Consider the following 71,036-nt stretch of genomic DNA (forward strand, 5'->3'; position numbering starts at 1 on the left):
GACACAGACATAGAGAGAGGATAGATGCTTATTTATTTTGTACACACCCTTTGAAAATGTGTGATAATGTGACAATACTGAACACTACGGTAAAAAGGTCACTGTGAGAGTAGCAGTATGCCTATTTATTTGAAGCAATTATTAGTCCTTTGAAAAAAGATTTACTAAAGATGACGTGGTCATGGTCGGGGGCGGTTCTTTAACTTTTCGGGAAATGAGAGTGAAAACAAAACCAAAGACCTGCAACTTCACAGATGAGACGTGCGCATAGTCATTTTCTAGCTGAAGTTGGGACATATATTAATCGGCATAAAAACACATATAAAATGGAATCTGGTGCCTATGGGGCCTCGCTGGCCGGAGGTGCCTTCGACTTTATGAGCTTTATTAAACAACCTCAAACCATAGTCCGCATCTTGAGCTGGGTGAGTGATTTACTCTAGGTTGACAGCCAGCTAATCGTGTTATCTTGGGAAACTTTTGAAGTAGCTAACGTTAGCTAGCTAGCAACCATAGCTAGCTGTCTGTTTAACTACAGTACACATCACAGTTGTATTGTCTTTTTATGGAAAAGCTTTGCTCATCGAGGCAAGAAGACAACATGCAAGAGTTATTGACCTGTTTTCTAGTTTGTGATGTTGTTGCAGTTGTGGAAAAGTTGCGAATGACACTTGGCTAATGCTAGGAAACAGGCTATCCAGCTGTGTCATAGGAGGGAACTTTTCCTCGTGACCAGTTTAGCTGTGTCAACCAAAACCAAAGCGTTTTGCCACCTGTTGATGATGATAGTTTTGAGCTACAGATGTTAGTAGCTTGCTGCTGTAACTTTAGCTCGCTGGCATGACGTGGAAGAGGTTTGTTTAGCTACTATCTGATCAACTGTCAGTATGACAGATCCACCACACCACGGTCATCCCATCAACTTCCGTACCCCTGTAAAAAGATAGCTGTGATGACAATTTGTTTGCATGCAACTATCTATTATTATAAGATAGACTATGTTTAGTTTGATGGGGAAAAACATGTTGTTCATTGATGTTGCATTACACTTCAACGTCAAGAAGAAATGGATATTGGATGCACTGAGCTAGCTAACCAAAAGCTGAAGCCCTTATAGAAAAGTCCCATTGGATTCCAATCGGAAATCATCATGGGATACAGGTCATGGGACCCCAGTTTGGTTGTTTTCACTGAAAAACCCAATGGGGTAACCGCAGAGCAAGCTCAACGCAACTCGCAGCTGCTCAGTTCACTTGCCCTGAGCAACCCCAAAAAAAGAAAATCAGGTATTTTTCGTCTCTCTGTGTAAAGCAGCCGATCAAGTAAAACAGTGCTCCTCTGTATGTGTAGCCTATCTGATGCTGTCTGGTCAAAAGGAGCATGACATTGTTGCCGCCAGTAGCATTGAATGCAAGGGAAGCCAGGAAGCATTTGGCTTCCCTTGATAAAAATAAAATAGCCAATCAGCGTTGAGCTAAACTGAGTGAGCTCAACTGTGAATGGGCCTGGCACACCAACAAAATAGTCAAGGGAAGACAGTTTGGATTTGGCTTCACACTAATCACAAGCCAAAAGTCATTTACTGAAAAAACTTGAATTGTTGCATCTTGTTGTGTCGTTGTCCTCTGGTAATAATCCCTTTCCTAAATTATCCATGGATAGAAATAGGAATTTGATTCTCCATACTGGCTAATGACTATTATGGCAGTTCTGATCTAACCATACATTCATTCATTGTCCCCCTGGCCTGAGAGGATGGAAGTTAAATACAGTTGAAGTCAGAAGTTTACATACACCTTAGCCAAATACATTTAAACTCAGTTTTTCACAATTCCTGACGTTTAATCCTAGTAAAAATTCTGTTTTAGGTCAGTTAGGATCACCACTTTATTTTAAGAATGTGAAATGTAAGAATAATAGTTGAGAGAACAATTTATTTCAGCTTTTATTTCTTTCATCGCATTCCCAGTCGGTCAGAAGTTTACATACACTCAATTAGTATTTGGTAGCATTGCCTTTAAATTGTTTAACTTGGGTCAAATGTTTCAGGTAGCCTTCCACAATAAGTTGGGTGAGTTTTGGCTCATTCCTCCTGACAGAGCTGGTGTAACTGAGTCAGGTTTGTAGGCCTCCTTACTCGCACACACTTTTTCAGTTCTGCCCACAAATTTTCTATAGGATTGAGGTCAGGGCTTTGTGATGGCCACTCCAATACCTTGACTTTGTTGCCCTTAAACCATTTTGCCACAACTTTGGAAGTATGCTTGGGGTCATAGTCCATTTGGAAGACCCATTTGCGACCAGCTTTAACTTCCTGACTGATGTCTTAAGATGTTGCTTCAATATATCCACATCATTTTCCTGCCTCATGATGCCATCTATTTTGAAGTGCACCAGTCCCTCCTGCAGCAAAGCACCCCCACAACATGATGCTGCCACCCCCGTGCTTCACGGTTGGGATGGTGATCTTCGGCTTGCAAGCCTCCCCCTTTTTCCTCCAAACGTAACGATGGTCATTATGGCCAAACAGTTCAATTTTGGTTTCATCAGACCAGAGGATATTTTTAAAAAAAAAGTTTGATCTTTGTCCCCATGTGCAGTTGCAAACCGTAATCTGGCTTTTTTATGGTGATTTTGGAGCAGTGGCTTCTTCCTTGCTTAGCGGCCTTTCAGGTTATGACGATATAGGACTCGTTTTACTGTGGATATAGATACTTTTGTACCTGTTTCCTCCAGCATCATCACAAGGTCCTTTGCTGTTGTTCTGGGATTGATTTGCACTTTTCGCACCAAAGTACGTTCATCTCTAGGAGACAGAACGCGTCTCCTTCCTGAGCAGTATGACGGCTGCGTGGTCCCATGGTGTTTATACTTGCGTACTATTGTTTGTACCGATGAACGTGGTACCTTCAGGCGTTTGGAAATTGCTCCCAAAGATGAACCAGGCTTGTGGAGGTCTACAATTATTTTCTGAGGTCTTGGCTGATTTCTTTTGATTTCCCCATGATGTCAAGCAAAGAGGTACACCTCCAATTGACTCAAATGATGTCAATTAGCCTATCGGAAGCTTCTAAAGCCATGACCTCATTTTCTGGAATTTTCCAAGCTGTTTAAAGGCACAGTCAACTTACTGTATGTAAACTTCTGACCCACTGGAATTGTGATACATTGAAATAATCTGTCTGTCAACAATTGTTGTAAAAATTACTTGTGTTATGCACAAAGTAGATGTCCTAACCGACTTGCCAAAACTATAGTTGGTTAACAAGAAATTTGTGGAGTGGTTGAAAAATGAGTTTTAATGAATCCAACCTAAGTGTATGTAAACCTCCGACTTCAACTGTATGTAGCTAGATGTAGTAGGCTAATGTTAACTAGATAGCTCATCGTTGCCCATGAAAGGAAGTTAGGCTAGCGAGCAAGCATTTTAGCCAGGTAGCCTAGGACAGCAAAAACTAAAAGTGTGTACTGTATGACAGAGTCATGAAAGAGAGGAGGATGGCATTGACGTTTCTGGGTGAGTCAATATGTATTGTTTTTTTTATTTTTTACTTGCGCGCATGCACACAAATCAGTACCATAGACAGCCATATTGTATTTAGCTTAATTGGACAACTGTTTTTGATATCTTAGTTGTCATTGTATTAGACTAAGCATAGGTGATTTGATGATGTTGAAATGGTGCTGGAATAGTGGAGGCAGCTCCTGTTTTCTTTGAGACTTGCGGTAACTCCATGGTTCTAAATCAATAGTTGTTTACAAGGCCGAAAATGCTGGAAACATTAACTTGCTTGACCATGCTGTAGTAGTTCATGGAACAGTTTGTGATCTTCACTGGAAAGATGTTGCTCTCCAATTTTGTGATGGAACAAAGGTGTGGTTGAATTTATTCCGCCACTGTGTCTTCTTATTGTCTCGGCCATATGCCTTGCTACCGTGATATATCAGGTTATAGAGCAAACAACGCAATTATGTAATATGGTTGTGTGTCCTGGCTTGGCTTCCTCAGTGATTTTACCCACTCACCAGTACAGCTGTCCAAAGGGTTCCAATGGGAATTCCAATAGAATGCACATTTTGTGGTTGATAGAGTAGCGGGTGGGTGTGGGCTGTCCACATCCACTACAGGTCGGCTTCATAAGGCTGTCCACATCCACTACAGGTCGGCTTCATAAGGCTGTCCACATCCACTACAGGTCGGCTTCATAAGGCTGTCCACATCCACTACAGGTCGGCTTCATAAGGCTGTCCACGTCCACTACAGGTCGGCTTCATAAGGCTGTCCACGTCCACTACAGGTCGGCTTCATAAGGCTGTCCACATCTACTACAGGTCAACCCCTGAGCCAGAGCCCCAGATATCAGTCACATACTGTACTGTACCACTCTTGTGACCATGTCATAAAATCATACCACACACACACACACACAAGGGCTTGAAAGTTAAGCATTTCACTGTACTTGTTCATGTGACAACTTGAACACCCTCCCCTTGAAGTTATCCTCTACCGTTACGCATCCCTCCAGACATATTACCTTTCATGTTTTTTTCCCCAGGACATACTGTATGTCCTCATGTGATTGGTTACAGGTTGTCTAACACTGTGCTACACCTGTCTTATATGATAACAGGCCTATGTGATAATATGATAACAGTCTTATATGATAACAGGCCTATGTGACGGACCCCAAGGTGTTCTAACCGACATGTTGTTGTCTCTTCAGATCTTTTCCATAGTGGTGTTTGCCACCATCACTGGAGAAGGCTATGTCAACCCTTCACACCTGCCTGACACCAAATGCATGTTCAACGGGAATGACAGCGCATGCGGCTTCGGAGTGGGTATCGGAATTTTGGCCTTTCTCGCCTGCGTCGTCTTCATCATACTGGACGCCTACTTCCCTCAGATCAGCAACGCCAAAGAGAGGAAGAACATTGTCACTGGCGACTTGGTCTTCTCTGGTTAGGGGATTTTTGTTTTGTTTGTTGAGTGATACTCCAATGCTAAATCTGTAAGGCTGTAGTTTGGCACCCAGAACTGAGACTTATGGTCAGATTTTTCCACGATAATCTTGGCAACACTTCCTATGAATAGCTTCCTTACAATGCATTACAAGCAGGTTTATAATGCCTTATGTCATGCACAATTCACTATACTTAACAAGTTAGGTACTAAAGGTGCACTGCTTATAAACATCTATAACTACACTCATAGTGTAGTTGCTCATATGGCGTTATGAATGCACTTATAATGCATTAGGAAGAAGGAATTAGTAGGAAATGTTACCATAAACTTTACTTTCCCTCCTCTGTCTGTCAGGAGTGTGGACGTTGTTCTGGTTCATCTGCTTCTGTGTCCTGGCCAATCAGTGGTCTCACACCACCGAAGTAGCAGGCATCCCTGTTGACGCCGCACGAGCCGTAGTGGCCTTCTCCTTCTTCTCCATTGTCACTTGGGTGAGTCAGTCTTTTCTGTCTGTTTTTTTTGTCTCTGTCTCTTTCTTTCTCTCAACTGGCATGTTACTATTTGAAACTGCTAGCTGCAGCTGGTCTGAGCGGTCGACAGTGAATGCTCTCACCCGCTAGTAATTCATGCTGATTGTTAGCGTTCTGACTTGCTACAGGCTGTCAGGCAAGAACAAGGCAGATGTATCCTTTTCCAGAGATGTATTATCTCTTGGTCACCACCACACAGCTACACACACACACACATAGAAGTTATCTTTGTGGTTCTATAAGGAAAGGAGAATACATGTACATATTAACAGTGATAATGCAGCAATATAATTTGAAATGTATATAGATTAAATACTGTAGCATAGCATTTCAGACCCATATTCACATATAACTACAGATGGGGAGAGGCTAATCACTGATGAGGCTGCCAGTCAGGATTCATGGCTCAGTCTCTTGTCCAGCTAGAGGTTTTCTAAATCAAGTGTGCAAGCGCCAGCGCACCAGGCATTCTAGAATCTTCTACTTATCTTACACACAACACTCTCTGGCAGTAATTGTAACATGCACATAATGCTCTACATCTGCTTGCTGTTTGGGGTTTTAGGCTGGGTTTCTGTATAAGCACTTTGTGACACGTTATGGGATTTTTTAAAAAGTATTTACCAATATTTCCTCTCACAGGCTCTATTGACTACATTTGCTTATACAAGATACCGCCAAGGAGTGAATGACATTGACCAGGGCTACACAGACCCAGCCAATGACTACAGCACCCCTTACCCATCCACCTCCGCCTATCCCCCATACCCCACCAGTGGGCCAGAGGGCTACCAGCAGTCCCCTTTCACCCCCCAAAACCAAGAGCATCCAGCACCATACCAGCCCCCGTCTTACTGAGGGACTGAACCATTGACCAGATTTGGGGGGGAGGATGTTTTTTAGTTTTTAAGTTGCCATTGGTGCCTGTAGCCTGGTCCCAGATCTGTTTGTGCTGTCTTGCCAACTTCTATGGCCATTGTCATGCCAAACACAAAAAGATCTGGGACCAGGCTATGGTGCCTCAGCTATGTGGACTGATCTCAGCACTCCACTGGTCCTCTCCTTTACCTAACTGTTTAAGTCATAGCTGGTGTTGCGCTTACATAATGAAGGGTGTGTTGACATGATTTAAGTTGGTATTCATATTGTAGTTTAGATTGTGAATGGATATTTTGCTGCATTTTTATACATACAACTAGAGGGCCTGAGCTGAGCTTCAGGTAGAATCTAAGGAAAACTGTTACTAGGGTAAAACCTAGAATGCCATGGAAAAATATGAGATTCAGAGTGCCATCACCACTTGAGGTAACTGCCATATGTTATTTCTGTTGTTCTCTGTACTGTTTGTCTTGTAACATATGTAATGCAGTCATGTGGACACTGAAGTTCAGATCAAACCACTAAAACATATGTCGCTGGGAACATTGGTTTGTATTGCAAATAATGAGGCTATGCTATGCTATGGACACAAACTGTATTTTTCTATGCTGCCTAATCCAGTTATATGGCATAGTGCATATACAAATACCTTTTGATAATTTCAATGTATTTCAATGTTATAGCCAGCCCAGGATATCAGAACTTATTGCCATATATCTAGAAATCAAATGTATTGCTAAATTATTGACAAACGAAGACTGTTTTTGTTTTTCTCTGCAAACCCATACTTTTATTTGTCCCAATAATGGGTGCACTGTCTGAAAAATGCTACCCTTGACGACTACTGTATATCAGTGCTTTTAAAACCCACCGCTGAACTCACTAAGAGCCTATTTCCCGTGCCCAGTTTAAACCTACTCCTGGACTGAAACTCACGCTTTTAATGGAAAATCTCCATTGCAAATAGATTTTCATCCAGGAATAGGTTTATTAATCTTGGTCTGGGAACGTTATCTTTTTGTCATGTGAATGTCATTTCTAGAACATGCTCCCAGGTCATGTTAACCCTTTCATTAGAATTTTTTTTATTGTAGTTTCAAACAAGTCTGTAATTTATTTGGTAAACGAGGGTGTGTGTTGTTTAGTATCAGGAAGGCCCTCTCCTCACCTTGTTTGTCTCCTACCGTCATCTATTCCGAACGTGTCTTGGAGAGGTTTTATTCAGTTCTGGAGTGTTCTTGTCCCCGACACACACCTCTTCAGACAAACTCATTCAGAATTCTCATAGATGAGTTTAACAAAATACCATCTAGTAGGTAATATATTGAATTTAATGGTATTCCATTGAAAGAAAACGAGTAGGCGGCCAGTACATTGCAATAACCTTTAGTGAACTATTAACAGAATATATTTACAAAATAATACATATGGGAGAAGTCAGCATACTACATTAGGACACACAACTGCAACGTGTTTTGACTACTAGTCTTCCTCAGGCAGCATTGTGATGATATTCGATTGAAAATTGTTTTGTAAATGACCTATGCCTTTTAATCCTCCTGGACATGACAATGACTTCCATACCAGACTAAGAACCTTCATCAAAAAACGGCATATTGTGCAGCCATAACCTGCCATTGTTCTTGGTATATCTTTGGTACAAGCTAATTTATTTACTTCCTCTCTGATGAAGTGATATCACCACTTATGCTCTCAGTCTTAGGTTTGAAGATTACACTGAGAGGCTTTGCAGTCGGTTGCACATAGTGCCTTATAAAAGCCTACCACATTACAACCGAACCTTTGCCAAATAAAGACTTTTCCTGTTTGGAGACTGTCCATTTTTTTTAAGAAGGGTGTATTCCAAAGGCAAATATTTGAGCAGCCGCTAAGGAGGGAGAGTAAAGGAGCTGGTTAAAAGTAGATAAGGTTTACAACTAGAACTAGTAAGACTACTTGTGCTCTCTCTCTGGGTGGGCCCTGTGTCACCTCTAGTTATGTTTCACATTGGAAGCGGAGCTTACTGAAAACACAGACATTGTGCAACATAAACAACCCAAGACTCTTGTCAAATATTTCAATGTATGCCAATGCCAGGAACCTTTCACTACTAACATAGTGTGAGTGGAATTTGAAGTCTAGCACCGTCACTGCTATTATGGAAGGACATGAGCTTGTTCGACATTGCAGGCGACTACCGACTGACTGATCTACAAAGAAACCTTGTATCATAAATAACTACTGCTCAGTCAGTCACAATTTACCCTGATACATACGGCCAATGATTTTAGATGTTCTGTTGCACCTGCATTGCAATGAGTTCTGGAGTGTCGCAATGACGCATATTAGATACGTTTTAACGTTGCTAACAACTGATACGCTTTCATCCACAGTTTACGCAAGCAGCGCATAGTAATCCAGAATACGTTTCAATTCGTAGGCTAGGTAGATTTCGTTGACTGGGCGGGACTTATTTTAAACTGTCACTGAACGAGGAAGTAGCCCATGGTTTCCCTGATGATGCAAATGATGGAGACTAAACACTGTAGCCTAGATTTAAACGAAGCTGTGTTGTCGCCAATCAAACCAATATCGGACTGTTATTTGGCGGCATATCACTTGTAGTGAGTATCGTTCTAACATTATTTATAACCGCTGCACATCCATGAAGCTTCGTGTCGCCTTTATTTAATATTATCCGACAATTCTAGAGCATATCCTAGTTAAACGGGAGCATTCATATGTTGTCACATGTACTTCCCCTTTTCATGTTCGAATTAGGCCTACTCACTAATCTGTCAGTGTGATAATCAGGGCTCGAGTTGGCATGTGTTTTAAAATACACTATATATATACATAAAAGTATGTGGACACCTTCAAATTAGTGGATTCTGCTATTTCAGCCACACCCGTTGCTGACAGGTGTATAACATTGGCAGTTAATTTGCTTTACTGAAGAGCTCAGTGACTTTCAACGTGCACCGTCATAGGATGCCACCTTTCCAGCAAGTCAGTTGTCAAATTTCTGACCTGTTAGAGCTGCCCCTGTCAACTGTAAGTGCTGTTACTGTGAAGTGGAAACACCTAGGAGCATGGCTCAGCCACAAAGTGGTGTTTTTAAGCACATAGCGTGTAAAAATAGTCTGTCCTGGTTGCAACGCTCCACACCAAGTTTCAAACTGCCTCTGGAAGCAATGTCAACACAATAACTGTTAGTCGGGAGCTTCATGGAATGGGAGTCCATGGCTGAGCAGCCGCACACAAGCCTAAGATCACCATGTGCAATGCCAAGTGTCTGCTGGAGTGGTGTAAAGATCACCGCCATTGGACGCTTCACCATCTGGCAGTCCGAAGGACAAGTCTGGGTCAGGAGAACACAACCTCAACCCCATTGAAGAACTTTTGGATGAATTGGAACTCTGACTGCAAGCCAGGCCTAATTGCCCGACCTCACTAATGCTCTTGTGGGTGAATGGAAGTAAGTCCCTGCAGCAATGTTCCAACATCTAGTGGAAAGCCTTCCCAGAAGAGTGGACGATGTTATAGCAGCAAAGGGGTGACATACAGGCGCAATGTCAGTGGAAGTCTGCCAGTCTAACAATGTTGTAAAACCCATTATAAACCAACCACAAGATCACACAGCACTGTAGGTAGAACCAGTATCTAGTCTTGTCATTTATAACTGCAGGAATGTAAAAGACAAGGTGATGCATCAGTAGGAAGATAGCCTACTTTGAATAGTGAATGCTTGTATGTGAATATTGTCATTCAACATATTCAAAACAATGTAAATGCATAAACTATGGCAATCCAAAAAGAACTTGAAACAACTAGGCCTAGAGACCTATTGCAGTGACCTTAACCTGTCACCTAGTAGTCTCTAGACAGACAGGATGCCTCCCACGATGTTGCTACCCGAGGTTAATCACCTAGCAACATTGTCACGAGGTTCGGATCTCCTGGCCTAACAGCTAAATTATTGAGTAGCTGGGCCCGAGTTCGAGTCCCGGTCAGGGTTACCCCTGAATTTTCTACCATCAGGTACCATCACATGGTATGCTCAGTTGAAAGGCAGAAAACAGTTAGTCTATGCTCATTCTGCAACCCCTGCCCAACAGCAGTCACAGTGAACCATTTATTGTCTTGATACACCTGTGTCCTTTAATGACATATAACCTTTGTAACGCCGAAGTCCATTATATAGCTGTTGAAGACCGTTTCTGCAGATGTTGCCCTTCTTTGAAAAGTTGCTAAGAGACAGTGGTTTATAATTAGAACCAATATCTGCGTGTAACTAACTTCTTTGCTTTATCCTGACATGGGTGAAATTCTCAAATTCATATTTATTTAAAGTAAATGTCCACTGAAAATCACTTTTGAAAGTTCATATTCTGTTACCTCATACCCAAATGTTGTTGACTCATCCTATACTCATACTTGTGGCCAAAGCATAAATTGGAGAAGGAGAAAAATATATATATATATATATATATATATATATATATATATATATATATATACACACACCCCCACCTCAAACAGATTTTTTCAGATATGCTGGCTATATCCTCATAGAGGATAATGTAGCTGGCCAATCAGCAGTCTAGTCGTGTGAATATTTTTAATGACCAGCATACGCCCACACCATTCTGTTGTTGAGGTACGCCCACACCATTCAAAAACAGAAAATATGCTTTTTAACGTACTTATTTTTTAAAAAAAATGTATTTTTTGTCATATTGTAATTAATTATAGGTCAAATTTAATAGACATTTAGACAAAATGGGCGATTACTTTAAAGTGCATTGTAGTGCAGGGAAACATATCAAAGTCTTTAAAATGACACAAAGACCATTCAAATGGATGATCAGAGTGGGTGGATAATAAAGTAGACTTATTATAATGATGAAAACAAAACATGTTATAGTCCATGCATTTCAGACTTCCACCGTGGTTTTACCAGTCAACACTCTGCAGGTAACCTATTTGAATAATATAGCCTGCTCCCAGGTCTGTTTTTACTGTCTTGCTAACTGCTATTGTCATTGTCTTGGTAGCACGAACAGATCTAGGGCCAGGCGACTTTGAAGACACCACCATCATGACATTGCATCGCAGACACACCTTGGTGTGTTCTCGGGTCTAAAGTTGTCATAGTGATAAGAGATTGTCTTTTTGGTAACGGCTGATACTAGATCAGTGAATTTTGAACCTTGACCTTTGTGCATGTGTGCACTGCAAGCATAGGTAAAGTCAACAGATTGTGCCTCTAGTCTGGGCTCGTCCCATACTGTTTGTTCTGTAGCCTGTAGTGTGGCCTCGTTCCATACTGTATGTTCTATAGCCAACTCTTTAGCCTATCATTCGTTGTCATGTTGAAAAGTTGAACGATATAAACTTTTTCAGCAGAACGTACAGTATGGAACGAGGCCAGGCTACAGAACATACAATATGGCACAAGGCCAGGCTACAGAACATACAGTATGGAACAAGGCCAGGCTACAGAACATACAGTATGGAACGAGGCCAGACTACATGCCACAGAACATACAGTATGGAACGAGGCCAGACTACATGCCACAGAACATACAGTATGGAACGAGGCCAGGCTAGAGATCATACGGTATGGAACGAGGCCAGACTAGTGGAACAATATGTTGACTTTACCTAGACTTGCAGTCCACACATGCACAAAGGTCAAGCAAGACAAGAGTGGTGAAGAGTAGTTGTGTCAATTACCTTGCTAGGTTTTCCCCTTTGGACTTGCGGTGGTTAATCAATACTAATCCCCCAAGTCTAGTTAAAGTTCACCACCATTGTTGCTACCCTTAGTCACGGTTGCACAGCCAATCCCTTTCAGCTGATAACTAAGGAGTTCACTGCTCAGCATTCAATTAACTCTAGGGCAACAGAAGAGTGTAGCTGGTCAATTGGTGCGGTTGTGGAATTGAGATGACAGTCAGCCAGCGTTCGGGAAGGAGGAGGAGAAAGGGTAACTCCATACTACCAGAGCTCTTGTTTGTTTCAGTGACAGCAGATCCTGCATGGACTCCGTGATTTGAGGAGTTTTTTGTGAGGTACTATATGGAGAAGAGGTAACTTGGTCCCAGATCAGTTTGTCCGTGCTTGCCTATACCTCACCTACTCATATGTATGGCATGACAATGACCAACGAAGTTTGCTATAGAGCCCAAACAGATCTGGGACCTGGCTAGAGGAGAGACATGTTGGAGATATGTACTATAGTGTGTGATGTCTGTAGTTGGGATTCCATCCATCACAGATACTTTACCCTGTAATTGATGCCGTGTGTTTGAGGACCTACATGCTCACACCTCAGGCACTTCTTAGTGCGGGTACACAAACAACAATCTGTTTTCTGGTGATTTAGTTTCAACCAGCTGCTGTGTGTGTGCCTGTGTGTTAGACTAGCATGCCAGAGAGGGAAGTCTGCCACAGAGCAGAGAGTCTCAGGGTGTCATAATGGACTTCTGTTTGGCTGGGGGCCCTGGCCACAGTCCTGGTATAAAAGAGCCTTTGAGCATAAGTGGAGCTGCTGCTGCTGGCTTTAGAGACATTATACCCTGGTCACAGGATGTGTTGCTCCTGGAACCGACTCAAAGCGAGGTCACAAAGATATTGTTGAGGGTGTACATGTTGGTGTATTTCTGAGAGTGCGTTTCAAAAGGATGCTTCATTCGATTTCTATACTGCCTTTCACCCTGATTCACATTTGAGATTTTTTTCAGCTAACATTTAGGCTACGCCACGCCCACATGCATTTGTTTCTTCTCCGCAATGAATCTGGATCTGAGTACCTCCATGACGATTTCTAGAATGGAAAAACATTCTAACAGTTATGATTGGTCCCAGAAACCAATGAGTCGAGCCAGAGTCGAATACTTGAAAATTCGTCATTGGTTTTGCTACTCTGATTGGTTAGAGATGATCCAATCACTGATTACTATGTTTTGTACAATACCCATCATTTTGACGTCACCACAAATGACTTCAACGATGGGAGTCTCAGACTGAAGTATGTATCAAACATCATCAGCCAACATTTAGGCTACATTGAGTGTAGAATAAATTTTTTCAGATGTATGGAGACCGATACTATCAAAAAAGGCCACCAGTAATGCTGTGGCAGTCAGTTTCTTATTTAGATGTACCAAAACGTAGGCAGGATTGCATTGCCTTATTCTGTCGCCTGTTGGCTATCTCTCTCATGAGTGATGTTGATCGAGTATCTGGCAAGCAGAACACATGAGATTTGCTACTGAGATTAGGTCCCTCTGGGATAATAAATCCAAATAAAATGTTATTGGTCACATACACGTGTTTAGCAGATATTATTGCAGGTGTAGCGAAATGCTTGTGTTAATAAAGACTACTCTACCTGTTCTCCACTTGTTAGCTTAGCCAAATCCTAAAAGTAGGCTAGTTTTTGAACACCATCTGACTGAGAGTTTTGAGTGACAAGGTTGCAGGGTTGGTTTCCGGGTGCCTACTTGCTATCTTTCCTGCTTTACCTGTTCGACACGAAATATTGTCCCATTTTATGTCACTGAATGGGCCACTCCCAGGATCCACGTCGACACACTGCCTGCACACCTGTAGCTCCCACTTCTTCCTCCTTCACAGCAGAACTGAGCTGTGGGATGCTCATTGTTTGTACATAGACATTCTCTTCCGGATCTGCAAGCTAGTGTTATTTCAGTGGTCTGCTATATGGACAGAGGTGACCCTTAAAGAAGAACGTCCTTGTGAGCAAAGATTATATAATTATTTTCAGTTTTTTACAGGCAAGCTGGATCTGAATGAAGCTGGTGTGTATTGTATAATGTTGTCTGGTGTGAAATCTCACACATTATTTCTTTTTTATGAATGTTTATGTACTGATTTGGTGTTTCACTGATGGCATTGATATAAGTCTCTTGTGAAAGACTTAACACATGTAAAATCAAAACACCTAATCCATGTGACATCTTCAAGGAGTTATTCAGCGGTTGTGGGGTTGTTATTGTGCCGTCAGATTCTAAAGCTGCTACATGTCACTCAAAATTGCACTGAGATAAGCATGATGATTGAGTCTGAAGACTTGTGAAATATTCTGCAACACTGATTGTCTATAGGATCTAGGCCTAAGTAATAACTACAATACATGGTGATCTACTGGTGTGAGTGAGTGTGTTGTGTGAGAAGGAGGCGAGGAGAGGAATCAAGGAAATACAATTGAGATTCTACCTGTGTACTGTAGCTGAGGAGGGCAGCCTCTCCCTCAGAAATCAGACCTGTGACCCTTCCATTCTCCTCTCCCTAACCTTTCAGGTCCCTCCCCCATGCCTGTTTCTCCAGGCTACACCCAACTGGAGCAGAATGATCCGTCTATGAACCCTCTGCGCATCTCAGTCGGAGGACTTCCCATGTTGGCCTCCATGACCAACACCCCAGACCCCCGATTCCGCCTCAATTTGAGGGCCATCGTAGCCCTGACCCTGGCCATTGCCCTGGTCCTCCTCTACATGCACCTGAACCCGGGCTCCCACTCCGAGGCCCCCAGCTCCCGTAACTGGAAATCTGGCCACACGGGGATGGAGGTGGCCGACCGCTACAATGACACTTACCCGCTCAGCACTCCCGAGCGGACGCCGCAGGGCACGCGCTACCGCATCGGGGTCATCGCCGACCTGGACACGGACTCGCGCAGTGACAAGAAGCTGACGTGGTTCAGCTACATGCGCCGGGGCCACCTGCTGGTGTCGGAGAGTGGCACCAAGGTGGCCGTGGAATGGGACGCGGAGAGGGTCCTGCTGGAGAGCCACCTGGCGGAGAAGGGCCGGGGCATGGAGCTGTCAGAGCTGGTGGTGTTCAACGGGAAGCTGTACAGCGTGGACGACCGAACGGGCGTGGTCTACCACATCGACGGCAGCAAGGCTGTGCCCTGGGTCATCCTGCCTGATGGGGACGGCTCCGTCTCCAAAGGTCAGTGAGGCAGATGAGGCAAATTCAAGTGCAGAATCGACCCCCAACCCATTCTTCCTAGGCACTCCTGTAGATCTGAAAGGATTCAATAGGTATAAATTATATGGTAATTGCTTAATCTTGCCTTCTGATAGGGTAGATTGAATTTTCACTATGTTGCTTACACCTATTTAATCTTCTCAGATCTCTATAAGTGAATATGGAGTAGGGGTTAGGGGTCGATTTGGGATTGTGTGAGTGTCTCACTGTGTAGACCAGGCAGGCAGATTTGGAACTTAATCTGTTTATTTACTCTAAGGGGTCTGTTGAAGAACCTTATCTGGGGTAGACCACAACCATGGCAATGGAATTTGTTGGATCTCATTCTCATTTGTAAACACTTGAGTGTACAAAACATTAAGAACACCTTCCAAATATTAAATCGCACCCTCTTTTACCCTCAGAACAGCCTTAATTCATCGGGGCATAGACTCTACAAGTTGTCGAAAGCGTTCCACAGGGATGCTGGCCCATGTTGACTCCAATGCTTCCCACAGTTGTGTCAAGTTGGCTGGATGTCCTTTGGGTGGTGGACCATTCTTGATACAAACTGGAAACTGTTGAGCATGAAAAACCCAGCAGCGTTGCAGTTCTTGACACAAACCTGTGGCAACTACTACCATACCCTGTTCAAAGGCACTAAACTATTTTGTTTTGCCCATTCACCCCCTGAATGGCACACATACACAATCCATGTCTCAAGGCTTAAAAAACATTCTTTAACCTGTCTCCTCCTGTTCAGATTTAACAAGTGACATCAATAAGAGATCATAGACTGACCAGGTAAATCCAGGTGAAAGCTATCTCATGGAACAAGCAGGTGTTCCTAATGTTTTGTTCACTCAGTGTATGTATCCTTTATAAGCCAAGTGAGAGAGTATATTTCTCTTAAATACTTTTTTACTCTTTAGTGCATTCAAAAGGTCTGTACACTAGTTCAGTGAATCATAAAATCTTGATGTGTGTCCCAATGACCCTCTGTCAGGGTTCAAGGCTGAGTGGCTAGCGGTGAAGGATGAGCACTTGTACGTGGGTGGCCTGGGGAAAGAGTGGACAACCACCACGGGGGAGGTGGTCAACAACAACCCTGAGTGGGTTAAGGTGGTGGGCCATCGGGGGGACGTGCAGCACCAGAACTGGGTCCCCAAGTACAACCTCCTGAGGTCCGCAGCTGAGATCGAACCTCCAGGTGAGAGCTGCAGGGTTGCAAATGCTAACGCTAACTGCAAAGGCTATGCTGACTGTGTTAACACTGGCTGTATATGCTAGGCTATCTATGCAAACTATTAGCATTCTTTATGATATTCAGATTCTCATGATATTCTCTCCCCAGGTTACCTGATCCACGAGTCGGCCGCGTGGAGCGACAGCCTGCAGCGCTGGTTCTTCCTCCCACGCCGCGCTAGCAAAGAGCGTTACGATGAGACGGCCGACGAGCGCCGCGCTGCCAACCTCGTCCTCAGCTGCTCCCCGGACTTCAAGGACGTCACCGTGAACCGGGTGGGTCCGCATAACCCCACGCACGGCTTCTCCTCCTTCAAGTTTGTCCCCGACACGGACGATCAGATCATCGTGGCTCTCAAGTCGGAGGAGGACGCTGGGAAAATCGCCTCGTACATAATGGCATTCACACTGGACGGCCAGATCCTGTTACCTGAAACCAAGATAGGAGACGTGAAGTATGAGGGTCTGGAGTTCATTTAGGAAAACAAGGAAGAGACTGAGCCGATGCCTTTTGAGGACATATATATATATATATAGTAGCTATGTGGAACATAGTTGTTAACTTTTGAGTGCATGGAATGTCAACTTGCTGCTTGTTAATTGACTGTGAAGACGACACGCAGCCCAATCACGGATCAGAAGCCATTTTGGTGTGACCTGAGGTTGAGCAGGGACGTGTTCATTAGCCATAAAACGGACTGAAACTGGGGGGGCTACCTGTCATTTTTTTGTTTTATGTTGCTAAACATTTAAAATAATAATTTTGTTGCATGCCCTAATAAACTCAACTCAAGGTTTCAGGGCAGAGACATTCTAACTGCTCAGTAAATGGGAGCCGAGAGTTGCCTAGGCTACCTGAACAAAGTTCTCTAGTTGATGATGTCCTCTTGATGGCCATCCTCTACCTACGCCAACGGCTGTCTTCTAAAGTAATGTAGACTTTGTAAGAATGAATGTACAAATAATCAATTAATCTTAAACTGTGATTTAATCTCATAAAATGCAGATAATAATGCAGAAATAATGGATTTCTAGATTTCTCCCCCCCCCCACCCAATGTATAACACAGTTTCGTCTTACTTTTTACTACATGAAATCATATACTTCAGGACACTATACCCTACGGCAGGGATCATCAACCAGTTTCAGCAGTGGGATGATTTTGTTCTTGAGTGGATAGTCGGCGGGCCGGAACATAATTACAAATCATTTCTAGACTAGAAATTGACCACAAGAAGCCCGAAGAGATATATTTGACTAAAACATAATCATTTCAAACCTTGCTTACATTTGTATATGATCACGTGTCTCTCTGTTATGCGTGGGAATACTTTGGAACAGATTTCCAAAATTAAAATCACTTGGAGCTGATTTTCTGGTGTTTTTAGTCTTTTATGTCCAACAATGAAAATGCAAAAAATAAAAACCTGCCCTACATGACTCCATTGACCTTTATGAAAATATGTTTTTTAAAGGAATATAGAACAAAATCAGAATCTCACAACTTTTAGGTTTTTGTTGTACTGGTGCTTGTTGAGTAAAATCGATCTTGATACACCATGAGTCTTTTATTGGGTGGGGTTGGGAATTATACAAAATCAAGAGACATTAACCTCAAAGAAGATGACTATTTGTCTGCATTACGTAACTATCACATCAACTTTTAGGTTGGGTACTATGAATATACCTTGATATTGATTAGCACGTGTGTGTTATTGACTATCATGTCATATGGATGTGCGCTTACCAAAGCATTTGTCATTTGTTCAATGCTGTTAATTCTGAATATTGATTGAACATAATACAAATGTATTAAAATCATTTTACATTTTGGTTAGGATTTAAGGTTAGCCATTGTTTTTTCTTGTCAAAGGTTGATGAGATTAGGCTTGAGCTAATCCTTGATCTCTCTTTGTTCAGTCAGTCTAATCTATTGGGGATCAAACTAAAACAACAACAAGCTGCCCAACCAGCCCCCTGTGATGTCACACTACATTTAGAGAATCCAGTTGCAGACGAGCAGTTTTGATTACATTAGAAAATACTTTCACCCCTGTGGCTATAGCCTAGTTAAAGGTTCAATAAAAATAAAATCTATATAAGCAGTGTCATTTTACAAGGCTTTTAAAAGAACCACGACGCGCGCAGCAAGACACCAAGAGGTAAGATATTCAACAATCTGAATGTCAAATGTCTCTGAAAATACGAGATTAACTTTTGTCCTTAGTGCTGAATATAATATGTTTGCTTTTATATTGGATTATATTGAATATACTTGATTGTTGTACACAAATTTACTTTAGGTACAGAAAATGGATTTCGTTCAAAATCAACAAAATGTGCTATGGTTTCTTATCAATGCAATGTCTGAAGTGGGAAAAGCATGTTCGCTTGATACAGTGATCCAGCATGGTCATTTTTGTGTAGAATATTACTTTATTAGAATAAAACTAATGTAGTTGTAATTCATTTAAGTTCCCTGTAGCTTGGTTTGTACTGTCTAGTCAACTCTTGTGGTCATTGTCATGCCACATGCCATGGCCATACATCACAAACAGATCTGGGACCAGGATAAGTTCAGTTGGCCAACGACACAATGAAATCTGATATTTCCCTTTCTCTATTCATCACACTTAAGTAATGTTAATTTGTGAATTACATTGTTAGAAGGACAATGGCATGATTTATATTTTTGGAGTAGATTTTCCTATGATCAGGCATCAGCCAATCGTGGTGTACTCCTCAAGTTCCACTCCAGCCCCAGACTATGTCAAGTCATTCACAACACCAAACCACAATAGTGGGATTTACCAGACCAAGGAAACCAACCCCATCAGTTGGTCAGCAAGAGTCTTTAAGAACCAACGAGAATGTTCCAGGTGTATTTCCTTCCCCGCTGCCAGTCTCTCTCCAAAGCAGCCTCAGCCAAAACCAGACCAACAGTGTTCGCTTCAGCAACCAACTGCTCCTAACATGCGAGGGCAGGTATGTCTTTCACGTCCAGGACTTCAAGAACGACATGGCCCAGATCCCTACTAACAGCAGTCTGGCCCTGTCCTACCCCTGTCCTGAAGGCCAGTATGTATTTCGCTTCGTGGTGAGACCAGAATACATCTGATACCACTGCCTGGCACAGATGCAACAATTCTCCTAACACACATCCACAAATCTAATAATTATGTCCCTGTTGCCAATCAGTTTTTAATAAGAGTTTGGAATGACACTACTGTAGTTTTAGAAATACAATATTTGATTGATTTGGTTACATATGCTGAAAGCATATCCAAATGTATCACTGTTCTTAGATTAAAATTATGCAAAAAACTATATTAACATAAAATGTATGCATGCACTTGAATAAAAGGCGTTTGAACATACAGGGATGAGGATTATGTTTTTCCATGTTGATTATTCCTCCACTAGATGGGGTCCTTTCTTCAATCATATTCAGTTGTAAATACTCCTTATGGAAGCTGAGTTCCTCTCTGACCAAACTCCTCTCTGACCCTATATGAGACCTTCCGTTTCTAGAAGAACATAATTAGCACAGTACTGGATGCCTGGATACTCTAAAGGATTAGAACAATACAATTACTGGAACAGACATTCACATTTAAGTCAACGACCCATAAAGGGTGGCCCGGCGGCCATATTAAGTGTACCAGTCAAATTTCCGTGGTGTAAGGGGCTTTATCCATTCTAGTAATTATATTTCTATTATTGTAACCTTGTCCACTCCAGCAGCTGTGATCAGTCCAGACCGACTGTGAACACTGCAGGTCGAACAGACATCTGTCAACATGACGTCAGCCATAGATGCTGTTCAGTGCTCCAGCAGGGTTGGTTAGCTCAGCATCACAGAGCAACTCTGATGTATTTTTAACTGTCGTGGGAACAAAGTTCAATAGTATATCTGTTTATTACAGAACCAATGAATAAGGGTGGAGGCTTGACCACTTGACAGCATTGGCATTATGTGTGGTCTGTGGCGAGAGCGAGACAGTAGCTCTTCTGTAACAATGTTTTTATAATGGGGAATTTGTTTTTGTTTTTATAGACATTCGTAAAAACACTTTTGGCTCTTTGCATACTTGGTAGTCATGAGGTCAAAAACGGACTCAAGAGAGAGTGTGTGCATGTAAACAACTGTCATGACGTTGGCCTGTGGGTAAGGTTTATGACCCCCCCCCATAAATACCTTTCTCCCTTCCCCTCTCTCTCTGACCCTACTGAAGGACTTGAATAGCCTGTGTTAAATATAGAGAGTCTGGGAACATCAAACAAATGGGGAAAAGGAACCATCTTTTGATAATAAAACCAGTTGGAAATATGCTTGATGACGTAATGAGTATGTATGTCAGTTCATTGTTATCTGAGACATTATGATTGATGACAGGACGACATAAACTGTACCTGAGAAAGTATACACCCTCTAGTTATCAGAGTCACATGGAATTGTTATGCAATTGAAATGTTTGATATTGAAATTGTTTGTTAGGAGATTAAATGTAATTTTAGCTTCCAAATGAGAGAATTGGGTTTTCATAAGGAAAGTGCCCTGCCGATCAGTGGCCAACCCTGTGAAGAGACATGGGGTTATAAACGATGAAACACCTCCTTCCCTCCTCTCCACTATATAAGTCTTTGACGAAAAGACATTCACGTGTTCCAGTACGGGAGGACTGCAGCCTCTACGTCAGAAGGACACACATGTTAACTAGACACATATCAAGGACAGAACTAAGCCAACCTCGGCGTGAGCTATGGTATGAACTGGTATGAACTTTGAGCTTATTCACTACAGAAGTGATACTTCCTAGCCGTTGAGTTAGCCGCTGCTAACGTGGGCTAGGAAAGGACGGACGACGGATCCAGTCTAACAACCAGACGAAGTTACCACCATTGACATTCTTAAGAGTTTACAGGAAGATCTGTTGGCCAACCCGGCCAGCATCTACGACCAATCTACCGAAGCGCAGCTCAGAGTAAATATTTATTGCATTTTCCTTTTCCAAATGGGCGGTAATTTAGAATGCATAAGATAATGTATTTACGATAGCATAGCTGCTGTTTCTTTGTTCCTAAATCTTCCCGCTCTTTCATTCAAGCCCAACCCCCCTTTCCTTTGTGTAACCAGCCATGATACAGGCTCCGTTCACCAGGACGTTTTCTGTATGACATCATTGTATTCTGTGTATTTGTAATTCTGTGTGATTAGTTAGGTATTTAGTAAATAAATAATTAAACCCAATTTTGTATTGCTGATTCAACTTGTTAGCCAGGGTTCGTGAAGATAACCAAGAATTTACAACTTTCATGATGAGACTGAAAATAAGATAAGGGTTAATATTGACTGCTATCGATGTAAAATATTACTAAGTATTTTAAGAGTTTATTCGGAAGATAACAGCTCTATAAACGTTCTTCTGTGGTGCCCCGACTTTCTAGTTAATTACATTTACATGATTAGCTTAATCAGGTAATATTAATTACAGAGAAATAATTTTATAAGTTAGCATGTCATATCACTTAATCCGGCATAGCCAAAGACACGACACAACTATCTTCACATTTTCAGGTAAGAGACCATATTCTTAGGGCAACCAAAAAATACTGCTGACCTGGCCAAAGTGAAAGTGCTTTTCAGACTTTAAATCATCTCTAAGTAGGGTATGACATAGTGATTGATCAGCATTTTTGCCACAGGTGATTTTTTTAAAACTTAAAACAACAAAACGGTAAGGATTTCCAGTAGGCGTAGCCTAAAACGGATCTTCTGGTTCATCCCTATTGGGGCTCCCGAGTGGCGCAGCGGTCTAAGGCACTGCATCTCAGTGCTAGAGGTGTCACTACAGACCCTGGCTTGATTCCAGGCTGTATCACAACCGGCCGTGATTGGGAGTTCCATAGGGCAGCACACAATTGGCCCAGCGTCGTTAGGGTTAGGCCGTCATTGTAAATAAGAATTTGTCTTAACTGACTTGCCTAGTTAAATAAAGGTTAAATAAAAATAAAAAAAATTTAAAAAGTTGAGCCTGGTCTGTGGTTGTCGCAATAGGCAGGGGATAAAAAAAAAAAAGAAAACAAACCAAAATGCTAAGAATTCCAGTAGGGGTGCTGCAAAAAATGTAGGTTTTTTAACCTGCTACACTGGAAGCGCAACTTTTAGTCAGGGCGAGCATAGCTGAGCCACTTTATCCTATTGCTCTGGCCGAGATACACTAAATAGGGGTAACTTGCCTAGCCATGCTAGCTTCGCCCTTATGTGGGTGCTACCAAGCATGCTAAGTAGTGATACGTATCAGCAGCCTTTGTCAGCCAATCCAGTAAGGGTTAGAAGCTCTGGTGAGCTTCGATTGGTTACTCGCGTGTCACATAACTGAATACTTGCATAAAGTTCAGCTGTGCCCAACTTTAGCCCAGCTATGTTCAGCTCCCGCAGCCCCATGCTTGCATTGCCCAATGGTCACCTCGCGGCTCTAGCCTTTTGGGGGCCCCAAGCGAGATTTGGTTGAGGGCCCCCCATCTCGCAGCAAAACAATTTAGTGACCCCCCTCTTGACGGTGGAGAGAAACATTTTACTTTTAAAGTATTTTTTTGCAGTTCTACACGTTTTGTCATGAGAAAACTTTGTAATTATATTACAAATGTAATTGCAATTCTACACATTTTGCCATGGGGCAGAGTTTCTTTTGCAGTTTTACAGCACATTTTCCGCAATTCTACCCACTTTGCTATTGTGTAGAGATCATTTTTGTTGCACTTCTAAAGCTACACATGTGCCCATTACTTATACCATGCTAATGATATCTGAGTGAGAATGACAAACAAAATCAATGCACACACACAAATGCTTATTTTTCTATCCTCGTGGGGACCTAAAATGTATTTCAATTAAAAATCAAATTTTCCCTAACCCTAACCCTTACTCTAAACCGAATCCTTACACCTAACCCTAAACCTAACTCTGATTCCAACCCCAAAGGTGCTATCTACAACCTAAATAGGAGAACCCTTTGAAGAACCCTTTTTGCTTCCAGGTAGAACACTTTTGGGTTCATACATGGAACCCAAAAGGGTTATACCTGAAACCAAAAAGGGTTCTGCTATGGGGACAGCCGAAGTCTAACTCCTAAGCTTAAAATAGCCTTTGTCTGGGAAATGTCCCCACAGGGAGAATTTTACTTTTTTAACTATCTTTGTAGGGACTTTGGGGGATTTCAGGTCCCTACGAGGATTAGAAGAACAATCCCCCCCCCCCCACACACACACACACACACACACACACACACACACACACACACACACACACACACACACACACACACAGGAAAGGGACTGATTAAGGGTACGAGTAACTTTCATTACATTACATCATACTATACTGGAAGATAGTTGTCTTGTCAGATAATTATCTCCTACATAGACACATTTCAGTCTGAGAATAGCTGACTCTAATGACAGTAATAGCACTATTTAGAGAAAAGGAGAAGCAGAGAGGCCTGTTAGAGAGGCCTGGAACCTGATGTGGGTTGAGAGTCAGGAAGTGAAGAAAACGGCCTTCATACACCTATTTCCCTGACTACAGTCACATGTTCAGAAATTCCATTAGCAGTCAACACTCAGGGGGAGAAGTATGTCAAATTCAGTCCCTTAAAGGCCCAGTGCAGTCAAAACGTAATATTCCCTTGGTTTTATATTTCCACACTATGAGGTTGGAATAATATTTAAAATTGTGAAAATTATGATAATGCCCTTTTAGTGTAATAGCTATTTAAAAAGGCTGCCTGAAATGTCAGTCTGTTTTGGTGGGTTGGCGTTTTGGCCTGCCTGGTCACCAGGCAGTAAATTAGTTAATAGAACAATAAGAAATAGAGTTCCAAACATCTCTGCCTATAACACCTAGTTTTCAGTTTTTCCCTCACAACTCAGACTACTCCCAGACAGTCCTTGCAAATTCAAGCAAGAATTTTGCTTGAGAAATTGCTCTTTGCTAAGAAGCTATTTGTGTCTTTTTGACCATTTTAATTGAAAACCATTACAGTAAAAACATGATTTTTGCTTGATCCAGCAATGCGATGCGGAGGCTCCGTATGGAGGGTGTGGCGCAATTGCGGAGCCTCCGGAGGCTTGCAGAGGCCAAATCAAGCTCCGTACGGTAATGCCATGAGCCTCCCAAATTGTGTAACAATGCAGAGGGCTCTGCATAGCTGCACATTGACATTATTGTTTGACAGTAGGTGGGGGCGGTACGTCCAGTATAAACATAAACTCAGGTCCTTGAAAACTTCCTTCACAACAGCTCTGCTCCGTGTAGCAAGAAGTATGAATGCCCTGACTTCTGTGGAGGCTGCATCGCTGTAAATGCTGTGTGGCCACTTCAGACACCAGATTTGTACTTACTTGTTACCCAGAAAGGATTTGATATTAAGATAAAACAGCTGCAATGAACCTTTAAGCATAATAAACACTGAACAAACAGTCTCTATCTTGGTTTACATCATATCGCTCAACATTAGTGGACAGTCACCATGTGGATCTCTGTGTGTCTGATCAGCTCTTTCCTTCATATCACTGCAGGTGAGTCCTACAATATCCTAACATGTAGACTATGTAATATTTATAGCAAAGAAAACCTCCTACCTACCCTGCATAAGTAAAAGTGTCAGATAAATGTATTCAAACAACATCTGACGTGTTGAGAAACAGAAAGTTATCAGAATATCTTGCAGATTAAAAATACATACTGTCTGCTTCAGTAAACAGGAAACACAGAAAATGTTGCTGGTTGATTTTTTTTTCCAATACAGATTTAAATGGGTTTCTTGGTTGTATGGTTTAATAACAATGTTTTATAGCATCGATTTTAAACAAATAAAATGTTGATGAAATCTCAGACCTGTCGATGTTCCAAAGTCAACATAAGTGGATTGCTGTTTAAAGTACGAGCAAAATGTAAAATGACGCAAAGTAATCTGTTTATAGTTACTATCCATACAGATGTCATATTTGATGTGTATTGTTAATGGAGCTCTGTAATCCTGTTATGACATTAAAAACATTCTGCCGTATGTTGCTTTGTGTTTCAACAGGCTGCACTCTGTCAGTCACTAACTATGATGAGATCACTGTCTATTCAGGCCAGTCTGTTCTCCTGACCTGTTCATGTAAGGAACCCCAGGCTAAACCTCCCAGCGTCACATGGACTAAACTCAATCAGCAGCATGAGATATTAACCAAGCCCTCACAGGATTCTCTCTACAGAGGCAGAGTGGAGATGTTTAATAACACCTCTCCTGGGAACCTCTCTGTCCGCCTCTCACACGTCACTGAGGACGATGTTGGGTGGTACAGGTGCCAAATCAGTCATGAATACAGAGACATCAAACTCACTGTTAAAGGTAAGAGACGCTGCTAATATCAGGCTTACATCACTCTGTATAGAAAGTAAAACAGGAAACACACTTAAATAAAACAATCTATACACAATGAATGATATGGCCCATGTTAAAATATATCAGCCATTTCAAATGATTAGGTTTAAGACAGGTAGCAGTAGTATTGTTTGTAATGTTTGTTGTAATTGTTTGTTAAGTGTTTATGGTAGTAGTTGTAGAGATCTATGATTTTCTGTAATCAGAAAAAGAAGTATCCAATAACACATTGCTTTGTGTTTCAACAGGCTGCACTCTGTCAGACCCTCCATCAAGGGTGGTCAATGGATCCCCAGGCCAGTCTGTTCTCCTGCCCTGCTCCTGTAGTAAAACCCAGGCTAAACCTCCCAGCTTCACATGGACTAAACTCAGGGATCACCAGACACCTGAGATAATACTAACCCAGAGTGATCTCTACAAAGGCAGAGTGAATATGTTTAATAACACCGCTCCAGGGAACCTCTCTCTCCGCCTCTCACACGTCACTGAGGACGATCAGGGGTGGTACAGGTGCCAAATCAGTCGTGAAAAATACAGAGACATCAAACTCACTGTTAAAGGTAAGAGATGCAGCTAATATCAAGCTTACATCGCTGTATATATAGAAAGTAAAACAGGAAACTTAAAATGCAAAATGGATACAAAATGAATGATATGGTTAGGTGTGTATGGTAGTAGTTGTAGAGATCTACCATTTTCTGTAACTACAAAAATAAGTATCCAATAACGCTCTCGTTGGCTGGCCATCGCTTCATACTCGTCGCCAAACGCACTGGCTCCAGGTCACCTACAAGTCTCTGCTAGGTAAAGCCCCGCCTTATCTCAGCTCACTGGTCACCATAGCAGCACCCACCCGTAGGTATATCTCACTGGTCACCCAGGCTAAACCTCCCACCTGAGATAATATCAACCCAGAGTGATCTCTACAGAGGCAGAGTGGAGATATTTAATAACACCTCTCCTGGGAACCTCTCTATCCTCCTCTCACACGTCACTGAGGACGATCAGGGGTGGTACTGGTGTGGAATCAGTGAGACTCAAGTGACAGACATCAAAATTGATATTCAAAGTAAGACAGACAATTCTGATTAATCACTTCAATCTTTTTGAACACCATTATTGATATTATCTACTCACTTTTGGAAATCATCTGTAGATATTGTAACAACATACTGTAGATATTGTAAAAGCATACTGTAAATATTGTAAAAGCATACTGTAAATATTGTAACAGCATACTGTAGATATTGTAACAACATACTGTAGATATTGTAACAACATACTGTAGATATTGTAACAGCATACTGTAAATATTGTAACAGCATACTGTAGATATTGTAACAGCATACTGTAGATATTGTATACAACATACTGTAGATATTGTAACAGCATACTGTAAATATTGTAACAGCATACTGTAGATATTGTAACAGCATACTGTAAATATTGTATACAACATACTGTAGATATTGTAACAGCATACTGTAAATATTGTATACAACATACTGTAGATATTGTAACAACATACTGTAGATATTGTAATAGCATACTGTAGATATTGTAACAACATACTGTAGATATTGTAACAACATACTGTAAATATTGTAACAGCATACTGTAGATATTGTAACAACATACTGTAAATATTGTAACAGCATACTGTAGATATTGTAAAATACTGTAAATATTGTAACAGCATACTGTAGATATTGTAACAACATACTGTAGATATTGTAACAACATACTGTAAATATTGTAACAGCATACTGTAGATATTGTAACAACATACTGTAAATATTGTAACAACATACTGTAAATATTGTAACAACATACTGTAGATATTGTAACAACATACTGTAAATATTGTAACAGCATACTGTAGATATTGTAACAACATACTGTAGATATTGTAACAACATACTGTAGATATTGTAACAACATACTGTAAAACGAGGGCCCTTCCAGGCCAACAGCACTGCAGTACGTAGATTACCTGACCTGACAGACTGAGTTGAGTGAAATTGATAACACATTTCACCAACTGTTCTACTCATTAGACTTAGGTACATAATATAGCTTTGTAATGTGCCTTTGCTCTGGCTAATGTTCCTCTTGTCTGTTAGGGAAATACCAACCCCTCACAACCACTACCACCAAACGCACACCATTAACTCAACCAAATGGACTAGACAGCACAACATTCCTAATACCAACAACGTCACCTAAAGGTCAGTGAATGTTTGTTATGAAATTGTTCTCCATAAAAATAATATTAAAATGAAATCATTTAAATGTATATTTCTGTTTATATAACCCATATTCCCATCAAAGGGCCAGTACATTTACAGAACTTTGAACAAAAATCAGTAGTCAAGCTGACCCCATAATCTCTTGTATTGGACTGTACTGGAAGAGTTCTCTTTTGCACACAGCCAAGCTACAGTGGGCTCCAAAATTACTGGCACCCCTGACTGGCAATGCACAAACTATGCTTAAACAAATATAAACAATATAATTATAGAGATAAAATCAAAATACCAACATGTGAGAAATATTGTACTTTATTAATGTTTCAAAGGAACCAACCAAAATAATTTCTTGATTTAATTAAAAATCAATGTCCTCCAAATCAACGTTTCACAATTAATGGCACCCTTAAAGATTATCGTAAATAACATCTACCAAAATTAAACCACAAATTAAATTCCACACATTTAAGTTTATCTAAGTCTTAAGGAACTATATTGAGCCATTACATCACTTCCTGTTTCACTAGGGTATAAAAATTAGGTAACACACATGCAATATCCCGCTGTCATCCAACACCATGAAGAAAACAAAAGAACTGGCAGTTCAAAAGGGACAGATGGTCGTAGACCTTCATAAATCTGGTAATGGCTACAAGAAGATCCACAAACGATTGAATATACCACTGCACTGTCAGGGCAATTATTAAAACATTCAGAAGATATGGAACAGTTGAAAACCTCACGGATAGAGGGCATTTTACCCCCCAGGATAGAGAGGAGGATGGTGAGAGAAGCAACAAAATCCCCAAGAATCACTGTGAAAGAATTGCAGGCCTTGGTGGCGTCTTGGGGTCACCAGGTTTAAAAAAGCACCATCAGACGCCACCTCCACAACCACAGGCTCTTTGGAAGGGTTTCCAGAAGAAAGCCCTTTCTGACCCCAAGACACAGACGCAAGCGCTTGGAGTTTACCAAACGTCATTTAAATTATGACCGAAAGAAGAAGCTCTGGTCAGATGAGACCAAAATGTAACGTTTTGGTCAGATACAGCATCGGCATGTTTTACATCGAAACATAGATGCATACAAGGAGAGGAACCTCATACCCACTGTGAAATATGGAGGGGGGTCAGTGATGTTTTGGGGCTGACTTAATTCCAGAGATCCAGGGGCACTGGTTAAGAATGATGGCATAATGAATCCCACCAAGTATCAGGCAATTTTTGCTGACAATCTGGTTGCCTCTGTCAAAAGGCTGGGACTTGGCCGTAGGTGGACTTTCCAACAAGACAATGACCCAAAACATACCTCAAGATCCACACAGAAATGGTTCTGTGACAACAAAATCAATGTTCTGCCATAGCCATCTCAGTCGCCGGATCTCAGTCCAATCGAAAACCTGTGGGCTGAGTGGAAGAGGGCAGTTGATAAGCGCAAACCCAAGAATGTGAAGGATCTTGAAAGGATTTGCATAGAGGAATGGTCCAAAATCCCTCCAAATGTGTTCCTTAACCTTGTCAAACATCACAGGAAAACACCATGCTTTTATCCTTGCCGGAGGTGGTTACACTAAGTACTGAATGAGGAGTGCCAATAATTATGAAACCTTGATTTTGGTAAAATGTATTTTGTATTAAATAATTGTATAATGTTGGTTGGTTCCATTGAAACATTAATAAAGTACAGTATTTCTCACATGTTGGTATTTTGAGTTTATCTCTATAATTATATTGTTTATATTTTTTTTAAGTATTGTTTGTGCATTGCTAGTCAGGGGTGCCAGTAATTTTGGAGCCCACTGTATCTGTTACACTCTAGATTGACAGAACACTGTCATGTCCTTTAGGGTCAGACACAGTGGGGACTTCAGGAGAAGATCCATCTGCTTCCCCTCAACAAAACAATACAATCCAATACATCTTACTGGCTGTTCTACCAGTCATACTGATCATCGCTGGAGTGGCTTTGTACAAATACAAGAGAAACAAAGGTACAGTATGTATTCCATAATTGCAACCACTCAGAAAAGCAATGACTTCAGTGGAATGTGGAAATTATTTGTATTGTGTATTAAACTCTGTTTTTAATCCCCAGGAAAGAAAAACACGGGGGAGAAAAGTAGTGGGAGCAAAACAGAAAGAGAGAAAAAGGTAAATAAATTATTTAGAAGCTCTATCACATTGAGAGTGATGGGAAAGGAAGATAGATAGAACAATCAATCAATCAATCAAATGTATTTATAAAGCCCTTCTTACATCAGCTGATATCACAAAGTGCTGTACAGAAACGCAGCCTAAAAACACAAACAGCAAGCAATGCAGGTGTAGATGCATGGTGGCTAGGAAAAACTCCCTAGAAAGGCCAGAACCTAGGAAGAAACCTAGAGAGGAACCAGGCTATGAGGGGTGGCCAGTCCTCTTAAGGCTGTGCCGGGTGGAGATTATAACAGAAAATGGTCAAGATGTTCAGATGCTCATAGATGACCAGCAGGGTCAACTAATAATACTCACAGTGGTTGTTGAGGGTGCAACAGGTCAGCACCTCAGGAGTAAATGTCAATTGGCTTTTCATAGCCGATCATTCAGAGTATCTCTACCGCTCCTGCTGTCTCTAGAGAGTTGAAAACAGCAGGTCTGGGACAGGTAGCAATATTTAAATTCACACAGGACACTGGATAAGACAGGAGAAATACTCCAGATATACCAGACTGACCCAGGCCCCTGACACATAAACTACTGCAGCATAAATACTGGAGGCTGAGACAGGAGAGGTCGGGAGACACTGTGGCCCAATCCGACGATACCCCCAGACAGGGCCAAACAGGCAGGATATAACCACACCCAATTTGCCAAAGCACAGCCCCCACACCACTAGAGGGATATCTTCAACCACCAACTTACCATCCTGAGACAAGGCAGAGTATAGCCCACAAAGATCTCCGCCACGACACAACCCTAAGGGCGGGCACCAACCCAGACAGGAAGATCACGTCAGTGGCTCAACCCACTCAAGTGACGCACCCCTCCTAGGGACGGCATGGAAGAGCACCAGTAAGCCATTGACTCAGCCCCTGTAATAGGGTTAGAGGCAGAGAATCCCAGTGGAGAGAGGGGAAACGGTCAGGCAGAGACAGCAAGGGCGGTTCGTTGCTCCAGTGCCTTTCCGTTCACCTTCACACTCCTGGGCCAGACTACACTCAGTCATAGGACCTACTGAAGAGATGAGTCTTCAGCAAAGACTTAAAGGTTGAGACCGAGTCTGCGTCTCTCACATGGGTAGGCAGACCATTCCATAAAAATGGAGCTCTATAGGAGAAAGCCCTGCCTCCAGCTGTTTGCTTAGAAATTATAGGGACAGTAAGGAGGCATGCGTCTTGTGACCGAAAAGTACATGTAGGTATGTACGGCAGGACCAAATCGGAAAGATAGGTAGGAGCAAGCCCATGTAATGCTTTGTAGGTTAGCAGTAAAACCTTGAAATCAGCCCTTGCCTTAACAGGAAGCCAGTGTAGAGAGGCTAGCACTGGAGTAATATGATCACATTTTTGGGTTCTAGTCAAGATTCTAGCAGCCGTGTTTAACACTAACTGAAGTTTATTTAGTGCTTTATCCGGGTAGCCGGAAAGTAGAGCATTGCAGTAGTCTAACCTAGAAGTAACAAAAGCATAGATTCATTTTTTCTGCATCAAGCTTCTGATTTTTGCAATGTTACGTAGATGGAAAAAAGCTGTCCTTGAAACAGTCTTGATATATTTGTCAAAAGAGAGATCAGGGTCCAGAGTAACGCCGAGGTCCTTCACAGTTTTATTTGAGACGACTGTACAACCATCAAGATTAATTGTCAGATTCAACAGAAGATCTCTTTGTTTCTTGGGACCTAGAACAAGCGTCTCTGTTTTGTCCAAGTTTAAAAGTAGAACATTTGCAGCCATCCACTTCCTTATGTCTGAAACACAGGCTTCCAGGGAGGGCAATTTTTGGGCTTCACCATGTTTCATCGAAATGTACAGCTGTGTGTCATCCGCATAGCAGTGAAATTTAACATTATGTTTCCGAATGACATCACCAAGAGGTAAAATATATAGTGAAAACAATAGTGGTCTTAAAACGGAACCTTGAGGAACACCGAAATTTACAGTTGATTTGTCAGAAGACAAACCATCCACAGAGACAAACTAATATCTTTCCGACAGATAAGATCTAAACCAGGCCAGAACTTGTCCGTGTAGACCAATTTGGGTTTCCAATCCCTCCAAAAGAATGTGGTGATCGATGGTGTCAAAAGCAACACTAAGGTCTAGGAGCACAAGGACAGATGCAGAGCCTCGGTCTGACGCCATTAAAAGGTAATTTACCATCTTCACAAGTGCAGTCTCAGTGCTATGCTGGGGTCTAAAACCAGACTGAAGCGTTTCGTATACATTGTTTGTCTTCAGGAAGGCAGTGAGTTGCTGCGTAACAGCTTTTTCAAAATATTTTGAGAGGAATAGGAGATTCGATACAGGCCGATAGTTTTTTATATTTTCTGTGTCAAGGTTTGGCTTTTTCAAGAGAGGCTTTATTACGCCACTTTTCACATCCCACTTATCATTGTGGTATTATACGGTTAATGGGACAAGGTTACTGTAGGTGTGTCTTATTTTCTGTCTCCTAGGATGAGTCCTCTGCAATGTGTTCCACGATTGCAGACAGAAACACTGGTTTAGGCAACAAGACAACAATACCTCTCAGTGCACCAGTAAGAGACAGTGTGTTTGTGTGTGTCTTAAAGACTGTTACTGGATCAAGTCATGTCAAATTCACTGGACAAATTAGGGTCTCAAGAAAGATAACGTCTCGATCATTGTGCTATTTCTGTGCTGTGGATGTCGCTGTTTTGTCTCAAACAGGAGGCTGCTGAGAGGAAGACGGCTCATAACAACGGCTTGAATGGAGAGAATGGAATGGCACCAAACACATAGAAAACGGGTTCAATACCATTCCATTGATTCCAATCCAGCCATTACTATGATCCCATCCTCTCCACTCCAATTAAGGTGCCACCAGCCACCTGTGGTGTCTCATTGCATCTCTCCTCTCTAGGATGATCCCTCTGTAATGTATGATACGGTTCAAGAACATTATCTACAGTGACATTATCTACAGTGTAAATGAGTGTGAATCTGTGCATCCCTATAGATGTCAGCAGCAGTGCCTGTGTCTCTTACTGTCCCTCTCTACAGGAGGATCCCTCAGTGACATACTCCACCATCGTCCACATGAAAGGAAAAAGGAACGCAGTAGTGAGTCTGGAGAGAGGTGGAGAAACAGAGTACGCCACTATCAAGACAGGCACATTCTCCTAGAGCCACTGTACAATAGGCCTACAGCCATCTCACAGCCTTTTCCTGCAGAGAGATCTCATATTGGGCCCAGTATCAAGAGGTTTGATCTGGCACACATGACGATAAATATATTTCACTCTCTACTAAGACATGTTGAGTGGTTATCACAGGAAATCAGATGTTAACCTACAACCAAAATAATAAAGTCCCAGAGATGATTGGTGAAGCAATAAGATACCATTTTGTTTTTGTGTAGCTGAGGCAATCAAAGCAACTTATATGGCTTAAAGTTCAGCCAGTTCTCTTTTTATATCGTTGTTGTGCATTTATTTTTAAATCTGTAAACTTTTTGAAATAGAGACGGATGATTTCATATGTTTGAGAAAATGGAAAATGTGGTTTGATGTGTCAAAGCAAAAAAATAAAAGATTTCACAATCAGTATTGCAAGAGGTTGCTTGGGTGGATATTATTAAAATAGATATCATCCATCTTAATTTATACACTATACTTCTTATTTTTCTGTCAAGTAACTGGTATACACTGAGCATTTCATCATTCTCGAAGTTGACAACAAAAAAAATGAATGTCAGAATTTGTCAGAGACAACAATCTTTGTGAAAACAACCTCAACCTTTTGTCAAAACCTGTTAGTTAGCTACAGTACTTCCTCTTTCGTGTAATGGACAAATCACACATTGTGGACTTCCTGAACAGGGAAAGGAGTCTAACAAGGTCATCAACTGAAGCATGCACTTCTGAAGTGCACAACTAACAGGGAATGACATGTTTAAGTGTGTCCTTTTCTTTGTCATTTGACAAAGACAGATTCTCCAATCATAACTGTAAATACACTGAACAAAAATATATACGCAACATGTAAAGTGTTAGTCCTACAGTATGTTTCATGAGCTGAAATAAAAGATCACAGAAATGTTCCATACACACAAAAAGCTTATTTCTATCCCAGGCCCACCCATGGCTGTACTTCTGCCCAGTCATGTGAAATCCATAAATTAGGGCCTAATTTATTCATTTCAATTGACTGATTTCCTTATATGAACTGTAACTCAGTAAAATGTTTGAAATTGTTGCATATTGCATTTCTATTTTTGTTCAGTATACATATGAGGACACCGAGATCCAGACTTCTGTAATTTTATCTAATCTGACAAATAAATGAATAATGCAAATATATATTTTATACACAATAAAGAAAATAAATGATGGGTCAACATCCAAATATTGCTTCCAGTGTCGATCAACACTCACTAGAGAAGTAGGCAAAACTAGAAACGCCGCTCTGCGGACAAAAGGCAATTTTAAAACTGTTCTGTGACTCCTGCCATGTCTACAGACATCCCCAAACAAACAAAAACGCAGTGGTGGAAAGAGTATTCAATTGTCATACTTGAGTAAAAGTAAAGATACCTAAATAGAAAATGACTCAAGTAAAAGTGAAAGTCACCCAGTAAAATACTACTTGAGTAAAAGTCTAAAAGTATGTGGTTTTAAATATACTAAAGTATCAAAAGTAAATGTAATTGCTAATATATACTTAGTAATCAAAGTAAAAGTGTAAATAACTTCCAATTCCTTATATTAAGCAAACCAGACGGCACAATTGTATTACCTTATGGATAGCTAGGGGCACACCCCAACACTCAGACATCATTTACAAAAAAAGCATCTGTGTTTAGTGAGTCCACCAGATCAGACGCAGTAGGGATGACCAGGGATGTTCTCTTAATAAGTGCGTGAATTGGACCATTTTCATGTCTTGCTAAGCATTAAAATGTAACACGTAGTTTTGGGTATCAGGAAAAATGTATGGACTAAAAAATACATTATTTTCTTTAGGAATGTAGTGAAGTAAAAGATGTCCAAAATATAACTGGTAAAGTAAAGTACAGATACCCCAAAAAACGACTTAAGTATTATTTTAAAGCATTTTTACGTATACCTCTTGCGTATATCCTACCATTGGGGGCGCCACAGCGCATTTTGGAAAAAATTCGTTCCCATTTTCAACGGCCTACTAATCAAACTCAGAAGCCAGGACATGCATATACTTATTTTATATGGATAGCAAACACCCTAAAGTTTCTAAAACTGTTTGAATGGTGTCTGTGAGTATAACAGAACTCGTATGGCAGTCAAAACCCCGAGACCGATTGAACCAGGAAGTGGGATTCTGAATTGTGGACTCGACTTCACAGCCTTCCCTGTAATTCACAACGTGAAAAAATGATAATTGAGCACTTTCCAGTGCTTCCACTAGATGTCCCCAGTCTTTACAAAGTGTTTTGAGGCTTCTGCTGTCGAAACTCAGTGCAGGAGACGATGTGGCAATTGGTCACAGTAGGAGGGCCATCAGCATTGTGACGTCGGCGGCCGTGTCTGCCCCCACCTTTGGAAACGTTTTGAAACACAATGAAATCGTCCCACTGGAATCTGATTGGCTCTCTTGTTGAAACAGGCCCTGAAGATTAATGTTATACAACGTTTGACATGTTTGAACGAACCTACAGGAGGGAAAAAAGTCATTTTTCGTTAGCCAAGTCCTGCGCCCGTATCAACATTTGGATACAGCCTTCTGACGCGCTAACAGCAAGCTAATGGAACATAAAGGATGGACTTTTTCGACCGAAAATACATTTGTCGTGGACCTGGGAATCCTGGAAGTGCTTTCTGATGAAGACAACTAAAGGTGAGGGATTATTGGCAATATTATACAAGATCAGATGTGATGTGCGATTGTTCCAAGATGGCGACGAGCTAGGCTTTCTAGCTCATTTTCTGAGTATCGCATCCCCTTTTATCTCAAAGTGTGATTACCCTGTAAAGTTAATTTAAAATCTGTTATGACGGGTGTTTTCAAGAGATATTCATCTATAAATCTTAGATTGATAATATAAAAAAAAAAAATCGTTTTCGAATAGTAATTTATAAAATTGTAGCACTGTTTCCCGGGACGCATTTCATGGGAAAATAGTTAGTCAACGTCAGGTGCCGATGTAAAATGCTGTTTTTATATAGAAATATGACCTTTATTGAACAAAAGATTGCATGCTGTGTGTAACATGATGTCCTAGGTGTGTCATCTGATGAAGTTTGTAAAAGGTTAGTGCTGCATTTAGCTGTTTTTTGGTTATATGTGATGCATGTGCTTGGTCGGATAATTCATATGATGCTACTTTTACCATGTACTCCTCTAACATAATCTAATATTGTGCTTTTCCTGTAAAACCTTTTTGAAATCGGACAACGAGGGTCGATTCAAGAGAGGTGTATCTATAAAACGATATGAGACAGTCCTATATTTGAAAAAAAAAAATATTGAATTTCGTTATGCTAATGTCGCTAGGAGTTTTTCGCTGGAAAATGATCCCGCTAACGGGATGAGAGTCTCAAGAGGTTTTAAGTACTTTACACCACTGCAAAAAACGACTCTCGGAGAATGAGTGCACAACTGGTAAATGGTGCTGCCAATGACTGGAACGAACTACAAAAATCTCTGAAACTGGAAACGCTTATCTCCCTCACTAGCTTTAAGCACCAGCTGTCAGAGCAGCTCACAGATCACTGCATCTGTACATAGCCCGTCTATAATTTAGCCCATACAACTACCTCTTCCCCTACTGTATTTATTTATTTTGCTCCTTTGCACTCTATTATTTCTATTTCTACTTTGCACTTTCTTCCACTGCAAATCTACCATTTCAGTGTTTTACTTGCTATATTGTTTTTACTTTGCCACCATGCCCTTTTTTGAATTTACCTCCCTTATCTCACCTCATTTGCTCACATTGTATATAGACTTATTTTTCGACTGTATTATTGACTGTATGTTTGTTTTACTCCATGTGTAACTCTGTGTTGTTGTATGTCGAACTGCTTTGCTTTATCTTGGCCAGGTCGCAATTGTAAATGAGAACTTGTTCTCAACTTGCCTACCTGGTTAAATAAAGGTGAAATAAAAAAAATATAAAATAATAATTTAGAAAGGCACACACCTGGCTAAATAAGGTCCCACAGTTGACAGTGCATATCAGAACAAAAACCAAGCCATGAGGTCAAAGGAATTGTCCACAGAACTCCGAGACAGGATTGTGTCGAGGCACAGATCTGGGGAAGGGTATCAAAACATTTCTGCAGCATTTCAGTGTAGCAAGTACACAGTGGCCTCCATCCTTCTTGAATGAAAGAAGTTTGGAACCATCAAGACTCTTCCTAGAGCTGGCCGCCTGGCCAAACTGAGCAATCGGGGGAGGAGTGCCTTGGTCAGGGAGGTGACCAAGAACCGGGTGGTCACTCTGACAGAGCTCCAGAGTTCCTCTAGATGGGAGAACATTCCAGAAAGACAACCATCTCTGCAGCACTCCACAATCAGGCCTTTATGTTAGAGTGGCCAGATGGAAGCCACTCCTCAGTAAAACGCACATGATAGCCTGTTTGGAGTTTGCCAAAAGGCATCAAAAGACTGTCAAACCTTGAGAAATAATATTCTCTGGTCTGATGAAACCAAGATTGAAACCTTTGTCCTGAACGCCAAGCGTCACGGCTGGAGGAAACCTGGCACCATCTCTACGGTGAAGCATGGCAGCATCATGTTGTGGGTAGGTTTTTCAGCAGGAAGGGACTGGGAGACTAGTCAGGATCGAGGGAAAGATGAACAAAGCAATGTACAGAGAGATGCTTGACGAAAACCTGCTCCAGAGCACTCAGGACCTCAGACTGGGACGAAGGTTCACCTTCCAACAGGACAAGGACCCTAAGCACACAGCCAAGACAATGCAGGAGTGGCTTCGGGACAAGTCTCTGAATGTCCTTGAGTGGCCCAGCCAGAGCCCGGACTTGAACATCTCTGGAGGGACCTGAAAATAGCTGTGCAGTGACGCTCCCCATCCAACCTGACAGAGGTTGAGAGGATCTGCAGAGAAGAATGGAAGAAACTCCCCAAATACTAGTGTCCCTAGCTTGTAGTGTCATACCCAAGAAGACTTGAGGCTGTAATTGCTGCCAAAGGTGCTTCAACAAAGTACTGAGTAAAGGGTCTGAATACTTGTGTAAATGTGATATTTCTGTTTTATATTTTTTATAAATTAGCTAACATTTCTAAAAACCTGTTTTTGCTTTGTCATTATGGGGTATTGTGTGTAGATTGATAACAAAAATGTTTTTTTAATCAATTTTAGAATAAGGCTATAACCTAACTTAAAGTGGAAAAAGTCAAGGGGTCTGAATAGTTTCTGAAGGCACTATAGACCTACATGATGCAACCATGCATAAAGCAAGCTCAGCCCTGTTAGTTCTATTGGTTCTGAAAGCATGGTTTATTGAGTCATTATTAGTTTTACACTTAGGACATGACCCCCTGCTGTTGTGCTGTAGAATTTGTATCTTGCATAATAAATTCTATACATTAGTTTATACTGGATTAAGTGTACATTTTAGTTAACTGTAACTGTGTTAGTTATGCTCCAACTTTCCATCCATCTTGTGCCAACATCAGTTCTTTCTAAGTCATGGTTACAATATTTGTTTCTAAGAGATAGTCACTTTACCCTGCCTTTATGTACATATCTACCTCAAATACCTTATTATTATCTATCCTGATGTCTAGTCACTTTAACCTGCCTTCATGTACATATCTACCTCAAATACCTTATTATTATCTATCCTGATGCCTAGTCACTTTATCCTGCCTTCATGTACATATCTACCTCAAATACTTTATTATTATCTATCCTGATGCCTAGTCACTTTACACTGCCTTTATGTACATATCTAACTCAAATACCTCATACCTCTGCACATTGATCTGGTACTAGTACCCCTGTATATAGCTTAATTTTTGTGTATTTTAGTCCTTTTGTGTTACTATTTTAATAATATTGTTTTTTACTCTGCATTGTTGGGAAGGGTTCATGAGCAAGCATTTCATGGTAAAGTCAACACCGTTGTCATGACGTTGCCCTCTTTGAGTACAGGGAGGACAGTTGACCCCCTCCCCCTTGCACCATCCCCCAACCTACCTCCCCCCACCCAGGCCCTGTGTGAAGAGGTCTTAAAATTCTAAAGGAGAATGTCCTGCTGCCTGGCCCAGTTGAGACACAGAGGGGTTTCATAGAGAGACAAAGGAAATTCTTCCAACTCACAGAATTGGGGAACCGAACGACAATTATGTTCTGGAGAAGATATAAAAGATCGGTGAAGAATCCAGCTACGAACTGGTCCGCTTGGTACAATTTTGTGATACTCAGAAGAGACAATATAGCCATATTACCATAATACTGTTTATATAATAGCCTCAGCTATGGGACTTGCATCTAAATGGTTGTATAAAATGTATTAATAAGGATAAAGCTATTTGGAATACGTTGAGATGCTATGTACTGATGTTAATGTGATAGAATGTATTTCTGTTCAAAGCTTAAATCAGTCATCGGCACGCCCCCCAGGGACACAGACAGAACAGGCATGTCACATGACGCCTGGTCCTATGTTCACGTATAAAACCCCCACCCTGATTTACTTTCTTCAGACCAGGCCTCCACTCCATTCCGAGTTGGCCAATAGGTTTGACCATCCAATTGCTCTACTGAAAGTTAACTACACCCCATGGTTAACTTTTAGACTATCGATACCGACAGAAAAAGAACAAGTCTTTGATATTAATTATTAGTCTGCAGCTAAGTACTCGATATCATCGAACGCGAAGACCGACGAAACATCCATTCTATAACGACATTAATGAATGTCGCTTTGGAAGATCCATTCTAACCGAGAGAGAGAGAACGCGGACAAAAACTCTCCAACAGGACAAAAACTCTCCAACAAGGATCCCGACGACACACTGAGCGTAAATATATATTGATTGCAATTGTTCCCGAATGAGTGAGCGTTCATGTGCAAAGGATTAGCATATCAATTGTTAATATTTATCAACTCTGTAGTGTCTTCTCAGCTGCCCTTTATGACCCTTTGTTTAACAAGACACCAGCCATGCCTGTTTAGCCCACTAGGGCACATTACTCCACCAATGCTTTGTAATGATAACCAACTGTTTGTATGCTTTCTGTGAATTACTTAGTTTAGTAAATAAATGATTTTAAGACAATTTATGTATGGATGACTTTCAGTAAAGGCTGGATTCGTGCAGATACAACAATTTACGACGTTTGGAATGAGACTGGACGCGAGGTAAAATACACCATTTAAACCAGAAGATAATCGGCCTATACTATAACATAATATAATATATAATGTTATAATATAGGAAAGTTATATTAGGAAAATTATAACTTTGTAATCTGAATATTTTCCTTGGTGCCCCGATCTCCTAGTTAATTACAGTTAAACAATGAATCAGTTTAATCGCGTAATAATAATAACAGGGAGTTATTTTGATAAACATGTCTTCAGTTTAATGGTGCCCAAAGACACAACACCGTTGTTTTCAATGCATGTGAAGAATAACGTTTGATTTGATTTCAAATTAATAGGAGTGTTTCACTTTGGCAAAAGTATTTCGTATTTTTAGTATTTAGCAGCTCCTCTTACTGGGTTCCAAACAGGAATAAAACATTCACATCACAACAAAACAACAGCCTACATCATACATAAAACAATTACATCACAACAAAATAACGGCCTACATAATAAATAAAACAATTACATCACAACAAAACAACAGCCTACATCATAAATAAAACAATTACATCAGAACAAAACAACAGCCTACATCATAAATAAAACAATTACATCAGAACAAAACAACAGCCTACATCATAAATAAAACAATTACATCAGAACAAAACAACAGCCTACATCATAAATAAAACAATATATCATACAAGACATTATTACATCACTACTCTAATATTACACATGTACAATATGAAATGCCTTATACTACATTACTACAATTTACAATGTGTGCGTGTGTGTCCTCACAGTCCTGGTTGTGCCGTGAGGTGTTGTTTTATCTGCTTTTTCAATCTGATTTTACTGCTCGCTTGAGTTACTTGATGTGAAATAGAGTTCCATGTAGCAATGGCTCTATGTAGTACTGTGCATTTCCCATAGTCTGTTCTAGCTTTGACGGACTGTGAAGAGACCTCTAGTGGCATGTTTTGTGGGGTATGCATGGATGTCTGAGCTGTGTGCTAGTAATTTAAACAGACAGCTCGGTATATTCAACACGTCAATACCTCTCACAAATACAAGCAGTGAGGAAGTCAATCTCTCCTCCACTTTAGCCAGGAGAGATTGACATGCATATTATTAATGCTAGCTCTCCATGTACTTTTGCTCTGTACTGGGCCAGTTGTAAGTTGCCAATGTCCCTCTTTGTGGCACTTGACCATACGACTGGGCAGTAGTCCATGTGCGACAAAACTAGGGCCTGTAGGACTTGTTTTGTTGATAGTGATGTCAAGAAAGCAGCGCTGCGCTTTATTACAGACAGACCTCTGGTGTATAACAGTTGTATAACACAGTCTAGCCTATGTCATCACTACTTATTGATTTAATACATTTTGGATTAAAGAAGGCTCTTCAGTAAGGCCATTCCACTACCAATGTTTGGCAATGGAGATTGCATGGCTGTGTGCTTGATTTTATACACCTGTTAACAACGAGTGTGGCTGAAATAGCCCAATCCACAAATTTGAAGGGGTGTCCCCATACTTTTGTATGTACAATGTAGTTGTACCAGGGACTTTAAGAGTTACCCCATTGCCTGGGTGTCACGACTTCCGCCGAAGTTGGTCCCTCTCCTTGTTCGGGCGGCGTTCGGCGGTCGACGTCACCGGCTTTCTAGCCATCACCGATCCATTTTTAATTTTCCATTTGTTTTGTCTTTGTTTTCTACACACCTGGTTTCTATTCCCCAATTACATGTTCATTATTTAACCCTCTGTTTCCCCCATGTTTGTGTGCGTGTTTGTATATAATGTTCAGGTTGTTACTTGTTGGCTGGTATTGTTTGCCGTGTTTGTTATTACGCCCGTTATTTACGAGTGACCGGTAGTTCACGCACCTTTAGTATTTGTTTTATACTGGTGCTGTTCGTGGAATAAATTACCTTGTACACTCACCTCTGCTCTCCTGCACCTGATTCCATACACCAGTTACCCATAGCCTGACACTGGGTCAAGTGAGGCTCTAAAGTTGCCAACAGGTGATTGGTGAAAAAAACAGTGAGGAATTCCAGTAGGCGTAGCCTAAAGCTGATCTTTCTGGTTCATCCCTATTGTTTAAGTGAACGATGGACAATTTATGGCATTTATGGCAGCCGGGCAAGTGGAGCCTGCTCTGTGGTTGTCCCAATAGGCAGGGGAATTTTTAAAACTGAAAACAACCAAACTGCAAAGAATTCAAGTAGGGGTGCTGCAAAATAAGTCATTTTTTTACCTGCTACGCTGGAGGCATAACTTTTGGTCAGGGCGAGCAGAGCTTGAGCAACTTTACCCTACTGCTCTGACTGGCTGAGATACTATTATAGTGGTAACTCACCTAGCCACGCTAGCCTCGCCCTGATGTTGGTGCTAACAAGCTAGCAAGCATGCTATGTTGTGTTACATATCAACAGCCATTGTCAGCCATTCAAATCAAACCAAATGTTATTGGTCACATACACATGGTTAGCAGATGTTATTGCGAGTGTAGTGAAATGCTTGTGCTTCTAGTTCTGACAGTGCAGTAATATCTAACAAGTAATCTAACAATTCCTCAACAAATACCTAATACACACAAATCTAAGTAAAGGGATGGAATAAGAATAGATACATATAAATATATGGATGAGCGATGAATGAGCGGCATAGACAAGAAGCAATAGATGGTATAAAAATACAGTATATACACATGGGATGAGTAATGCAAGATATGTAAACATTATTAAAGTGGCATTATTAAAGTGACTAGTGTACATAGTTATTTTTAGTTTTTAAATACTTTGCTATAATGACACGTTCCTTTCTGTTAGAATGTGCACGTAGTACACCATCACGCTTTCGGGATGTCTTTTCAGATTTCACAATGATTATTTAGTTGGGACACTACATCACCACACTCCCTCTCTTGCTCTTGGTCCTCCTCATCTTTGTAAGTCACCTTGATTTCACACCTTTGTGTTTTATCAGTTTCATTATGAAAATATTTGCGAACTCCATGACAGTAGCTAAAGCAAGGGGCTATAGCAGCACACAAGTAGCTTATAAATGCATGCTGGGCTGGGCATGCCCTAAGCTTGTGAAGTGAGTGTTACTGGAGCGGTAATGGAGCAAAATTGGAGGGGGCGAGAAGGCCCGACGCTACAGCCATTGGGCAACTTGCTCCGCGCTTCAGTCAGATTTGAGAACGCTCTAGTTCCGCTCCAGCTCCACTCCAGCTTCGCTCCAGCTCCGCTCACATGCTCTGTTCTCAATCCATGGAATTATTCCACTGCACCACCAGGATGGAACTAGCATGCCATGTTTTTTAACTCACACAAAGCTGTTCATTTTAGTCTATTCAAACAGACCCCTTTCAAAGGAAAAAAGCAGTCATTAAGATCAGGTGTGGACAATTAGTGGGTACGGGCAACACACCTGAACACACACACAGGATAGAGTTTCTTGATGCTAAGAACAGAATATATATATGTTTTTAAATAACATTCTTATGACGTTCTTTGAACGTTACCAATGTTTTCTTGTAGTTTTTATAGAAAGTTTTCTTAATGTGCTGAGAACATGACTTTAAATAGAACCATGAGGAAACCTGCAGAAAATGTTATGCTGAAGTACTGAAATTCCACAGAAGAACTTTGTTTCTTTACACTCTGAGTGTTTTTAGGACATTATTTTAAATAGAACCATGAGGAAACCTGTAGAAAATGCTATGTTGAAGTACTGAAATTCCCACAGAAGAATGTTGTTTCTTAATGTTCTCTGAACAATTTAAGAACATTACTTTTAACAGAACCATAAGCTAACCTGTAAGAAACGTTATGCTGAAGTACTGAAATTTCCACCTAAGAAACATATGGTTCTCAGAACGTTATGTGCTAGCTTGGTATCCTGCACCATTCCCAGAAAGTTGTGGCCAGCGCCAGAAGGAATCAGTTGGAAGGGCATTTGATTTCTACAGGCCGGCACGCTTTTTTACGGAACTCAATTTTAATGGGTGTAAGAGTAAAGACCACAGGCCGCTCGTGAGTTTCAAGTTTGGGGAAGCTTACAACTTATCCTACAACTTCTACCGATCTACTTACCAGTTGATTATTTTTATAACAGCATTTCGTGGAACAGTTTCATTTCAATAATAACCTTTTGGTTTTTCTAATTGTTTTTCACTTGGTTAACCATAAAAATGTGAATTAAAATTCAACTAATGCAAGAGTACCAGCCTCTGCCATATGGACACATTGATACACCGTGATCCATTCATTGGTGGCTAAATAAATTAACGCATGGAACTCAGAGCCTGTAGGCCAATGCAGAAGTAGGCCTATACAGTAACTTCCATCTTCAACTAAGTAAAATACATCATCCTAAACCCAAGAAATAAAAACAGAAGAAAATATTTGAATGAAAATGCAGGTTCTTTCAATCACATGAATCTCTCTTCTCTGCCTGTCTGCCCCCCTTTCTATCTGTCTTGACTTGAGCCATAGCTGGTGTAGTGCTACATTTTAGGCTATCAAATAAATCAACTGGGTCTGGGCCGAAGCTGTTGCTAGTGAACGTGCAACATTGTATCAACTAGAGTAGGCCTATTCTGGGCCCTCAGAGTATCCCGAACCAGTGAGCTCCGGACAGACAGCTTTGTTTTGACATTTCGTTTCCGCTGGATATATGGGATCATCAGATCATGATATATTGCTATTTCATATCGAGGCTTGGGGAATCGCCCACATCTGATAGCTGTATAGGTTATAATTAGGGGTCGACCGATTATGATTTTTCAACGCCGATATCGATTATTGGCGGACCAAAAAAAGCTGATGCCGATTAATCGGCCAATTTTAATTTGTTTATTTATTGTAATAATGACAATTACAACAATACTGAATGAACACTTATTTTAACTTAATATAATACATCAATAAAATCAATTTAGCCTCAAATAAATAATGAAACATGTTCAATTTGATTTAAATAATGCAAAAACAAAGTGTTGGAGAAGAAAGTAAAAGTGCAATATGTGCCATGTAAAAAAGCTAATGTTTATGTTCCTTGCTCTGCTCAGAACATATGAAAGCTGGTGGTTCCTTTTAACATGTCTTCAATATTCCCAGGTACGATATTTTAGGTTGTAGTTATTATAGGAATTATAGGACTATTTCTCTCTATACGATTTGTATTTCATATACCTTTGACTATTGGATGTTCTTATAGGCGCTTTAGTATTGCCAGTGTAACAGTATAGCTTCCGTCCCTCTCCTCGCTCCTACCTGGGCTTGAACCAGGAACACATCGACAACAGCCACCCTCGAAGCAGCGTTACCCATGTAGAGAAAGGGAAAAAACTACTCCAAGTCTCAGAGCGAGTGACGTTTGAAACGCTATTAGCGCGCACCCGGCTAACTAGCTAGCCATTTCACATGGGTTACACCAGCCTAATCTCAGGAGTAGATAGGCTTGAAGCCATAAACAGCACAATGCATTGCGAAGGGCTGCTGGCAAAACGCACGAAAGTGCTGTTTGAATGAATGCTTACGAGCCTGCTGCTGCCTACCATCGCTCAGTCAGACTGCTCTATCAAATCATAGACTTAATTATAACATAATAACACACAGAAACACGAGCCTTAGGTCATTAATATGGTCGAATCCGGAAACTATCATCTCGAAAACAAAACGTTATTCCTGTTCCATTGCACAACCTTCAGTGTTGTCATAATTACATCAAATTCTGAAAAATTACCCAAAGTGTTGCATATACCCTGACTGCGTGCAATGAACGCAAAATGACACAATTTCACCTGGTTAATATTGCCTGCTAACCCGGATTTCATTTAGCTAAATATGCAGGTTTAAAAATATATACTTCTGTGTATTGATTTTAAGAAAGGCATTGATGTTCATGGTTAGGTACAGTCGTGCAACGATTGTGCTTTTTTCGCAAATGCGCTTTTGTTAAATCATCCCCGTTTGGCGAAGTCGGCTGTCTTTGTTAGGAAGAAATAGTCTTCACAGTTCGCAACGAGCCAGGCGGCCCAAACTGCTGCATATACCCTGACTCTGTTTGCAAGAGAAGTGACACATTTTCACAAGTTAAAAGAAATTCATGTTAGCAGGCAATATTAACTAAATATGCAGGTTTAAAAAGATATACTTGTGTATTGATTTTAAGAAAGGCATTGAAGTTTATGGTTGGAGCAACGTGTACCTAAGCGATTATATGCAACGCAGGACAGGCTAGATAAACTAGTAATATCATCAACCATGTGTAGTTAACTAGTGATTATGATTGATTGATTGTTTTTTATAAGATAAGTTTAATGCTAGCTAGCAATTTACCTTGGCTTCTTACTGCATTCGCGTAACCTCGTGGAGTGCAATGTAAAGCAGGTGGTTAGAGCGCTGGACTAGTTAACCCGTAAGGTTGCAAGATTGAATCCCTGAGCTGACAAGGTAAAAATCAGTCTTTCTGCCCCTGAACAAGGCAGTTAACCCACCGTTCCTAGGCCGTCATTGAAAATAAGAATGTGTTCTTAACTGACTTGCCTAGTTAAATAAAGGTCTAAAAAAATAAAAAATAAAAAATTAGCGGCCAAATCGGCGTCCAAAAATACCGATTTCCGATTGTTATGAAAACTTGAAATCGGCCCTAATTAATCGGCCATTCCGATTAATCGGTCGACCTCTAGTTATAATGGTAGCAGGCCCTGGTCCTATATATTCCATTCCTTATATAGCCATTCTGTCTTAGCTCTTCAAACTGGACAGCCTAAACACTGCTAATAATGGAAATATAATCATAGTCATGAGTTTTGCTCCCACAGGGCCTACATGATGCAACCCTGCCTAAAGCAAGCTCAGTCCTGTTAGTTCTATTGTCTAATCACAGTTGTCTGTGTAACGGAAACCCCCTTTTAAAATATAATTAATATGAACAAGTACAAGGTTTTACTATAACTATTGCTGAACACACCTTTTCTATGCATTTATTGTCCATACTGTCTATATTTCGGACTCTGATATTGCTTGTTCTGATAATTATGAATTGTTTTACTTTTTGGATTATTTGTGTATTGTTTTTTAATTTCTAGATATTACCGCACTTTTGGAGCTAGAAAAGACAAGCATTTCGCTGCAGATCGATGTACACGACCAAATAAACTTTGATTTGAAGGTTGCTGCAGTTTGACAGGGTTTTCATCCTCCCTATAGGGCCAGGAGTTTTTCAGGAGTTGAACTATGTGACCTGATTAGAAAAACTCTGTTCTCCTCATAGCCCATATAACATTTTTTAAATGGATTAATCACTGTCGTACCCTATCCAGAGATGTACTTTCCGGTCTGAAAGGCCCTTTCCCATCGGCCAAGTCAGCAGTACTTTTTGGTTGCTCAAAGATTATGGTCACTTGCCCGAAAATGTGAGTAAAGTCTCAGAGAGGTCAGAGAGTAGTTTGGCCAAAGAGGAACTCATACCGTTTAACCCAATTCAGCTTCCATAAGGAGTATTTACAACTGAATATGATTTAAGGAATGACTCCATCTAGTGGAGGAATAATAGACATGGTCCATGTGGGCTTTTAGAGGAGGGTAAGTACTATACAGAGAAGCACAGTAGACCTAGATAGACATGGTTCATGTGGGCTTTTAGAGGAGGGTAAGTACTATACAGAGAAGCACAGTAGACCTAGATAGACATGGTTCATGTGGGCTTTTAGAGGAGGGTAAGTGCTATACAGAGAAGCACAGTAGACCTAGATAGACATGGTTCATGTGGGCTTTTAGAGGAAGGTAAGTACTATACAGAGAAGCACAGTAGACCTAGATAGACATGGTTCATGTGGGCTTTTGGAGGAGGGTAAGTGCTATACAGAGAAGCACAGTAGACCTAGATAGACATGGTTCATGTGGGCTTTTAGAGGAGGGTAAGTACTATACAGAGAAGCACAGTAGACCTAGATAGACATGGTTCATGTGGGCTTTTAGAGGAAGGTAAGTACTATACAGAGAAGCACAGTAGACCTAGATAGACATGGTTCATGTGGGCTTTTAGAGGAGGGTACGTGCTATACAGAGAAGCAGTCGACCTAGATAGACATCAGATCTTTGAATCTGTCATATTATGGTGTCTGTGAGAGCATGGGCAGCGCCATTGAGGCCATCTCCATTTTGAAGTAGTCAATTTTCTTCTACTATTTCTATGAGTTGGCAAACAAACTGAAAGGGTGCATACTGCCACACGCAGTGCGTGGTTTGAACAGGTATAAAGGCAAGGTTGGTGATTTACTACCGCCTGCAGTTATGGAAATTTCTGCTCAGAACTATAATTCATTGGCTGATCCCTGCTGATGACCCAATTGGAATTATGTAATCCTTCCTTAACCCATATGAAGTCCCACCCACCCAGTAGACAACTTCAAAATGGTGACAGTCTACAATGGCACTGGCCATGGCAAAACAGGCTTTTGGGCACAAGAGTCCTCTAGCTATTTCTATGGGAAGCACCAGCTGTCATTTGGGGAAAAAAACAATCCACATCCCTGCATATTCAAATGCCTTTATTCAAGTGCAAGCATAGATGTTATAGTTTTTGCTTAATACTTATGTAAGAACAGTGCTACATGTTGATATGCTTTCAGCAAATCAACAAAACTACATTACCATAATTTCAAACTCTTGACTAAAAGAAATTAGCAATTGATTGGCAACAGGGACATAATTATTAGATTTGTGGATGTGTGTTAGGAGCATTGTTGCATCTGTGCCAGGCAGTGCTATCAGATGTATTCTGGTCTCACCACGAAGCGAAAGTCATACTGGCCTTCAGGACAGGGGTAGGACAGGGCCAGACTGCTGTTAGTAGGGATCTGGGCAATGTCGTTCTTGAAGTCCTGGACGTGAAAGACATACCTGCCCTCGCATGTTAGGAGCAGTCGGTTGCTGAAGCGAACACTGTTGGTCTGGTTTTGGCTGAGGCTGCTTTGGAGAGAGAGACTGGCAGCGGGGAAGGAAATACACCTGGAACATTCTCGTTGGTTCTTAAAGACTCTTGCTGACCAACTGATGGGGTTGGTTTCCTTGGTCTGGTAAATCAAACTATTGTGGTTTGGTGTTGTGAATGACTTGCCATATTCTGGCATGGGGTAATAAGGTTGGTAGTTATTGTAGCGCCTGTTGTAATCATATCGTATATCTTGGCGTGGTGGCTCTTTGTTGGTTGAGTTGATGGTGACGCTCCATGGCTCAGCAGTGTAGATCCTGGGATGGTAATCATGCTCTTCTTCACTCTCGCTGCTTTTGTGCTTCCTCAGAGTGTCGAACGACAAGGCGTTGAACTGGAAGCCTCTGAGCATGCTGACACGATAGAGCTTCTCATGGCTCCTGTAGAGCTCTGAAGTGAACTGCAGGTCATAGAGCTTCTCGACAGGGATCATCGGGAAGCGGATGTGGCCTAACAGGGCCACCTGGCTCTTGGTGCCGGTCGAGTCACCCTTCTCTATGATCCAACTCTCCAGCGCTTGCAGGAGGAACCCCTCGTCCGGTACCACTAGGTCAGACCGCGCCAAGAGGGCCATCAGGAAGTCTGTGGAGAGGTCGCTCCAGGCCGGGGAGTTGATCAGAGCCTCGCAGTTCCAGGCCAGGTACTGGAGGCAGTTCTCCTGAAGCAGCAGGTCCCCGGTCTGGACGGAGTACTGGTACAGGGAGACCTGGGTGTAGAAGGAGGGGTCCTCAGGGAGGAGTACGGTGAAGAGCCTGCCGGTGTCCTGCATCAGCCGTTTCACCCCGAACATTGAGGCCAGCTTGTGGAGGCACTGGGCAGAGGAGACAGTCACATCGATCTTGCGGGTGTAAAGGTACCTAGAGAACCAGAGCAAGGACATTTAAATAAATTAACTTGTATTAAAAAAAATGTAGGAGATACCATAGCTAAAAAGGAACTTCAGCCAGTGGTGTTAGACCTAGAGAAAAACTGTGCTTTAACCTCCCTGGGCGAGGTCCCACCCTAGTCAACAGCCAGTGGAATCGCATGGTGCAAAATACAAATACCTCAAAAATGCTATAACTTCAATTTCTGAAACATATGACTATTTTACACCATTTTAAAGACAAGACTCTCGTTAATCTAACCACATTGTCCGATTTCAAAAAGGCTTTACAGCGAAAGCAAAACATTAGATTATGTCAGGAGAGTACCCTGCCAAAAATAATCACACAGCCATTTTCAAAGCATGCATATGTCACAAAAACCAAAACCACAGCTAAATGCAGCACTAACCTTTGATGATCTTCATCAGATGACACTCCTAGGACATTATGTTATACAATACATGCATGTTTTGTTCAATCAAGTTCATATTTATATAAAAAAAACAGCTTTTTACATTAGCATGTGATGTTCAGAACTAGCATACCCAGCGAAAACTTCCGGTGAATTTACTAAATTACTCATGATAAACGTTCACAAAATACATAACAATTATTTTAAGAATTATAGATACAGAACTCCTTTATGCAATCGCGGTGTCAGATTTTAAAATAGCTTTTCGGCGAAAGCACATTTTGAAATATTCTGAGTACATAGCTCGGCCATCACGGCTAGCTAATTTGACACCCACCAAGTTTGGGACTCACTAAACTCAGATTTACTATTAGAAAAATTGGATTACCTTTGCTGTTCTTCATCAGAATGCACTCCCAGGGGTTCTACTTCAACAACAAATGTTGTTTTGGTTCTAAATAATCCATAGTTATATTCAAATACCTCCATTTTGTTTGTGCGTTCAGGTCAGTATCCGAAGGGTGATGCGCGAGCGCATTTTGTGACAAAAAAATTCAAAATATTCCATTCCCGTACTTCGAAGCATGTCAAACGCTGTTTAAAATCAATTTTTATGCTATTTTTCTCGTAAAATAGCGATAATATTCCAACCGGGCGACGTTGTATTCATTCAAATGCTGAAAGAAAAAAATTGAGAATTCCCATGAACGCGCATCTCCAGTGTCACTGTTCTCAGCATGACCACTCACAAAATCTCCTGCTGTTTTTCGCCCAGAGACTGGAGAGACGTCATAACACTTTCTGGCGCCGTCTGAGAGCCAATGGAAGCCTTAGAAAATGTCACGTTACAGCAGAGATGCTGTATTTTCGATAGAGATGCCACAGAAGGAGAACAAATTGTCAGACAGGGCACTTCCTGTATGGAATCTTCTCAGGTTTTGGCCTGCCATATGAGTTATGTTATACTCACAGACACCATTCAAACAGTTTTAGAAACTTTAGAGTGTTTTCTATCCAAATCTACTAATTATATGCATATTCTCGTTTCTGGGCAAGAGTAGTAACCAGTTTAAATCGGGTACGTTTTTTATCCGGCCGTGCAAATACTGCCCCCTAGCCCCAACAGGTTTTAAGTAAGGCACAATCACCCTGGAGCTACACAATTGATGCAAGGAGACGTGGATTCATCTCGACAGACTACTTTTGAGGTCTAAAATCATCTGACACATTTGGATTCTTGTGTATGTATTTAACCAATAAACATACAGTGTATCTAAATAGCACCTGTTAAGGGTCATATACTAGTACCTGATGAAGCTGGTGACACAGGGGCTGCAGGCTTGGCTAATCTCTAGGGAGAGGTTACTGGACCCGTTGGTGATGTTGAAGTGTGGGTAGAGAGAGAGGATCAGTTTGTGGGTGCAGATGTTCCTCTGCTCCACTTCAAACTTCCCCTCCCCATCTCTGTTCCCTGTGGGGCTCTTGATTGCGATGAGGAAGTCACAGTCATCCCCACGGTCAAACAGCTCACCCAGGTCATCTGACAGGCCCAGACTGTGGTCCAGGAAATGTGCTGTGTCACTGGTCAAATCTGTGCCTGTACAGTATGAGGAATACACGTGATTAGGACTGTGCATGATTAGTAGGAATATGTAGGGCCTATAGTGTGTATTTTAGTTTCAGTGAAGTTTAAGAACATGTATTCATTCATGAATTCATTCCTTTATTTAACCAGGAAAAGAACCTTGTGCAGTTGTTATGGGTTAAAATGTCTGTTTCTTCCATAACCCTTAGTCAGACAGGGGCTGCAGACACAGAGTGAATCTGAAAACTATTTTCCTCAATTCCTTGCATCCTCTCAACTCACCTCCTAAAACCATCAGAGGGAATCAGGGAGAGCATTGGATCTTATCCACCAATGCTCTCCTCACTTCTCTCTGATGTTTGCGAAGGAGGCGTGGAGACTTTTCAGAAGGAGACGAGAGGAGCCAAGGAATCAGGGGAAATACTATTGAGATTCCCCCACAGTGTAGTAGCATACCTCTCTCACAAACGACCCCTGCGTCCTCCTTGTGGGAACAGTCGGTCAACGCCCAGCCCTTGAAAGGACAGCTGGACAGGGACTTCTCGGTTCCTTTGCAGTCCATATCATCCAACCAGATTGAACCCAATCCTTGGATACAAAACAGAGGATAAACAAGGAGCAAGCAAAATCATGTGCAGAAATAAGCAAAATATTATATTGTGGTGTATTAAATTAAGTTAGTTGACTCTTTCTGCTGGTGCTGCCTGCCATTCCCACAAATCACTACCTATTTGAACTTGCTCCCTCCAAGAATCCCAAATTCCTTGTTGTCATATTGCTAACACTTATTCAATCCTCTCATACTTTCACAAAAGTCGCTAGGGGCTAGGGGGTTGCTGAGGTTTGATTTGGGATTCAGAGTTATTGACAATGCTATTAATACTTATTTTTTCCACTGCTTCCTGGTGACAAAGTCATGCAATGAGTCATATTCATCAGGCAAACTGTAGCAAAAGGTTTCAAATTGTTGTGCTGACAGAACATGAAGGACTGTGGGCCCACCTTCTCCGTGGCCGACGTGTGTAAAACATGTAAACGTGTTAACCCTTGCAAGGCTGCCGGTCCAGACTGCATCCCTAGCCGTGTCCTCAGAGCATGTGCAGACCAGCTGGCTGGTGCATTTACGGGCATATTCAATCTCTCCCTATCCCAGTCTGCTGTCCCCACATGCTTCAAGATGGCCACCATTGTTCCTGTACCCAAGAAGGGAAAGGTAACTGAACTGAATGACTATCGCCCCGTAGCACTCACCTCTGTCATCATGAAGTGCTTTGAGACTAGTCAAGGATCCTATCACCTCTACCTTACCTGCCACCCTAAACCCACTTCAAATTTGCTTTCCGCCCCAATAGATCCACAGACGATGCAATCACCATCACTCTGCACACTGCCCTATCCCATCTGGGCAAGAGGAATACCTATGTAAGAATGCTGTTTATTGACTATAGCTCAGCATTCAACACCATAGTACCCTCCAAGCTCATCATTAAGCTTGAGGCCCTCGGTCTGAACCCCAACTTGTGCAACTAGGTCCTGGACTTCTTGACGGGCCGCCCCAATGTGGTGAAGGTAGGTAACATCACCTCCACTCCGCTGAGCCTCATCACTAGGGCACCACAGGGGTTCATGCTCAGCCCCCCCGCCTGTACTCCCTGTTCACCCATGACTGCATGGCCAAGCATGCCTCCAACTCAATCATCAAGTTTGCAGATGACACAACAGTAGAAGGCTTGATTACCAACGATGACGAGACAGCCAGAGATGATTGAACAGAGATGATTGTTGACTTCAAGAAACAGCAGAGGGTGCTGCCTATACCCATAGACTAGAAATCATTGGCCACTTTAAGGAATGGAACACTAGTCACTTTAATAATGTTTACATATCTGGCATTACTCATCCCATATGTATATACTGTATTCTATACTATTCTACGGTATCTTAGTCACTTAATGGTTACATATCTGGCATTACTCATCCCATATGTATATACTGTATTCTATACTATTCTACGGTATCTTAGTCACTTAATGGTTACATATCTGGCATTACTCATCTCATATGTATATACTGTATTCTATACTATTCTACGGTATCTTAGTCACTTAATGGTTACATATCTGCCATTACCCATCTATATGTATATACTGTATTCTATACTATTCTACGTTCTCAATCACCTAATGTTTATATATCTTGCATTACTCATCTCATATGTATATACTGTTTTCTATACTATTCTACTGTATTTTAGTCCGTTCTGCCCTGATATCGCTTGTCCTTATGTATATAGCCTACTTACATTTGTGTGTATTGGGTATATGTTGTGTAATTACTTAAATATTACTGAAATGTCGGAGCTAGAAGCACAAGCATTTCTCCACACCCGCAATAACATCTGCTAATAGTGTGTATGTGACCAATAAAATTTGATTTGATAATGAGCATTCCTTATTGCACAAGATCTGATGGTGCCTACCCGTTTGACTCTGTGTTGCACTGTTTTATTCTTCCATGTTGTGCCTAGTGAATACGACCCAGGTAGTCCCTCCCTGTTTCAGTCCATTTGGTGCCTTGTGAATATGACCCAGGTATTCCCTCCCTGTTTCAGTCCATTTTCTTCCATTTGGTGCCTAATGAACATGACCCTTGTAAGATACTAACCCTCTCCATAAGTCCCTCCAGTGACAGCAGATACAACGCCAGGGAACTTCAGCTGACGACACACCACCTGAGCCTCGGCCAGGTCCCAGCCATCGTCACAGACGGTCCCCCATTTCCCCTCGTGGTACACCTCCACTCGACCCTCTGAGTCATGCTTACCCCCCACCAGCCTCACCTCGCCCTCCTGTGTGGGATCTGTCGAGGACTTACCTGTGAGCACAGAGAGAGTGAGGATTTTAAGTTAGTCAGTTTAAAAATTGGACTGATGAGCTTCAACTGACAACGGATAAATGCAACTATGCTGTTTCCTTACATTTCTATTAGGCTGCAGTACAAAGCATGAACCAACTTGTTTGTGTTTTGCAAATAGGAACTTGAGGAGAACTCTACATGATTGGCCTATTGTTGGGGTAGGTTCCTTGTCCCTTGTCAATCTTTGGCTTATTGGTGAAATAAGCTGTCAGACAATATCTTCTTTAAGTGAATCCAACCTTTATTTAATGCAATTGCAGACAGAAGTTGACAACGAAAACCCAGCGCGCATGTTTCACAATAAGTTCTGCACCCCACCTAAGGGCACAGCTGATTTTATACATGTGATCACTCCCTAGTGGTACGATCACCTACGTCAATGTATGTGTGTATCAATAAGCTGAGGTTACCTTATAAGGTAACCTAGTACAGTAGCTTCTCTGAATTTATTAGCATTGTCCACTGTCACACAAGATCAACATGTCAAAACCAGACAGTGGTTACTTCTCTTTATCTAGTTTCAGTCTGGCTCAGACCTAGCCTGCATGTACACTCTCACAGCAGCCAGGGCTTAACCACAAAGACTAATATAGATGCTTGTGCAACGTATAGTGGCAGAGTTTTTAGACACGTAGCAACAGTATCTTATTATAAGGCCTGCAGCAAAACATTTGAATCTTAAGGTCCCCTTAATCAATAATGGGGAGGGTCTTTGGGACCCACCCCCTACACTATTCCTGATTCATTGGAAAGTCTGCTATAAAAACATCAGATCATTGTCATTCTCAAACTAACATGACTTAATTGTGATAGGGGAATATCAGATGTCATTGTCCAACTGAACTTACCCTGGTCCCAGATCTGTTTGTGCTGTATGGCCATGGCCTTTGGCATGACCATGACAGTAGGAGTTAACAACACAGTACAAACCAGGCTAAATGGAACTCACTGAATAGATTCCATGTTGCAGAGTCTAGTCCAGGGACATGGAGAAGCAACAGCAGCCACAGAGTGATTCCACGATTCTGCATTTTCACCAGCCAGCTTGGAAAACTGACAAACAGATAAGCAATAGAAAAAGAGGAAAATTTGGCATCCTGAGTGGCTCAGCGGTCTAAGGCACTGCAGCGCAGTGTTCGATCCTGGGCTGTATCTCAACCCGCTGTGATTGGGAGTCCCATAGGGCGGCGCACAATTGGTCCAGCGGCGTCCGGGTTAAGGTTTGGCCGGTGTAGGCAGTCTTTGTAAATAAGAATTTGTTCTTAACTGACTTACCTAGTTAAATAAAGGTTAAATAAATAAAAAATGAATTATGCATGGAACAGTGGGCCAAACTTCCTCCACAGCAACGTGAGAGACTGATCAACAACTACAGGAAGCGTTTGGTTGGAGTCATTGCAGGTAAAGGTAAATTGCAAACGTTGTTTTGACACTGACTGACAAGCATTGCGATTCGACAAGTAGAAACGTCAGGTTCGTCGCTACCGGGTCGGTACAGTAGGTATTTTGTTCTAGCAAGAGAATGAACGGCCTCCCACTGTTATCCGCAGTGAGATTCTCAGTGTTTCTGGTGAAATATGCCCACCTCACAACGTCCATGAGCAAAACCATTGGCCTAAAGCGTCAATGTCTAACGTTAACGTTATATTATACCATCTTCCTCAACAATAACAACCACCATTATTAGTTTTAGCTGATGCAATACATTAATTACAATTACATTCAATTTTTTTGTACTAAAGTAGCATAATTGTATTCTACACAAAAATACAAGTAGTGCTGTATCTGCTAAAAATCTAATGCTTCATGTGAAATACCTGCATTCAATAAGACAACAGTCATACAGTCTACAATGCACTGTGCTATTCCACTCCATACATTGTATTGATAAGAAATCATATCACATTTTGTTGATTTTTAACGCAGTCCATTTTCTATACATAAAGTAAATGTATGTGTGCAAGAGACAATCAAGTATATATATATATTACAATCAAACAGTATTGTTTATGTATCACTGAGGACAATTGTTAATTAGGCTTTTCCAGAGATGACATTCTGATTCTCAAATGTCTTACCTCTTGAGTCTTGCTGTGTGCGTCGTGGTTATTTTACAACCCTTATGAAATTCTACAGCTTATATAGCCACAGGGGTGGAAGTACGTTTCGTTTCTTGTGAAATCAAAGGGGATCTGGTTAGCATGAATCTTGCCCTGGAGGCAGCTAGGCAGAGTGGGCACTAGCTGGCACAGCCACAGTCTTAAAATCAGATTTGAAACCTAACCCTAACCTTAAACCTAACCTCACTGTTAAACCTAATGCCTAACCTTAAAGCACTTCTGTTCATTCATTTTCACGATATAGCCAAACTCTTTGGACTTTGCAGCTGGGACATCTAGCGGACATCGCTCAGTTCTGCCTTGAGGGCAAGATTCATGGCAATAAACGTTAACCTGATCACAAAGGGGCTGGTTGAAACAGGTTGTGTGAGTGAGCAAGTCATAACGTGACAAAATAAGTGAGTATAGTGTAGAAAATCATTTTACCACCATTTTTACCATCTAAACCGCTGGTGTACAAAACTGAAAGCAAAAGCCACAAAAACTAAAGCATAGAAATAACGCACATAGAACAGATCTACCTCCCCTTAAACTTCCGTTCATTGAGAATGACATATCTGTAAAACACTTCTATGTGAATTTTGTCAGGTCGCCCAAAAAGTTACATATTGCAGATCTACTGCCTCTTGAACTTGCATTCAATGATCTATAACACATTTCTATGCACATTTTATTGGTTCACCCCAAAAATTACATATTGCAGCTTTAAAGCAAGTTTTATGCAGTTCTACACATTTTGCCATGTGGTAGAGAGAAAATGTTGCAATTTTATAACACATTTCCAGCAATTGTACAGATTGTGCCATGTTAAAATGATATCTGAGAGTGACTAACAAAATCAATAGGGGCCCCCTGGAAGTCAGGGCCTCTGGGCGTGTGCCCTGCGTGCCTGGTCAGTATTCGGCCATGATTACTACACGTTTAGATACTTGGGTAAACTAACTTACCAATCTAAAAATTGTTGGCTGACATGGCTAATTGAGTGACTGTCAGTGACTAAGAAAAACTGCTGATGCACAACCAAATGTTCAACCTGGACCTTGTAAGTTGAGACCCCGGCTTTTTTGGGGGGTCTCAGTAACTGCTTATGTCACTTATGCCTGGAGCTGGAACTGCAATTTCCCAACCCCAATAGATAAAAGACTGACTGTACCAAGATACAGTGCCTTCAGAAAGTATTCACACCCCTTGACCTTTTCCACATTTTGTTGTGTTACAGATACAATTTAGATTAGTTTTGTCTCTGATCTACACACAATACCAATTATGTTTTTAGAAATGTTTACCAAATTAATAAAAAATGAAAAATTGAAACCCCTTTGTTATGGCAAGCCTAAATAACAATAATTAGTTGCATGGGCTAACTCTGCATGCAATAATGTTGTTAAAAATGATTTTTGAATGACTACTCCATCTCTATACCCTACACATACAATTACCTGTAAGGTCCCACAGTCGAGCAGTGAATTTCAAGCAGAGATTCAACGACAAAGACCAGGGAGATTTGCCAATGCCTCGCAAAGAAGGGCACCTATTGGTAGATGGATTTTTTAAAAAGCAGATATTGAATATCCCTTTGAGCATGGTGAAGTTATTAATTACACTTTGTATGGTGTATCAATACACCAAGTCACTACAAAGATACAGGCATCCTCAGTTGCCGGAGAGGAAGGAAATCGCTCAGGGATTTCACCATGAGGCCAATGGTGACTTTAAAACAGTTACAGAGTTTAAAATAAATCTTCTTAAGGCTAGGGTCCTTTTTTCTCAATTTCCGCCTGACTGACATGCCCAAAGTAAACTGCCTGTTGCTCAGGCCCTGAAGCCAGGACATGCATATAATTGGTACCATTGAAAAGAAAACCCTTTGAAGTTTGTAGAAATGTTAAAATAATGTCGGAGACTATAATACAATCGATATGGTAGGTAAAATTCCAAAGAAAAACCAACCAGTTGTTTTTTTGAGAGCCCATGCTTTTACAATGGAAAGTATAGGGGCATAATGAATTCTAGCTCCCAGGATGCAATTCACATGGCTTCCACAGGGTGTCAGCAGTCTATGTTCAAGGTGTCAGGCTTGTAACTTCCAAAATGAATAAGAAATATGAGTTTTACGAGGACACACTCTTGGAAATTCGAGTTTGGGCGCGCGATGAAGACAAGACGCACCTGCTAATATTGGTTTCCTATTGAACATACTTTCCATAAGAAATATTATAGTTTGATTACATTTTAGGGTATCTGAGGAGTCAATAGAAACGTATTTTGACTTGTCTTAACAAAGTTTAGAGGTAGATTTTTGGATGCCTTTCTCTGCATGTTGAACGAGTGGATTACGCAAATCGATGGCGCCAACTAAACTGACTTTTTGGGATATAAAGAAGGATTTTATCTAACAAAACGACACTACATGTTATAGCTGGGACCCTTTGGATGACAAATCAGAGGAAGATTTTCAAAAAGTGAATATTTAATCGCTATTTGTGAATTTATGAAACCTGTGCCGGTTGAAAAATATTTTGATGTGGGGCGCCATCCTCAAACAATCGCATGTTATGCTTTCGCTGTAAAGGCTACTGTAAATCGGACAATGCAGTTAGATTAACAAGAATTTAAGCTTTCAACCGATATATGTACCTAAATGTTTAATATCCATCATTTTTATGATTATTTATTTGAATTGCGCACCCTCCCGTTTCACCGGAAGTTGTCCCGCTTGCGGGGCGCCTAGCCCTAAGTTAATGGCTGTAATAGGAGATAGTACAAAACTGAGTATGGATCAACAACATTGTAGTTACCAACACAACACTGAGTACCACTTCATATTTTCAAGCATGGTGGTGACTGCATCATGTTATGGGCATGCTTGTCATCGGCAAGGACGAGGGAGTTTTTTTATGATAAAAATAAACTGAATAGAGCTAAGCACAGGCAAAATCCTAGTGGAAAACTTGGTCCAGTCTGCTTTCCAACAGACACTGGCAGACAAATTCACCTTTCAGGATGACAATAACTTAAAACACTAGGCCAAATATACAATGGAGTTGCTTATTAATAACTTATTAAGACATCATTGAATGTTTGTGAGTGGCCTAGTTACAGTTTTGACTTAAATCAGCTTGAAAATCTCTGGCAAGACTTGAAAATGGCTGTCTAGCAATGATCAACAACTAACATTGACAGACCTTGAGGTTTGCAAATACAGGTTTGCAAAGCTCTAATTGACTTACCAGAAAGACTCACAGCTGTAATCGCTACCAAAGGTGATTCTAACATGTATTGGCTCAGGGTTTGAATACTTATCTAATCAACAAACAAAAAAATCCCCCACTTTGAGTATACAGAGTATTTTGTGTAGATCATTGACAAAAAATCTATTTTAATCCCACTTTGTAACACAACTAAATGTGGAACAATTCAAGGGGTGTGAATACTTTCTGAAGGCACTGTATATCAAGGATTAGGTCAAGCCTAATCTCGTCAAACTTTGACATGATCAAAACAATGGCTAACCCTAAATCCTAACCTAAAAGTTGATGTGAAAGTTACCTAATGTAGACAAATGCCCATCTTCTTTAAGGTCAATGTCTATGTCAATTTTGTATGATTCCCAAACGCCCCAAATAAAATACTCAGGGTGTATCAAAATAGATTTACTCTAAAACCACCAGTAAAACAAAACATTTGTTATAATAGGATGACATGAGATTCTGCTTTTCTATATTCCTTCAAAAAACATTCTATTTTCATAAAGGTCAGACCTTCAATGGATTCACATATTAAGTGTTCTGGAGCATATGAGTTCACCTGAATTGAGACAGGGGATGTCCAGATGGTCCAGAAGTGCATGCATACGAGATGTGTCAGGAAGAGTCTCTGATGAGTAAAGAGCAGAATAGAATTGCTTAAAATTGATTGTTGATTTCTTTGGGATTGGTAGAAGTTAAATCCGCTGCAACACAGATTTCAGGTATGGTGCTGCTAGCAGCGCATTGTCAAAGCTGGTGAGATAACAACTTGCCAGCTTTCTCTCCGTGTTCATAGAATTTTTGCCTCGACTTAAACAGAAGCTGCTCCGTTTGTTTGGTGGAAAGATTGTCAAATTCCGATTGGTGTAGCAGTCTCTGTAGAGTTCAGGAGTCGGAGAAGAGGCATATCTATTGTCCACATCTAGAAAGAGTTGAGATGGCTCCAATAAGCGTTTGGTGAACTGTTTGTTGTCATATGCTGTGTATTAAATAATTTGGCACCTAAGATACAGTTGAAGTCAGAAGTTTACACTTAAGTTGGAGTCATTAAAACTTGTTTTTCAACCACTCCACAAATGTACTGTTAACAAACTATAGTTTTGGCAAGTCAGTTAGGACATCTACTTTATGCATGACACAAGTAATTTTTCCAACAATAACAGACAGATTATTTCACATATAATTCACTGTATCACAATTCCAGTGGGTCAGAACTTTACATACACTAAGTTGACCGTGCCTTTAAACAGCTTGGAAAATTCCAGAGAATGATATCATGGCTTTAGAAGCTTCTGATAGACTAATTGACATAATTTGAGTCAATTGGAGGTGTACCTGTGAATGTATTTCAAGGCCTACCTTCAAACTCAGTGCCTCTTTGCTTGACATCATGGGAAAATCAAAAGAAATCTGTCAAGACCTCAGAAAAAATTGTAGACCTCCACATGTCTGGTTCATCCTTGGGAGCAATTTCCAAACGCCTGAAGGTACCACGTTCATCTGTACAAACAATAGTATGCAAGTATAAACACGCAGCCGTCATACCGCTCAGGAAGGAGACGCATTCTGTCTCCTAGAGATGAACGTACTTTGGTGCGAAACGTGCAAATCAATCCCAGACCGACAGCAAAGGACCTTGTGAAGATGCGGGAGGAAACAGGTACAAAAGTATCTATATCCACAGTAAAATGAGTCCTATATCGAGATAACCTGAAAGGCCACTCAGCAAGGAAGATGCCACTGCTCCAAAACCGCCATAAAAAGCCAGACTACGGTTTGCAACTACACATGGTGTCAAGACTGTCCTGCTCGGCTCAGGTTACCGGGGACCACAATCCTACAGAGAGATTTCTCACCCCCACCAGAGACAGGGGAAGAGATCAAGGGGTATGAAGATGGGGGGGTTTATGACACCTCACGCCCATTGTAAATCTAAGGCAGCAGACAACATTCCTTTGTCCTCTCACTATGGAGAACCGGCCTCAGAACATTAAACATGCAATAAATGGACTTTGGGACAATAGGTTTCGTCAGCCACAATGGTGGTAATGACGAAAGATGGAACATGAAAATTAATGTCATTTTTGTTTTGTTATTAAAAGTTAAAGGACGACGTTATAACGAAAACAGTGTAACTTTAAGAATTGTCCTAGTATATGCTTGATATTTATACAATGTACGTTGGGTGGAAAATGTCCAAATCAAAGAGAATGTTTTGATAAAGATGAAATGTGAAGTTAGTTGTCTAAATTGGATCTGAGTAAAATCCAGACCTTCCCTCGTAACTTGGTACGCCCAGAGAATTGCCCTAAAGGCAGGAACGCCCCCTTCTGACCCGAGGGTATAAGACATGTGAGTTAAGAATGAACATGTTAGACTAAGTGACCCGAGCTGCAGCCAAGGTCTGAGTAGTCAACCAACCCAAAACGCAACACGAGGTTGAAGACAAAGGAAACCTCTTATATCCATGCTATGGATTAGTAGCTGCGTCTAAGAGGGTAAATTTAGAACAGACCACCCGGCCACCACTCTCCATCAAATCGTGTATCTACACTGCTTTCATTCCTACGCAGTGAGCCCTGAGCTACAGGGCTGTCTGTCCTCAGAAGACCCCTTTCAGAACAAGGGTGAGGAAACAGAACACTAATACAGAAGGACACTGACATCGTGAGGACAACCAGAGAGTTACACCAGAGAAGGCGCCAAGGCGCCATCCACGCGAAGACCCCCATCGGAGACCTTCAACTCGTCATTACATCATTATATTCTGACCCATAAGAGCAGTAGTTCGGGGCAAGGTTAGGGTTAAAATAAGCATAGCTGACAAATGCACCCAAATGTATATTTCTCTCGTGTAATTTCTCTTTTTCTTTCTCTTTTAAATCCCCATTTTGGGTAATACGCGTCATAGTGTGTTGGCCTGTTGTACTAAGTTCTAATGAATAGCCAAGACTGTGTTTTTGTGTATGTGTATCTTATATTATCATTTTAGCTTGCTAGTAAATAAATAAATAAATAAAATCAACTAAACTTGGTGTGGTATGGACTCATTAGTGGGACTCAGGTTTGTGCAGATTCACGGATAATGCGACGTTCAGAATGAGACTGTAGAGGAAATTGATTAATTAGCGACTGTAAAATCGATTCTGATATTCTTTGAGTTAATTTGGGAAATAGAAACTCAATAAACCAATTTTCCCATGGTGCCCCAGGTTAATGAGTTAATTATTGCCTGATTCATTTAATCACGCAATTATAAACCGTTAATCATTCGATGAGCAGCAGTCGCCACATTAACCGATACAACGTCATCCCAATGGGGACAAAGATAGTACTTTTTGGAGAAATGTCCTCTGGTCTGGTGAAACAAAAATATAACTTTTGGGCCATAATGACCATCGTTATGTTTGGAGGAAAAATGGCGAGGCTTGCAAGCCGAAGAACACCATCCCAACCGGGAAGCACAGGGCTGGCAGCATTATGTTGTGGGGGTGCTTTGCTGCAGGAGGGACTGATGCACTTCACAAAATAGATGGCATCATGAGGAAGGAAAATTATGTGGATATATTGAAGCAACATCTCAAGACATCAGTCAGGAAGTTAAAGCTTGGTCGCAAATGGGTCTTCCAAATGGACAATGACCCCAAGCATACTTCCAAAGTTGTGGCAAAATGGCTTAAGGACAACAAAGTCAAGGTATTGGAGTGGCCATCACAAAGCCCTGGCCTCAAACCTATAGAAAATTTGTGGGCAGACCTGAAAAAGCGTGTGCGAGCAAGGAGGCCTACAAACCTGACTCAAGTTACACCAGCTCTGTCAGGAGGAATGGGCCAAAATTCACCCAACTTATTGTGGGAAGCTTGAGGAAGGCTACCCAAAACATTTGACCCAAGTTAAACAATTTAAAGGCAATGATACCAAATACTAATTGAGTGTATGTAAACTTCTGACCCACTGGGAATGTGATGAAAGAAATAAAAGCTAAAATAAATAATTCTCTACTATTATTCTGACATTTCATGTTCTAAAATAAAGTGGTGATCCTAACTGACCTAAGACAGGGAATTTTTACGAGGATTAAATGTCAGGAATTGTGAAAAACAGAGTTTAAATGTATTTGGCTATGGTGTATGTAAACTTCTGACTTCAACTGTAGGCCTAATGATCATGTCCTAAAAATGCTAACATTAGAACAACGACGGAGAATTTATAACATTTTTGCATGATACGCATTGATAGTGTAGTACACAGCCTATCAACATGTGAAGCAAAACTCGTGAAGTAAGAAATGTCAAAATTGCCTTACCGACATCTGCATTGCAAAAAGCCTGTTGAGGATGTAAACTCAGCATAAAAATAAACTTCCCTTTTTCAGGACCCTGTCTTTCAAAGATATTTGGATTTTTATGAATTAACTTCACAGGTCTTCATTGTAAAGTGTTTAAACACTGTTTCCCATGCTTGTTCAATGAACCATAAGCAATTAATGAACATGCACCTGTGGAACGGTCGTTAAGACACAAACAGTTTACAGACGTTAGGCAATTAAAGTCATAATTATGAAAACGTAGGACACTAAAGAGGCCTTTCTACTGACTCTGAAAAACACCAAAAGAAAGATGCCCAGGGTCGCTGCTCATCTGCGTGAATGTGCCTTAGGCATGCTGCAAGGAAGCATGAGGACTGCAGATGTGGCCAGGGCAGTAAATTGCAATGTCCGTACTGTGAGACGCCTAAGACAGCGCTACAGGGAGACAGGACGGACAGCTGATCGTCCTCGCAGTGGCAGACCACGTGTAACAACATCTGCACAGGATCAGTACATCCGAACATCACACCTGTGGGACAGGTACAGGATGGCAACAACAACTGCCCATGTTACACCAGGAATGCACAATCCCTCCTTCAGTGCTCAGACTGTCGGCAATAGGCTGAGAGAGGTTGGACTGAGGGCTTGTAGGCCTGTTGTAAGGCAGGTCCTCACCAGACATCACTGGCAACAACGTCACCTATGGGCACAAACCCACCGTCGCTGGACCAGACAGGACTAGCAAAAAGTGCTCTTCACTGACGAGTCGCTGTACTCTCTCCCCAGGGGTGATGGTTGGATTGCGTTTATTGTCGAAGGAATGAGCGTTACACCGAGGCCTGTAATCTGGAGCGGGATCGATTTCAAGGTGGAGGGTCCGTCATGGTCTCGGGCGGTGTGTCACAGCATTATTGGACTGAACTTGTTGTCTTTGCAGGCAATCACAACGCTGTGCGTTACAAGGAAGACATCCTCCTCCCTCATGTGGTACCCTTCCTGCAGGCTCTTCCTGACATGACCCTCCTGCATGACAATGCCACCAGCCATACTGCTCGTTCTGTGTGTGATTTCCTGCAAGACATGAATGTCAGTGTTCTGCCATGGCCAGCGAGGAGCCCGGATCTCAATCCCATTGAGCACATCTGGGACCTGTTGGATCGGAGGGTGAGGGCTAGGGCCATTACCCCCAGAAATGTCCGGGAACTTGCAGGTGCCTTGGTGGAAGAGTGGGGTAACATCTCACAGCAAGAACGGGCTAATCTGGTGCAGTCCATGAGATGCACTGCAGTACTTAATGCAGCTGGTGGCCACACCAGATACTGACTTACTTTTGATTTTGACCCCCCCCCCCCTTTGTTCAGGAACACATTATTCCATTTCTGTTAGTCACATGTCTGTGGAACTTGTTCAGTTTGTCTCAGTTGTTGAATCTCATGTTCATACAAATATTTACACATGTTAAGCTCGCTGAAAATAAACGCAGTTGACATTTCTTGCTGAGTTTACAATCATGCAAGTTCAAGCTTCTGCGATTTCATCGACCCGCCAAAGAACTAGTACTACCAGACTAATGAAACTGCTTAGTCATTTTAGAAATTAATTATTTTACTGTCAACTCTATACAAGAAAAAACTATTGTGTGGAAGGAAACCGTTTATCCCATGACAATTCAGTCTATAACTATGAGAAACCAATAAAGCCTTCTACGTACAGTACTATATGGAATCAGCTGCCTTTTTATTTTAGACTGTTAGCTCCTCCCCCAATCAGAACCAAGCCAGTCAGGCTGATCATTCTATTAATCCAGAACCACAGCCACTCCTTTTTTTAAATTCCCTGCCTAACGGGACATAAATTGTCCATCTTCAACCAGAAAGATACATTTTAGGCTACACCTACTGGAATTCCTTACAGTTTTGTTGCTTTCAGGAAGAACAAAAAAATCACCTGGGGTAACTTTAGAGCAGGAGAAAGAAAAAAATCCCCACAACTCTGGGACCTGTGGTGCTACCTCTGAACAATCAGATTCACAGAAATTACAGGTTGTACAGGTCGAGCATGGCACACATCTATACTGCTAAAAAAATTAAGGGAACACTAAAATAACACATCCTAGATCTGAATGAATGAAATAATCTTATTAAATACTTTTTTCTTTACATAGTTGAATGTGCTGACAACAAAATCACACAAAAATAATCAATGGAAATCCAATTTATCAACCCATGGAGGTCTGGATTTGGAGTCACACTCAAAATTAAAGTGGAAAACCACACTACAGGCTGATCCAACTTTGATGTAATGTCCTTAAAAACATGTGCTCGCCAGAGGTAGCCTGACTGCCATTAGGTACCAAGAGGAGATCCTTAGACCCCTTGTGAGACCATATGCTGGTGCGGTTGGCCCTGGGTTCCTCCTAATGCAAGACAATGCTAGACCTCATGTGGCTGGAGTGTGTCAGCAGTTCCTGCAAGAGGAAGGCATTGATGCTATGGACTGGCCCGCCCGTTCCCCAGACCTGAATCCAGTTGAGCACATCTGGGACATCATGTCTCGCTCCATCCACCAACGCCACGTTGCACCACAGACTGTCCAGGAGTTGGCGGATGCTTTAGTCCAGGTCTGGGAGGAGATCCCTCAGGAGACCATCCGCCACCTCATCAGGAGCATGCCCAGGCAGGGTAGGGAGGTCATACAGGCACGTGGAGGCCACACACACTACTGAGCCTCATTTTGACTTGTTTTAAGGACATTACATCAAAGTTGGATCAGCCTGTAGTGTGGTTTTCCACTTTAATTTTGAGTGTGACTCCAAATCCAGACCTCCACGGGTTGATAAATTGGATTTCCATTGATTATTTGTGTGTGATTTTGTTGTCAGCACATTCAACTATGTAAAGAAAAAAGTATTTAATAAGATTATTTCATTCAGATCTAGGATGTGTTATTTTAGTGTTCCCTTTATTTTTTTGAGCAGTATATTATATAACTTTGGTTGGCTAGGCTACCTAGGCTCAGTGGTGGATAAAGTAGGCTACCCAATTGTCATTGAGTAAAAGTAAAGATACCTTAATACAAAGTGGAAGTAACCAAGTAAAATACTACTTGAGTAATAGTATAAATACTGTATACTGAAGTAGTACTTCAAAATCTTCTTTAATTCAAAATTCATGAAATTAACACATAGTGATGACATAGGCTAGACTGTTAATGGACCTTTAACTTTTTAATTACATATTAACAGTATATGGGTCATTCTGCAAAAGTTGTGCAAATTGGGGGTTGAAAAAAATGACTAATTTGTATCCTATTTTTACCAAACTTTCTGCACACGTCTTCCGATAGGAATATATAGAATATTATTCACACTTACTGCATATTTGAAATATTTACCCGAATTCCCTAGCACCTCACTAGAGAACAGCAGACTAGGGTACAGTATAGTACAGTAGAATAGGGTACAGTATAGTAGAGCACAGTATAGTACAATACAGAACAGTAGAGTAGGGTATAGTAGAGCACAGTAGGGTACAGTATAGTAGAGTACAGTACAGTAGGGTACAGTACAGTAGAGTGCAATACAGTAGAGCAGGGTACAGTATAGTAGAGCACAGTACAGAACAATAGAGTACGGTACAGCACAGTGCCTTATTTTATTTTTATTTCACCTTTATTTAACCAGGTAGGCCAGTTGAGAACAAGTTCTCATTTACAACTGCAACCTGGCCAAGATAAAGCAAAGCAGTACGACAAAAACAACACAGAGTTACACATAAACGTACAGCCTTAGAGCACAATACCGTAGGGTACAGCAGAGCACAGTACAGTAGAAAACAGTAGAGTAGGGTACAGTAGAGAACAGTAGAGTAGGGTACAGTAGAGCACAATACCGTAGGGTACAGCAGAACACAGTACAGTAGAGAACAGTAGAGTAGGGTACAGTAGAGCACAGTACAGTAAAGCAGGGGTTTATTCCCCATGGCCACTCTTTTCACATATTTAGATAGCCTACACTACTGGTCAAAAGTTTTAGAACACCTACTCATTCAAGGGTTCTTTATTTTTTACTATTTTCTACATTATAGAATAATAGTTAAGACATCAAAACTATGAAATAACACATATGGAATCATGTACTAACCAAAAAAAGTATTATATTTTTATTTGTTTATCTTATATTTGAGATTCTTCAAAGTAGCAACCCTTTGCCTTGATGACAGCTCTACACACTCTGGTGTATATTACAATCAAACATTTTTTGGAGGGCAAACCTGAACTTTGTTACAATCAGGAGAGAAAAAAATTGCCCAACCACTCTGGGACCTGTGTTGACACCTCTGTCCAATCAGGTGCACGGAAATCATAGGTCGTGTGGGTCGGGCATGGAACGTCTATAGAAAGCAGAGCGCTGGTATTATTTTAACAAACAGAAAAGAACTCACTCCCGATAGACAATAATAAACTCTTTACAGAAAGGTGCATATACTAACATGGCATATCCTACACATATAGCATACCTTGTAATACAATCTTAAAAAAAGCTGGGCAAAATGTATACAATGTTCTCTGCAATTAGATGACCAGAGTTTGATTTCTAAACCAGATAAGTTCAAGCTGCCCAATACCATGGTGGGTACGCATAATGTCTGGGTGGTTTCATACTTAGTTATTAACTTTACCATGCTTAAAGAGAAGTCTGATTTGTTAACCATCTACCAATTTTCCCTTCTAAAGAAGGCTTTCAAAAAGCTCCCTGCTCTTTGAGGGACCTTACAGATTCATGGGGGACAGACGAATGGGTAGTCATTCAAAAAAATCATGTCAACCCCCATTATTTCAGTCCATGTAACTTGTGATTTGTTAAGACACATTTTATTCCTTAACTAATTTAGGCTTACCTAAACAAAGGGGGTTGATACTTATACAACTATATTTTAATTAAGGTATTTTTTGTTTAACATTTTAGGAACCAAAAAATAACCGGTTATATAGTAAATATTCATATATATTAAAAGTTGAGTTTAAGGTTGTTTAAATTCAGATTTTATGACTGTGCCCATCTGCAGTGTGGCCTCCAGAACAAGATTCATGACAAAAACCCACTACCCTACACTGTGGACCAAAGCAGCCAAGTTTACAATCTCCGTTGCAGATAAATCAAAGGGTTGTGTCTAAAGGGTTGTACCCGTGTGGCTCAGTTGGTAGAGCAGGGTTCTTTCAATGCCAGGGTTGTGGGTTTTATTCCCACTTGGGGTAAAGTCAGGCGATAAAAAAGTGGCTCAATAACAGCGTCTGCTAAATTATTGAAATGTATATTTCCACTGAAGAATAATATTATCCGACTTAAAAAGCAAGGAAGAAAGAATCGGAGTGGTTAAATGGTCAATGACATTACAAAGCTGAAGCCCTGGTTTAGACCCAAACTACTGAAGGGCCACATTCAGTAGGCAAATGTTTAATGTTGCAGATAGAGATGCCATTCAAACCGACATGATTCCTTTCCTCATGTCAGAAGACAATTTGTTATTCATGTATAGAACATACCATCTGAACTTTATACATTACACCCAGTTGAATGCGTCCCAGGCTTTATGGTATTTAAGGAACACTGTTCCATTTACAGACAAGCATATTGAAAACAATTTGGGGTTTCAATAACACCTTTAGTTCCAGTTTAAAAACAAGCAACAAATAAGAGAAATGATTACCTTGAGTGATATATATATATATATATATATATAAAAAATTATAGGAAATATATAATTAGTTGTTTATTTTAA

General features: G+C 41.1%; 5 protein-coding genes and 1 long non-coding RNA gene across 17 annotated transcripts in view; 3 read left to right on the forward strand and 3 right to left on the reverse strand.

The window, feature by feature from the left end:
- Nucleotides 1-220: 220 nt before the first annotated feature.
- On the forward strand, nucleotides 221-8,207 carry LOC115171816 (synaptogyrin-2). Its single transcript, XM_029728972.1, has 4 exons — nucleotides 221-425; nucleotides 4,725-4,962; nucleotides 5,321-5,457; nucleotides 6,139-8,207. Exons 1-4 carry the CDS (start codon nucleotides 255-257, stop codon nucleotides 6,352-6,354), a joined length of 762 nt encoding a protein of 253 aa, XP_029584832.1. The 5' UTR covers nucleotides 221-254; the 3' UTR covers nucleotides 6,355-8,207.
- Nucleotides 8,208-8,885: 678 nt separating this feature from the next.
- Nucleotides 8,886-17,111, forward strand: LOC115171815 (soluble calcium-activated nucleotidase 1). 6 transcript variants are annotated; one of them, XM_029728969.1, is made up of 4 exons: nucleotides 8,886-8,999; nucleotides 14,707-15,360; nucleotides 16,385-16,588; nucleotides 16,733-17,111. In XM_029728969.1, exons 2-4 carry the CDS (start codon nucleotides 14,718-14,720, stop codon nucleotides 17,101-17,103), a joined length of 1,218 nt encoding a protein of 405 aa, XP_029584829.1. In that variant the 5' UTR covers nucleotides 8,886-8,999; nucleotides 14,707-14,717; the 3' UTR covers nucleotides 17,104-17,111. The 6 variants fall into 6 exon arrangements, with proteins under 6 accessions (XP_029584829.1, XP_029584831.1, XP_029584830.1 ...); XM_029728971.1 differs by lacking the exon at nucleotides 8,886-8,999 and adding an exon at nucleotides 12,189-12,452; XM_029728970.1 differs by lacking the exon at nucleotides 8,886-8,999 and adding an exon at nucleotides 12,190-12,470.
- Nucleotides 17,112-24,911: 7,800 nt separating this feature from the next.
- LOC115171817 (cell surface A33 antigen) lies at nucleotides 24,912-34,078 on the forward strand. 6 transcript variants are annotated; one of them, XR_003871255.1, is made up of 9 exons: nucleotides 24,913-25,203; nucleotides 25,716-26,024; nucleotides 26,306-26,617; nucleotides 28,181-28,285; nucleotides 30,153-30,296; nucleotides 30,401-30,456; nucleotides 32,960-33,043; nucleotides 33,195-33,341; nucleotides 33,528-33,668. XR_003871255.1 is itself a non-coding variant. In XM_029728975.1 (8 exons), exons 1-8 carry the CDS (start codon nucleotides 25,155-25,157, stop codon nucleotides 33,648-33,650), a joined length of 1,182 nt encoding a protein of 393 aa, XP_029584835.1. In that variant the 5' UTR covers nucleotides 24,913-25,154; the 3' UTR covers nucleotides 33,651-34,078. The 6 variants fall into 6 exon arrangements, 5 of the variants coding, with proteins under 5 accessions (XP_029584837.1, XP_029584835.1, XP_029584836.1 ...); XM_029728975.1 differs by lacking the exon at nucleotides 33,195-33,341 and having other exon boundaries at nucleotides 33,528-34,078; XM_029728976.1 differs by having other exon boundaries at nucleotides 33,195-33,665.
- A 15,262-nt stretch (nucleotides 34,079-49,340) lies between these two features.
- Nucleotides 49,341-57,762, reverse strand: LOC115171818 (galectin-3-binding protein A). 2 transcript variants are annotated; one of them, XM_029728979.1, is made up of 6 exons: nucleotides 57,658-57,762; nucleotides 56,529-56,632; nucleotides 55,328-55,537; nucleotides 53,120-53,251; nucleotides 52,387-52,675; nucleotides 49,341-50,657 (listed from the first exon to the last, which is right to left on the reverse strand). In XM_029728979.1, the coding sequence occupies exons 2-6, from the start codon at nucleotides 56,608-56,610 to the stop codon at nucleotides 49,577-49,579; spliced, it is 1,794 nt and encodes a 597-aa protein (XP_029584839.1). In that variant the 5' UTR covers nucleotides 56,611-56,632; nucleotides 57,658-57,762; the 3' UTR covers nucleotides 49,341-49,576. The 2 variants fall into 2 exon arrangements, with proteins under 2 accessions (XP_029584839.1, XP_029584840.1); XM_029728980.1 differs by lacking the exon at nucleotides 56,529-56,632 and having other exon boundaries at nucleotides 57,658-57,719.
- A 3,579-nt stretch (nucleotides 57,763-61,341) lies between these two features.
- Nucleotides 61,342-62,346, reverse strand: LOC115170634 (uncharacterized). Its single transcript, XR_003871081.1, has 2 exons — nucleotides 62,307-62,346; nucleotides 61,342-61,869 (listed from the first exon to the last, which is right to left on the reverse strand). It is a non-coding gene; the product is annotated as an uncharacterized LOC115170634 (long non-coding RNA).
- Nucleotides 62,347-70,611: 8,265 nt separating this feature from the next.
- Nucleotides 70,612-71,036, reverse strand: part of LOC115171819 (metalloproteinase inhibitor 2) — a 4,558-nt gene continuing 4,133 nt past the window's right edge. Inside the window, exon 5 of the mRNA XM_029728981.1 lies at nucleotides 70,612-71,036. This exon is cut by the window's right edge and continues 315 nt beyond it. The gene's annotated coding sequence lies outside the window, so the exon portion shown is untranslated.

This window comes from Salmo trutta, chromosome 32, assembly GCF_901001165.1.
Source record: "Salmo trutta chromosome 32, fSalTru1.1, whole genome shotgun sequence".
NCBI lineage: Eukaryota > Metazoa > Chordata > Actinopteri > Salmoniformes > Salmonidae > Salmo > Salmo trutta.

What these genes read in the sequence shown, in the direction of transcription:
- LOC115171816 (XM_029728972.1), top strand. Translation starts at nt 255, where the DNA reads ATGAGACGTGCGCATAGTCATTTTCTAGCTGAAGTTGGGACATATATT. An exon ending in TAGTCCGCATCTTGAGCTGG is followed by an intron (nt 426 to 4,724) that starts GTGAGTGATTTA and finishes TTGTCTCTTCAG; the next exon opens with ATCTTTTCCATAGTGGTGTT. An exon ending in TCTTCTCCATTGTCACTTGG is followed by an intron (nt 5,458 to 6,138) that starts GTGAGTCAGTCT and finishes TTCCTCTCACAG; the next exon opens with GCTCTATTGACTACATTTGC.
- LOC115171815 (XM_029728966.1), top strand. Translation starts at nt 13,937, where the DNA reads ATGTCACTGAATGGGCCACTCCCAGGATCCACGTCGACACACTGCCTG. An exon ending in GCTGGATCTGAATGAAGCTG is followed by an intron (nt 14,205 to 14,706) that starts GTGTGTATTGTA and finishes CTAACCTTTCAG; the next exon opens with GTCCCTCCCCCATGCCTGTT. An exon ending in AGCTGAGATCGAACCTCCAG is followed by an intron (nt 16,589 to 16,732) that starts GTGAGAGCTGCA and finishes TTCTCTCCCCAG; the next exon opens with GTTACCTGATCCACGAGTCG.
- LOC115171818 (XM_029728979.1), bottom strand. Translation starts at nt 56,610, where the DNA reads ATGCAGAATCGTGGAATCACTCTGTGGCTGCTGTTGCTTCTCCATGTC. An exon ending in AGGGGTCGTTTGTGAGAGAG is followed by an intron (nt 52,676 to 53,119) that starts GTATGCTACTAC and finishes CATACTGTACAG; the next exon opens with GCACAGATTTGACCAGTGAC. An exon ending in TGTGTCACCAGCTTCATCAG is followed by an intron (nt 50,658 to 52,386) that starts GTACTAGTATAT and finishes CTGGTTCTCTAG; the next exon opens with GTACCTTTACACCCGCAAGA.
- LOC115171817 (XM_029728974.1), top strand. Translation starts at nt 25,155, where the DNA reads ATGTGGATCTCTGTGTGTCTGATCAGCTCTTTCCTTCATATCACTGCA. An exon ending in TTTCCTTCATATCACTGCAG is followed by an intron (nt 25,204 to 25,715) that starts GTGAGTCCTACA and finishes GTGTTTCAACAG; the next exon opens with GCTGCACTCTGTCAGTCACT. An exon ending in CAAATACAAGAGAAACAAAG is followed by an intron (nt 30,297 to 30,400) that starts GTACAGTATGTA and finishes TTTAATCCCCAG; the next exon opens with GAAAGAAAAACACGGGGGAG.